The sequence below is a fragment of the Triticum aestivum genome, chromosome 2A, assembly GCF_018294505.1.
Source record: "Triticum aestivum cultivar Chinese Spring chromosome 2A, IWGSC CS RefSeq v2.1, whole genome shotgun sequence".
Classification (NCBI taxonomy): domain Eukaryota; kingdom Viridiplantae; phylum Streptophyta; class Magnoliopsida; order Poales; family Poaceae; genus Triticum; species Triticum aestivum.
Genome location: NC_057797.1, coordinates 34,138,703 through 34,198,254, shown reverse-complemented (window position 1 = coordinate 34,198,254; position 59,552 = coordinate 34,138,703). Strand labels below are relative to the sequence as shown.

Genomic DNA, 59,552 nt, shown 5'->3' with positions numbered 1-59,552 from the left:
GTGGCCACGGGCACGTGGCTGTGCGCGCGGGCGAGAGCGTGCGCGCCGAGCTCGGGCAGCCGCGCGTGGCATGGTGGCGCGGGTAGAGCCGCGCCGGAGCTGCGGCGAGCAAGGGAAGGGGTCCGCGGGCGCGGAGCTGCGGTGCTAGGCGACGGAAGGACTGGCAGAGCAGCATGGGTGAGCGGGAGCCGGAGTTGTGGGAGCGCGCGGCGGGCTGCGGGCAAGCAGCAAGCAGCACCAGAGCGAGGTGCGGGCGCGCGCTTGGCACATCCAGGAGCAGGGGGTGGCGCAGGACGGCGGGCGCGCATGGCGGGGCGGGTCTACGGCGACGGGCGGCCCGGGCGCGAACCGAGGGCACGCGGGAGCGCAGCCACGCACGCGCTGGGCGCGGCAGGGGAACGGCCCCGGCGGCAGAGAGGGGAAGGGAGCATGCTCATGGTGGGGAGTAGGGACGGGGCAGTGAGGCGCGGTGAGCGACTTGGGGAGGAGGACGGCGTGGCGACGTTTCGGTGTGACGAGGCGGCGAGGTGCAACGGCGATGAGCGACGGGGCGCGTCGGGAACGGTGGGCGCAGCGTCTCGATCCAGATCCAGCGAGGGAGGGGGACCATGGGGAACGAGAGAGAGAGAGAGAGCGACGTGGTGAGTGGGCTAGGGTTTGGTTCGGTGGGGGGATATGGGGAGTGGGAGGCGGTTGGTCCGGTTGGGCCGGTGGCCTATTGGGCCTACGGGACCGAAGCCCAATGAGGGAGGGGGTTCCTCTTTATTTTGTTTTGCTTCTCTCTTTCTTTTTAATTATTTTCCTTTCTGTTTTATTAAACTTTAGTATTTATACAATACAAAAGTTGTATCAAAAATAGTATAATAAATATGCCACTGCCACGATTAATTTACGATTAATTTGGTACCTAAAACAATTTAGTTTGAAATTGCTTATTATTTTAGAAGTATTTAAATAATTGTTTTTGCTAAGTTTTATTCATTTTAGAGTATTTAAACATTTTATAAAAGTGGGGTTTCTCCACCATAATTACCAATGCAATATTTGCTTCACTCTGAACACTTTAGTTTTAATATTTGAAAACTTTTATTGTTTGCTTGATTTTGAATTCGAATTTGAATCGGTTTCGAACTAACGCGATATTAGCAACAGTAATCGAAGTGATGTGGCATCGTTAGCAGAGAATTACTCTAGCTTAATTATCCGGGCGTCACAATTCTTCTCCACTACAAGAAATCTCGTCCCGAGATTTAAGAGGGGAGTAAGGGAAAGATGTGGCTATGAAATTCTATCGAGTCTTCTCTATCTAGGTTGCTCTTCTCGGAGAGGTCGATCCATTACATCGATGCCTTCATTCCTCTGCTTCAGGTCATCATGAGGAAGTCATCATCCTTTTCTTCGGGAACTCCAACGTACTTACAAATAGGTAAGGGGCAACTCGGCTACGAAAGCATGCTTACGAGGGAAACAATCTGGGGTTAACCATGAATGAGCATAAGATTATCTCTCGAGTTGAACATATAAAATACATCGAGAGTACGATATGAAGGTACAATGAGAGGGTCCAAGCGGATAGATAGCTGCTCAAAGTCTGAACCAGAGTGAGAAAGGTGTTCAGAGCGATGAGAGTAAGCATTGCGTCTGATACCAGAATAGAGCAGTAGGAAGGTGGCTCGCGAATTACCTACGAAGCCAAGCATAAGGGATAACTTTGAAGCAGGGATGTACAGGAGAGTCAGGTTTCGATCTTGTGGAACTGTGGGTTATGGGCCCACCATGTGGGTTAAAAGTAGGAAGGGCGGTGACATCTTGCACGATCATGTCAGCAAGGCATGTCAGAGGATAGCCTATTAGTTATGTCGGCAACAACCTCGGTACCAAAGGCGAGGGACGAAGTGAACCATTTTCCTGCTCGTTGAACGAGGCGGACCATTAGGCAAAGTTCTCGTCCATCGGTGTATACCGGAATGTCATCAACAATAGTAACAGGTTCTTACTGACAGAGTTGTACACCGAGGTGCTTACAAAAGCAGTGACTTATTACTGCTTAGATCATATAAACCTCAAGAAGGTTAAGCGAAACAATGGAAAGGAAAATGTGATTATCAGATTAACAGAACAATGGAAAGGAAAATGTGTTTAAACACACCTTTCAGAGGTATACCCTTCCAAAGACAAGCAGAGCATGATATCCATGACAGGATAGAAAGTAGAAACCCTTTAGGTAAGGGAGAGTAATTTCATGACATTGCCCATGCTACGGTGTTAGGATAAATGATATAGAAATTTAGCATTGTGCTTCAAATGTTCTTATCGATGACAAGAGTACCACAGACATGCTTCGAGATAGCATTGACATGGTCTTTAAGCAAAGGTCAGACTCTGGATACACGAAGGGATTCATTAGGAACAACTTATAGTATAAGTCTTGCAATTTCCTCACGAAAGAATGGGTAACATTGCTAGAGAGGATATTATAACAATAGGTCCTCCGATCAAGTGTGCTAGGCATGACATCATCTTACCAGGACATATGAGGATCAAGGTTATAACTCTTGAAATATGTTCCAACCATCATATCTGACCGAGATTCAGATCTGATTGGTGTCAAGATAACTCAAACACGGGATGCCTGAGAAGAAAGGTGCAACACAAATTGTCGAGGTGACATTGTAAGATTCTCAGGAATTGAACTATGGAAGCGAGTTCCGAAACAAGAGTTCATTAGTAAACCAACGAGAGGATGAGGAGGTGGCTGATGGAATCAGCGACAATTCATCGAGATTAACAAAATATGGATTTCCACACTATGTGAACAAGGAGATAACATTTGTCAGATCGAACAGTACAATATAATGATGTATGTTCGAGGAAAACATACACAATTAAACATGGGTTGAAAGGTGCACCCGAAATATGGGCAGGGTTGCACGACCAACATCAGATTGGCGATTTAGCAACTAGTACACCAAATTGGAATTATTGTCCATTAACTTTGAATCAATAGGGTTGCTAGAGATATCAAATTCTCACAACAGAGTTCACTCAACACGGGGGGCAAGAAAAGAATGGTGATGGCGAGAAGCATCACAATACCAAGAATTCCATTAAGAGGTGGAGCAGTCCTCACAACATCCTTGATATTAAAAGATGGTAATACTCCAAGGTAAAGAAGAACAAATGCTGGATAGCAGGGATCTCAAGGTATAACACAAAACACGAAAAAGTTTGTGTTGAACAGAAGGTAATAAAGTGGTCAAAGAGAACACAAATCATCGGGGGCAAGGATGGTATTTCTCATCATGAACTCAATTGATATCCTGGAAGAGCTCATAAGGTTGATGATGATCACGACACATTTGTCGATAGATTTCATGAAGATGTAATCAATCAGTGACGACAACAAGTCAAAGGAATGATGAAGCGGAAGGTTATTGGAACCATGGGTAGGACACAAACTTGAAATCAAGCTTGTTGTTCAAGGCAAACTGATATGATGAGGAAGATCGACGTAAGCTTAGCTCATCATCGAAAGTTGTGCTCCAGGTTTACGGACCAGGTAGCACAGTTAAAGTTTAGCATGATAATGATATAGCCGGGCAGGCTAGGACTTACATGATCGAGTTCAAATTCGTAAGTAATGAAGGTTACCAAGAGTTGATTAATCGCGGTGCGATCTCGATTCAGTTATCGGTGTCTTTAAGTGTCTAATAACTCAGAGCCCATGAAAAAAATGGAATCAGTGAGAATGTAGTACTTGATGAAGAACTCATAAGAAGTTATGCAGTTCCGTGATAATCTCGATATACCAGGGGGTAATACTCGACGACAGATCAAAGTAGAGGTTGGACCGGGGTATTGCTCTACAGAAGACAAGTGCTTAAACTTACACGAGAAATGGTATTTAAAGGAGAACATGCTCGGAACCACGATTGCAAAAGGCCAGAACCCAAATATAAAATGAACTTATACCAAAGGAATAATTAATTTAAGAGAAGCTTTAATGATAAGATCTACATCGTGTCCATGGGCATGAACACAGGTTCAAGGTCAACTCCCACTTCTCCAATGCATGACCATTCATTCACTACTCTAATAAAAATGATTTCATTGTGAAAACCTACCTGGTGAATTACCAGAGGAGTATGACCCATGAAAACTTTCGGGTTCACACAGATTAAGGAAGGCATAGGTTCATCCCATCGGGACATCTTAGAAACATATACCGCAAGTTTCGAGAGTAATTATCACCAGCTCGAAAGCAGAGCATGGTTGGTAAAATCAAGGAATAGGATTTACCAATGGCATTATGTATCATGGAAAGAACTTCCAAAGTCATTGAATATGAAGGACGCTATCAGATAAAATACAACAAAGGATCTGGTGGTCCTAAAGGGATCTGATGTGAGCATCGGTACTCAACCAGAGAAAGAAATAATGCAAGGAGATCAGACTATAGAAACAACTGGCTAGTTCAAAGCTCAAATGCAAAAGAATTATGACTTCCAATCAAGGGATTAGAAGCAAACTCTCTGATTAAGGACGGATAAGTTACATTGGTTTAGGGTACAATCGATGGCAATCCGATTGGTCAAGAACCAGCTCATGTTTAAAATGATGTCTGAGCCGGTAGGATAAATCCTGAGGATTACGAGCATCCGCAGCATATTGAATCAACGAACTCAAAATGATAGTGACAAAGGATGCCAATAAGATTACTAGACTTATGGGATTAACCATAATGTAAGCAAGCAAAAATTTCAAGAGCAATAGGCTACTGAGGATTTTCGGAAGATCGAATGGTATTTCGAAGATTGGTGACATACATGAATCCACTGGGGATGAGTGGATACTCGATAGGTGCGAGAAATTATCCGTATGGGTTTTTCAATGGAATGGAATTGCAAAACCGATGGCACAAAGTATTCTTGGACAACCACGAGTATTTCGGGGTATCTTGTAATAACAAGAGCAACTGGGGACTGATTGTAAGGACAAGTGTACGTGGTTATCCATAACGATTTATCGGTGGACGGCAATAACAAAAGTGGTGGGCACAAAGTCTCGAGAGAATATCAGAGAGTATGTTTGAAATCTTCTAGTGAAGCAGGCCATCGTCTGTGATAAGGGGCTCTCCGGGTGAAAGTGATCACGATATCCTAATGTTAGATTTTAGCAAATTTGTTTAACCTAAGTAGAAGAGAGTTCAGAGTCCCAGAGTATAGACAAGGAGTAAAAGATACTAATACCACCCAATGGCTACGTGGGCCCGTAAGCCACACAGCCATGTTAGTAAAAAAAATTCAATGACTAGACTCGACTTCGGCCAAGGAGTTGGAAAGGGGGATTCCTACAGGCAGTCGGCTCCTATACCAACTTGTGACGCCCCCGATTCAATCGTACACTAATCATACACGCAAACGTGTACGTTCAAGATCAGGGACTCACGGGAAGATATCACAACACAACTCTACAAATAAAATAAGTCATACAAGCATCATATTACAAGTCAGGGGCCTCGAGGGCTCGAATACAAGAGCTCAATCATAGACGAGTCAGCGGAAGCAACAATATCTGAGTACAGACATAAGTTAAACAAGTTGCCATAAGATGGCTAGTACAAACTGGGATACAGATCGAAAGAGGCGCAGGCCTCCTGCCTGGGATCCTTCTAAACTACTCCTGGTCGTCGTCAGCGGGCTGCACGTAGTAGTAGGCACCTCCCGAGTAGTAGTAGTCATCATCGACGGTGGCGTCCGGCTTCTGGGCTCCAACGGCTGGTCGCAGCAATCGGGTATAGAAAGGGGGAAAAGAAGGAACGAAGCAACCGTGAGTACTGTTGGAAATATGCCCTAGAGGCAATAATAAAATGGTTATTATTATATTTCTTTCTTCATGATAATTATCTATTATTCATGCTATAATTGTGTTATCCGGAAATTGTAATACATGTGTGAATACATAGACCACAACACGTCCCTAGTGAGCCTCTAGTTGACTAGCTCGTTGATCAAAAGATAGTCATGGTTTCCTGACTATGGACATTGGATGTCATTGATAACGGGATCACATCATTAGGAGAATGATGTGATGGACAAGACCCAATCCTAAGCCTAGCTCAAAGATCGTGTAGTTCGTTTGCTGTAGCTTTTCCGAATGTCAAGTATCATTTCCTTAGACCATGAGATTGTGCAACTCCCGGATACCGTAGGAGTGCCTTGGGTGTGCCAAACGTCACAACATAACTGGGTGACTATAAAGGTACACTACAGGTATTTCTGAAAGTGTCTGTTGGGTTGGCACGGACCGAGACTGGGATTTGTCACTCCGTATGACGGAGAGCTATCTCTTGACCCACTCGGTAATGCATCATCATAATGAGCTCAATGTGACCAAGTGGTTGATCACGGGATCATGCATTACGACACGAGTAAAGTGACTTGCCGGTAATGAGATTGAACGAGGTATTGGGATACCGACGATCGAGTCTCAGGCAAGTAACGTACCGATTGACAAAGGGAATTGTATACGGATTGATTGAATCCTCGACATCGTGGTTCTTCCAATGAGATCATCAAGGAGCATGTGGGAGCCAACATGGGTATCCAGATCTCGTTGTTGGTTATTGACCGGAGAGTCGTCTCGGTCATGTCTGCATGTCTCCCGAACCCGTAGGGTCTACACACTTAAGGTTCAGTGACGCTAGGGTTGTAGAGATATTAGTATGCAGTAACCCGAAAGTTGTTCGGAGTCCCGGATGAGATCCCGGACATTACGAGGAGTTCCGGAATGGTCCGGAGGTAAAGATTTATATATAGGAAGTCCAGATTTGGCCATCAGGAAGGTTTCGGGGTCGCCGGTATTGTACCGGGACCACCGGAAGGGTCCCGGGGGTCCACCGGGTGGGGCCACCTATCCCGGAGGGCCCCATGGGCTGAATTGGGAGGGGAACCAGCCCCTGGTGGGCTGGTGCGCCCCCCCTTGGGCCTCCCCTGCGCCTAGGGTTGGGAAACCCTAGGGGTGGGGGCGCCCCCCACTTGGCTTGGGGGGGAAGCCACCCCTTGGCCGCCCTCCCCTTGAAGATCCATCTCCTAGGGCCGGTGCCCCCCCCCCCAAGGCCCCTATATAAAGAGGGGGGAGGGAGGGCAGCAGCACCCTTGCTCTTGGCGCCTCCCTCTCCCTCCGTAACACCTCTCCTCCCCGCTTGCGCTTGGTGAAGCCCTGCCGGGATCCTGCTGCATCCACCACCACGCCGTCGTGCTGCTGGATCTTCATCAACCTCTCCTTCCCCCTTGCTGGATCAAGAAGAAGGAGACGTCTTCCCAACCGTACGTGTGTTGAACGCGGAGGTGCCGTCCGTTCGGCACTAGGTCATCGGTGATTTGGATCACGTCGAGTACGACTCCATCAACCCCGTTCTCTTGAACGCTTCCGCGCGCGATCTACAAGGGTATGTAGATGCACTCCTCTCTCCCTCGTTGCTAGATGACTCCATAGATTGATCTTGCTGATGCATAGAAAATTTTAAAATTCTGCTACGTTCCCCAACAAGTACTCATCCAAAGTACTCACAAGCAAGGAGCTACAGTACATATGTATGCATTGGTATCAAATGGAATAAGGGTATCATATGTGGACTGAACTGCAGAATGCCGGAATAAGAGGGGGATAGCTAGTCCTATCGAAGACTACGCTTCTGATAACCTACATCTTGCAGCAGGAGAAGAGAGTAGATGGTAAGTTCACCAAGTAGCATCGCATAGCATAATCCTAACTGATGATCCTCCCTTCGTCGCCCTGTGACAGAGCGATCACCGGTTGTATCTGGCACTTGGAAGGGTGTGTTTTATTAAGTATTTGGTTCTAGTTGTCATAAGGTCAAGTTACAACTCGAAGTCGTCCTGTTACCGAAGATCACGACTATTCGAATAGATTAACTTCCCTGCAGGGGTGCACCACATTTCCCAACACGCTCGATCCCCTTTGTCCGGACACACTTTCCTGGGTCATGCCCGACCTCGGAAGATCAACACGTCGCAGCCCTACCTAGGCACAACAGAGAGGTCAGCACGCCGGTCTAAATCCTATGGCGCAGGGGTCTGGGCCCATCACCCATTGCACACCTGCATGTTGCGAGGGCGGCCGGAAGCAGACCTAGCCTAGCAGGCGTTCCGGTCCAATCCGACGCGCGCCGCTCAGTCGCTGATGTCACGAAGGCTTCGGCTGATACCACGACGTCGAGTGCCCATAACTGTCCCGGCGTAGATGGTTAGTGCGTATAGGTTAGTGGCCAGACTTAGATCAAATACCAAGATCTCGTTAAACGTGTTATCTTGAAATAACCGCGAACGCCGACCAGGGCCAGGCCCACCTCTCTCCTAGGTGGTCTCAACCTTCCCTGTCGCTCCGCCACAAAGTAACAGTCGGGGGCCGTCAGGAACCTAGGCCCACCTCTACCGGGATGGAGCCACCTGTCCTTCCAGCCCCCTCATCAGAATCACTTGCGGGTACTCAACGAACTGACCCGACTTTAGTCACCACCTGTGTCATGTATATAAAGTATATAGTATATACCCGTGATCACCTCCCGAAGTGATCACGTCCCAGTAGTATAGCATGGCAGGTGAACAAGAGTGTAGGGCCACTGATGGAACACTAGCATCCTATACTAAACATTAGGATAGCAGGTAAAGGTATCAACAACTGTAGCAACAATGACAGGCTATGCATCAGGATAGGATTAACGAAAGCAGTAACATGCTACACTACTCTAATGCAAACAGTATAGAGAAGAATAAGCGATATCTGGTGATCAAGGGGGGGCCTGCCTGGTTGCTCTGGCAAGAGAGAGGGGTCGTCAAGACCGTAGTCGTACTGGGTAGCAGCGGCGTCGATCTCGGTGTCTAGCGAGAGAAGAGGGGGAAGAAACAATAAATATTAAGAAAACAGATGCATAGCGATGCATGACATGACAAGTAGTGGTGTTAGGGGTGCCCTAATGCGGCAAGAGGTGGTACCGGTCAAGGGGGAAACATCCGGGAAAATACCCCCGGTGTTTCGCGTTTTCGGACAGACGAACCGGAGGGGGAAATTGCGTGTTCACTATGCTAGGGATGCGTGGCAGACGAACGGGCTGCGTATCCGAATTCGTCACGTCGTTCTGAGCAACTTTCATGCACAAAGTTTTTCCATCCAAGCTACGGTTTATTTTATATTAATTTTAAAAGTTTTAAATCATCTTCTAAATTATTTTAATTCGAAAATTAAATCTTAAATTGCTATGGGTACACATAATTGTACCCAATAGAATGTATGTGTGGCTGGCAGGTGGGGTCAAGGGGGGGTCCAGTCAGCATTTGACCAGTCAACTGTTGACTGGTCAACAGGGTCAAACAGAGCCCACCTGTCATAGACTGGGTCAACGCAATCGACAGTTTGACTGGTCAAACTGGACAGGGGGCCCACATGTCATTGACTAACAACTAATTAACTTAATTAATTGGTTTAATTAACAGATTAATTAGGTTAAGTTAATTAGGTTAATCTAATTATGATTAATTAGTTTAATTAATCAAGATTAATTAAGTTAATTAATTCTTTAATTAATTAATTAATTGTTATTATTATTCATTTTTATACAAATTATAGTTTTTGTTTGTTTTTTCGTTCTCAGGGGCGTGGCTCCCGTTTGTCATAGGCACAGGGGCCTAGCGGGTCGGGCGCTGGCGAAACGGGGCGGAGCCCTGGGATGGCAGTGACCGGTGCGGGCGCGGCGATGCAGGCCGCGACGAGCGGCCAGCGTGGGGAGGCGGAGCGCGTCGGCGGTGTGCGCAGGGCAACGCGTGTCGTGCGTGAGCGGACGACATGGGATGCTCGCGGGCGAGCGACGCCAGAGGAGCAGCCGCAAGGGGCGTGGCCGCGGGCGCGCGGCTGTGCGCGCGGGCAAGAGCGTGCGCGCCGAGCGGGGGCAGCCGGGCGCAGCGTGGTGGCGCGGGTAGAGCCGCGCCGGAGCTGCGACAAGCAGGGGAAGGGGTCCGCGGGCGCGGAGCTGTGGCGCTAGGCGACGTCAGGACTGGCAGAGCAGCGGGGGTGAGCGGGAGCCAGAGTTGTGGGAGCGCACGGCAGGCTGCGGGCGAGCAGCAAGCAGCAGCAGAGCGATGTGCGGGCGCACGCGCTTGGCACAGCCAGGAGCAGGGGGTGGCGCAGGACAGCGGGCGCGCACGGCGGGGCGGGTCTACGGCGGCGGGCAGCCCGGGCGCGGACCAAGGGCGCGCGGGAGCGCAGCCACGCACGCGCTGGGCGCGGCGGGGGAACGGCCCCGGCGACAGAGAGGGGAAGAGAGGATGCTCACGGCGGGGAGTAGGGACGGGGCAGTGAGGTGCGGGGAGCGACTTGGGGAGGAGGACGGCGTGGTGACATTCCGGCGTGACGAGGCGGCGAGGTGCAGCGGCGATGAGCGACGGGGCGCGTCGGGGACGGCGGGCGCAGCGTCTCGATCCAGATCCAGCGAGAGAGGGGGACCGTAGGGAACGAGAGAGAGAGCGACGTGGTGAGTGGGCTAGGGTTTGGTTCGGTGGGGGGGTGGGGATATGGGGAGTGGGAGGCGGTTGGGCCGGTGGCCTGCTGGGCCGGTGGCCTGCTGGGCCTACGGGGCCGAAGCCCAATGAGGGAGGGGGGTTCCTCTTTATTTTGTTTTGCTTCTCTCTTTCTTTTTATTTATTTTCCTTTCTGTTTTATTAAACTTTAGTATTTATACAATACAAAAGTTGTATAAAAAATAGTATAATAAATATGCCACTGCCACGATTAATTTACGATTAATTTGGTACCTAAAACAATTTAGTTTGAAATTGTTTATTATTTTAGAAGTATTTAAATAATTGTTCTTGCTAAGTTTTATTCATTTTAGAGTATTTAAACATTTTATAAAGTGGGGTTTCTCTATCATAATTACCTATGCAATATTTGGTTCACTCCGAACACTTTAGTTTTAATATTCGAAAACTTTTATTGTTTGCTTGATTTTGAATTCGAATTTGAATCGATTTCGAACTAATGTGAGATTAACAACAGTAATAGAAGTGATGTGGCATCGTTAGCAGAAAATTACTGTAGCTTAATTATCCGGGCGTTACAGGACTTAAGAGCCGCGGTCCAAGAGGGGTGTGCGATTTGCTTCGGCCGACAATCCACAACAATAAGTGTAGCGATGTTCGCGGCGGCAGTTGTTCAGAGCCTTACAATCCAGCTTTGCTGCTATGGCTTTCGCTTGGATATTGGCGCAGTGGAGGTTGTTTCTTCCTCTCTCTGGCGCACGCTCCGACGAAGCTGGTGATCAAAGTTTTCAGTCATTGTGTTGGTGGTTGCAGGGTGAAGAACAAAATTCTGCAAATTCCTTTGTTGGGAGTGTTTCTGGTACTTTCTCTTGGTGTGATATCTCTCTGGGTTTCCCACAAGAGATGCACATTTGCTGCAATCTGCCGATGCTATCTATCTATCTATCTATTATATACTTAAAACAATAGAAAACTAACGGTGGTGATTTGGCACTCTAATAAATAAGATGAATCAACGGTGAAGATTAGGCCAGGACTTTTCTTTGCGGGGATTAGGCAAGGATTAAATTTATACTATTGCACGAGCAACAAAGATTAGACAAGGACATATATGTACGATTGGTTTCCTCCGGCAATACGCATATACAAGCCAAACAAGCATGCACGTGCAGCGTTGTACATTAGGCAAAGACATACGTACAAACTTAAAAGCATATGGATTAATTTCAGCGGACACTCAACCGTACACAATTCAAACTGAACCAGCTTTGGACTATTTTTTTTTATTTGCGAATAATCTACTTCCAAGGGATGTGTAATAGAAAGAATAGAAGGAGCATAAGGTTTCCATTGTACACACGTACATGCATGCGACAAGGCCGGAAGGTATTGCACCTGACTTTACTTTGAATTTGAATCACATCACGGTTATCATCGCTGATGGTAAAAAGTTCATGCCTCGGCCCTAATTCGGCGAAGCACGCTCGCCATCCCATTGGAGACAACAGCGCCATCCGCGTCCGAGAAGCATCCTCTTCCCGATAAGTGCTCCTGAGGTTGTTTTCTGGAGCATTTAATTTTTTCAGGTACAAAAAAATATGTTGATATAAATTTACATGTGCCTCAAGCATGAATATGTACACCTTGCATATCATTTTTTTTTGAATTATAGAAGAACATTTTCCATCCCTTAATTGTTTCTACTTGGCGACCTTTAACTGGGTAAATCTATATGTTTTGCTAGAGGCTGTAAGAATTGGACATATAGGTAGGACACCGTGCAAGAAATAGGTCAAATGATTTGAGGGTTGAAGAGGGAAGGATGTCCAGTAAAAGTATGGTGATGATGCATGAATACCCGACGGCCCTTGGCCGAGTCAAAGGTTACAAACAACATAATCGTAGACCACATACATAGTGAGAGCCACTTGTGCTATCATAATACATAACATCAGACAAATATGAGCTAGAAAATGCTGTGAAAACCAGCAACATGAAATCATATGGAAAAAAGTGTCAACACAAGATCCTAGGGTAGAAAAGCTAAAAGGCCAGCAGTGCTTATGATGGAAAAAGGCCGGTCAAAATAAAATGCATAGATCACACATAATCAATACATTTGGTTTGCACATAACGGAGCAATATCTCTTGCATGTAGTTATATATTCTTGAAACAAAGGACATAGTAGTGGTAAGCAGAGTATGATATCAATCAACAAATTTAAAAAATAAGACTAGGGTACTAGCAAATTCCTCCTCGCTATAATGTAACAAAACCATAGTCACCCCACACCTACCTCAGTGACATAAGAATTGGGGTTTGGAGAAACAAACAAAGTAAGATCATAAAATCAGGGTTGTTGCACTGATTGAAGGCAAAAAAAATTGGACAAACCGAAGGAAACCAAGTGACATGAGACTATAACCACAGTTGTTCCATAGTGGCGATTATCGGTGAAACATCACACTCTAGGAGAATATTATAGATTCATGGTCAAAGAGGCTTGGAGATGAGCAAAGAAGAGAAGAAAATTGTGCATGTATTTAAACAATGTAACTACGCCAAGGTAGCACTTACTACATACATCAATACAATGAAAATGTGTCATTCTTTTCAAAATTATCATATTAAAATTTCCATTTGTAATTACCATCAAATAAAGTAAGGTCCATTGTTGCTGGAAAAAAATTAGTGGCTCACAACCAATCAACTTTTAATGTATACCGTATATGTTGCTTTCACTATGAGGAAAATAAATACTCAAATTACAACATATGGTAGTCTAAAATACATAAATATTAAATATTAAATATTACATATCTAGCCGCGCAAATGCGCGGGTGGAACCGCTAGTTGATATTAATGTGGCTCTTCTTCTATAGGAAACTTATTTTTATGATTATGGGTTAAGTTGACATAATGTATGGCATAATGAAGTGTCGTGTGAATAGATCATTTGAAAGAGAGAGGGGTGAGGGGCATATATCATGACGGGAATGGGGCGGCGTTAGCCATCAGGATATTGATCTTGCGCATATAATTCAAGGCCGATAGGTCCTTTGGCTCGGGAGTGACTATTTTTTCGTGGATATGCATTGGATGCGTATCATTTCATTGATAGGGGGGTGGAGAATTACAAAGAATTGGTGAATCTCACACTACGTGCACTAAGAGGCGCGGCAGAGAGACGCAACGAGTAGAGGAGGGGTTTAACTTCTCTAAGATGACCGTGTTGCGGTGCCTCCAAAGGCACCAGGCGGTGAGGATGGCCAAAGAACCTATGCCCTTGCGCGTGGAAGGTGGTGCTGCATTCGTCGTAGCCGCGAGCCAGACGACGGAAGTGACTATACACTACAAGGATACCCCCTATAAAGTAACACATATTGTCCATCGTTTTAAATATTTGTTGCAAAATTACCAGTAGATACACATATAAGCGGTGTAGCATATGCGTTGCAGGCTTGCGGCTCATGACCCTTTCATGGTGCAAAAGATCTTATTTGTTGCTATGTATTGGTTGCAAATTATATCTATTATAAGACTACAAATATACAAATTTTAAAATAAAAAAATAATTCAGCACAAAAAGAAATTGAGTAGACACGTTGTTACCCATTGTGTGGCGCGAAGAATTTTTTTTTACGGATATGTGGCGCGAAAATCTGTTTAACCGTCCAAGCAAAACCAAATCGTGCGAAGTCCACCACTTTTATTCTCCGATCCAGATTGATATTCGCCTTCAAGTCCGGATCGATCTAGGTCTTGTACGACACAAATCAATCATCCAATCTCCTCCCGCTGAGAGGAAAGGCTGGAAGGTGGACGGACAGGGGGGCGGCGGGAAGGCGACGACGGACAAGGGAGCGCCGGCTTTGTGGGCAGCGAAGAATTTAGAAGCGGCAAGGCCGCGGTAGGAAAGTTGCAAGTCGTCTGCTATCGTCCCCTGCTCCTCTGGCTGCCCATCCAGCCTGCCCGCCGGCGGCGCGCCGCTCCTCCGGCCGCCCTTCTTCTCCCTCACCGTGTACGGGCGAGACTGGCCTCCGAGGTAACCCTCCCTCCCTTCCTCCTTCCGTCTCCTCTCATCCACTGACCTTATTTGTGGCCACCTCGAGACATGGCCGTGGGATGTGATTTGGTAGATAATGAAGGGGATGGACTGTCAGATAGGAGAGATGGATCCATTCCCCTATTTTTGCGATCAAATCATATGAGAGAGAGGAGCTTCAGGCTTGTTTCAATTTCAGAGATATACTGTACCACCTGGGCTGTGTTTAGTTGTTTGGGATTTGTTCCCCACAGGGAATTGATCACCGTGTGGTTTGAGTGAAACCTATGTCTGTCACTTTAATTCTTGTTGGGATTTATCCCCTATCCCTCCTAATCGCTGTCCACTTCATTGTTGTTCGGTTGGTCGGGGATTGAACAAAATCTGTACAGGAATACAGTTTAAATGTTGCACTAAGTAAACATTCATCAATGAATTCAGTTTGTACAGGAATTGCTTGAAATATTCAGGGAATGGAGTGTAAGCATTGCATTGAGTAAACATTCATCTCTGAATTCAGTTTTTACAGGGAATATTTGATACAAATATTCAGGGGATATAGTGTAAGCAAGGTTAGATATTATAGTTGAAGTTTCAGAAATACTAAAGAGTTTTGGGATTGTAAATATTCAAAGAAACAATTTTTTTAATGTGAGTGCATCATGACCAACACATAATAGTATCTCACTCAAGGGTGTGACCTCCCCCAGCTTGAGTCTATCCTTGTGTACCTGCAATCACAAACGTTGGCGATTTTTTTGTAACATTTATTATCGGCTACAAGTCACTAAAAATGTGACATGGATTTGCACAAGGAAAAGGGTAAGTAATTCAGTCAATCATGATGACTAAAAAGTTGGTTGACCTAAGAAAAAGTCTACAAAGTCCTAGTACTACTCCTCCCTTCTGTTTCTAAATGTGATCCCTTATTATCATATCCACTGCTAAACTAATAACATTTAAGTTGGAGTATATTTTTAGTATAGAGTCCATGTATATATGGGAGTAAGACAACACAAGTGAGCATACTCAGAACAAGGACGCTAATTTGCAACATAAATATGAACATGTATGTACAAGACTCTTCTAAGGTAATAACAGATTTGTGTCTAGGAATGGAGCACATCGATAATAAGAACAAGGCAAAGATTATATTCTTATAAAGCAAATGTACAAGAGTGTATACAGATCAAAGAATATTTTTGTGTATACTTGTATGGCATATGTTTAGAATATTTTTGCTTTAATGAACGGTCAGATCAAAGAATTCAGGTTGTATGATATGGTTCTAGGTGTTTGGGACTAGCTGAACTTTGGCAGCTGCTGCCGGTGTTGTATCATGATGAAAATTCAATCGATCAACAATTGAATTGGACTATATGAACTTGCTAGCTACTGCCGTACAAGACGTGACAGCTAGTTATACTATTTACTGCTGGTGATGTACTATGTGTTTACAGATTTTACCTAGCTATACTATGTGTTCACAAATTTACTATCATTCTGTGATGTTGGATGTCAAGTTTACCATTGTTAGGAAATGGTGTACAATCTGGTGTATAAAGTTCGCACATGAAACTTACTACTCTATTGCTTCTACATGCAGGTTCGATGGATAATGAAAAAGTCACCGATCTGAAACTGTGGAGCCTAGTTTAAGTGACGAATTCATTAGTGTTATTTGCTATCTTTTGTTTTATGTCCATGTAATAATCGGATAAGAAGATTTCTACGTGTGACTATCGTAAAGTGTCAACACTTGATTCCAAATTGGTGTTGGTTGTTCTGTTTGCTACACATTCTCCGCCCCCTTCTTCACTAAGGCACAAATTGTATCACTCCTTTACAAAAACTTTGAAATGTACCTGCTCATACTTTTTATACAAAATTCCATCAGACAAGGACAGCCGCGCTATCTGATCCCCAGCGAAGTCCTCCGCCGCTGCTGTTCGGCTCCTAGTCTTCCTCTCTGCTGCTCCTCTCCACGCTCTCATACTGCAGATCGCTGCTACTGCTCTTCTTCACCTCCTACATATGCTGCAATTTTGAACTGAAGACAATTGTCTTACAATTTATTTATTTTGAAAACTAAAAATTACTACGTTTTGGGAACTCATCATAAAATTTGAGAAAAATTCGATAATCATATTTATATATAAAGTATGAGCAGGTACATTTCAAAGTTTTTGTAAATACCCCCTTCGGTCCTTTTTACAATGCATATAAAAATGGTCTCAAGTCGAACTTCATAAAGTTTGACCATTTTATATGAAAAAAATATATCAAGATCTATAATACTAAAGTTATACAATAGGAAGACTAAATTCATGACGCATCTAATTGTATTAATTTTGTAATGTGAATGTTGTTATTTTTTCTATAAAGTTGGTCAGATTTTAGGAAATTTGAATTCAAACAAATATTATATGCGGAGTAAAAAGGACCGGAGGGAGTATCTTCTTCCATTGGCCCACAAATAGTTATGTGGTAGTCGGCTGTCCAATAGTATTTCCATCCATTCAAAACAAATTAGAATGAACCGGATGAATTTAACCAAACACGATGGAATTCACTAAAGTATGTATATAATTTACATAAAACGGATGACATTTGTCCGTTTAACTAAAAACTTAAAAAAAAACTAGGCTAACTTATAGCGGAGGTGTCCTTGTATGCATGCCCGCCCAGACAGGCCACACCGTTGTCGTTGGAGTAGTCCTTCCAGCAGCGGAAGGGTGCCCGGGCACGACAACCCTTTCCGGCCGCGGCCCGGTGCTCGCGGAGGAGCCGCTCCGCTTCTCATGCACCACTCCTTACCGAGTGCCTCGCCGCCCTTTCCTCAGCTGACACGATGCCTACCTGATGGACTTGCCGCGTTGCACCACTCTTATCATGCCGCCTGCCTCAGCCCTCTCCTATGCCGACATGATAGCCCATGACGACGAATCGGCACTGCCGAGGTAGTGGAGGTGAACGCTCGTCTTCGCGATCACCGGTGGTGCATCCTCCTTGAAGGAATTGCCGCATTGCACCACTGTTGTCGCGCCTCTTGCTTGGATGCTTTCTCCTCATCCGACACGATGCCCCGCGACGAGGAGTCGGCGTTGCCTCGACCCCATGGTAGTGGAGGACATGGTTGTGTGCCTTCGCGATTGCCAGCGGCACCTCCTCCTTGACGGAATTGCAGCGTCGCGCCACTCCTGCTGTGCTGCCTGCCTCACCTCCCTCTCCTCTGCTGGCACGATGGACCGCGACGAGGAGTCGACGCTGCCGCGACCACTGAGGTAGTGAAGGAGGTGATCATACACCTTTGCAATCGCTGTCGACACCTCCTCCTTGGCGGACTTGCTGTGTTGCGCCACTCCTACCGCACGCCCACTTCAACGCCTTCTCCTTAGCCAACATGATGGCCCGTGACAAGAAGTCAGCCCCGCTGCAGCCACCGAGTTAGTGGAGGATATGGCTGCATGCCTTTGCGATCGTCGGCGACACCTCCTCCTTGACGGACTTGTCGCGGTGTGCCACTCCTACCATGCAGCCCGCCTCATCGCCCTCTCCTTAGGAGACACGATGGACCGTGAAAAGGAGTTGGCCCCACAATGGCCACCGAGGTAGTGGAGGATATGCTCGTGCGCCTTCGCGATCGCCGACGACACCTCCTTCTTGACGGACTTATCGTGTTGCACCACTCCTACCGCGTTGCCTGCCTCGCCTCCCTCTCCTCAGCCGACACGATGGCCCGCGATGAGGAGTTGGCGCCGTTGCGGCCACTGAGGTAGTGGAGGAGGTGGCCGCTCGCCTTCGCGTTCGCAAGCGGCAACTCCTCCTTGATGGAATTGCCGCGATGTGCGACTATTATTGTGCAGCCAACCTCGCCGCCCTCACCTCAGCGAACACGATGGTTATGTGCCGGTAAAGGCGACTCCTCAGGCGGCGCCCAATCTGGACGCCGTGGTTGCCTATGGGGGACAACTAGTGATCTTAGATATGATGGACGGCAACTAGTGATTTTGGACGACAATCGTACATGTAGGTCGTAACATGCAAGCTAGGAATTTTTTGTTTTTGGATTAACTTTTTCGATTGTTTGAGTATTAGTATTCATTTTTTAATTCACCCATATTGCATTTAATTTGTACAAACATAGAAGAAACACGTTCTACTTGACACAAATATATGTACGAGTGCCCGCACGGGCTAGATGATAATAAGAAAATTTATAATTTGTTTGGCTTCAAATTGTTAGACACCCTCGTAATTTATTTATTTTTGGTTCACACCAATTTTTACTTTTCCCTCCATTCTCTCCCGCCAATAGCGAACAAAAAAAAAAGTAATACACGCGCTACATTACCAAGGCCCCACCTGTCATAGGAATCCAAGACCGAGACTAACATCAGTCAAACAGATCGTGATGAGGTAACTGCGCAAATAAAATCGGAAACCTCCCCCATATCAGCGCGGTTCCCTTCCTCGTCTCCTAATGGACTCATCGCATGCCCAGCGGCCGGTGGCCAAGGCATCACCCCGAGCTGATCAAGGTTAGTTCCCGACCCACTCTCACACAATTCATCCTCACTTGCTCCCTACTCCACCGATCTGTTCTCTTAATCAGTTCACATCTCTCGCCAGGCAAATATCGCTGCCAGATTCTCCAGATCCATCTGGTGCGTGGTGGCAAACAATCCTGCGAGTTCATGTAGTTAGTGCGCTGCTCCTTATCTCATCTTATTGTTGCAATTCATGCCCTCCGTATTGGTTCTCATCTGTTTTTTTTTCACCCACCAATCGATATACAGAGAGATTTCTTTTTCTGATTTTTTTGCGCAGTTACCTCCTCGCGATTTGTTTTCGAGAACAAACAGACAACACCGGTGCAGGCTCTCTCTAGGATGGTGGAAGACTGACACCTGGACATTAGAAGGGAGGAATAGGATCAAAAGTTTAAATAAAGTATGCAAAATACAATATAGGTTGTTTTGGAAACTACAGTATATAGCACACGGAGATTTGAAAATTACTATTCAATCCAGGAGAGACGCCAAACATAACAATTTGGATAGGATCCATGGGAAGGGGTAATCTCTGGCGGACATAAGAATCAAGATATCTTAGTAATAAAACAATGGTAACTTTTGCAATGAGTAAATCGAACATATGAATCCAATGAAGAGATCAACGCTTCTATCAAATTTTCTCTATAAGTACTATTTGAAGCATCTTTCCTATTTATTTTGCATTATATCATCCCTGCTTATGTTCTCAATATATCTTTATGATGCAGGGCTGCTGACAACCTGGTATGAGGAATACTGCTGTGCTGCCCTCCATTTTCCTGTACAGAAAGTCACATTTTCACTTTCAGATAGTAACAAACTAATAATCATTATTCTGTCAGCTTCTTGTTGCAATTTGTGCTCTAGCTCGAGATACCAATTCAAGTTATGTTGCTTGTGGACATTCCAATCTTGTTGGACCGGTGAGTTGATTACAGGTTTTAGGATGGCAATTATTCTATGGTTTGCAGCGACCTCCGGATCTTTTGTGGTCCGGAGTCCAAGATTAACACAAGTAGTAGTATGTTACTCCTAGTGACTTTGCCTTCAGCTTCGCTGTTACATATACACATTCTGTAAATTCTATTTCAGTTATGGGGATGGTTATCTCACACTTAACTGTTGGCATTTTATTTCTACTTTTGGTGAGGTGATTGTGACAATGGAGCATGATGAAGCAACTATAATAGCCAATATTGATTATTCATTGACTGAGCAGAGGAGGTAAGCAGAATAACTCGCTTTTCCATGTCGTTGTTCTCAGCTTGGTGTAATAGACCGATATTTTGTTTAGGCAATTTCTTCCTCGGCGAAATCAATGATGTGGAGATCTTTAAAAGTTGGTGGATGTCTAGGGATTGGGTTCCATGTGGACTGTCCAGATTGCTCGGGTAGGCATGATCCGTGAAGCAAGAATCGCTGATTGCGAAGGCAAGCTCATGCTTCGGTTCCTGAGATGTTGTATGTGCCACATCTTTGCCTGTAATTTGCACTGCAGCCACATAATGTGTGAAAAGGAGGCAAAACCAATAAGGAGAAATATAACGTGTGCAACTTCCTGAGTTGTGAAATAATCGAACCCCAAGGAATAAAAATCATTGTTTTTTACTCAAACCTCTATATTGGATGTTGTTCGTATTTTTTCAACATGTGGAGGTTGTTGGTCTACCTGTTCGGTTACCTCTGTTATGGTTAACATGGCAGGGAGAGATAGGTGTCTTGGATTTTGTCAGAAACAAGATAGGTGTCCTGGATCAAATGGACCCCATTTTTCAGCTTGTTTTGGTCCTTACGTCAGTGGAGGCTATAAATGAATCATCTTATGTCTAAGAAATAACTACTAATGGTGAAGAAGGCTTCACAGATTGTGATGATCCTAGTGCGGATGAAAATGAAGATGATAAGTTTGTTGCTCATTCCTTTCTGATTCAATATATGCTTATTCATCATCGTATAAAATATATAATTCATGGTTCTATATATTCAATTGAAAATGCAGAAACAAAAGACTGTAAGAAGAGGAAGTTGAAACATATTTGGAACCTTCCAAATAAATTCTGCTACACACAAGGTATATTTCCATTACCATATACAAAATGTTTAAAATATAATGCTCTAATGTTTATGTATGTACTGGTCATCTTGGCATCAAAATGTTGTTCAGAACAAAGAAACTTCGCTTAGAATGTTAGTGCACGCCAGGGAGAAAACTTCTACTGCAAACAAGCTGGCATATTTTCATAATCATATACAAATTTGTGTTCAAACTGTAGTGCTAGCTTGTTGATTTCTTTATACTTCTTTTTTGCTATCAGTGTGTTGTCCAGACCCAAAAAATAACAAAACGTGCTAATGCAGCCTATAATAGTGCTCAAGGTGGTTTGTTGAGTTGGTTGGGTGCAAGTGAACTACATTAAGAGTGCTCAAATTCATTTCATATGTTCCCTTGTTTTTTCATTGGTGGTGAGCATGATTCTGCCAATTATTCCCCTACTTTGGTTTTCTCTATCAGGTAGGAACTAAAGCATTCTTGAAGAGCCTGAAAAACCATAACATCAACGTAGATCTTGCTACAATTGTAAGTTGTGATCCTAAATTTAAACTTCATGGTGCTAAAATTAGAAATGAATTATGGGAAGTTCATGTCGATATGGCACTTGTGAAAACTGAAAATTTGGTATAGAGTCGCAAAAACTACAGTACTCTCGGTAATGCAGAAAAAACGAAGATTGCATGGCCTTCAACCTTTGTACGTGACTCATACCTTGACTCTATTACTACTTGCATCATGTTAATGCATTGTGTGTTAACAATTCATTTTGTTTTCTTGCTTGTAGATTCAAAAGATAAATGGATGAGTATGTGGGTGCATGGCAAGTATATTGCAGTGAGGATGTTGATGTTCTGGTTCATGATGATGATGATGATGATGATGGATTCTTTCAGTTTTAGTTAAGTAGTAGGGATGATGTTCCTCCTGGATGTTGTTCCTAGTTTCAGTTATCTTCTTAAAGTTGTAGGGATGTTGATGGATGCTTTCGGTTTAAGTTTCGGTGTCAAGAAAATAGTTAGATTATGCATCACATTTGGATGATGTTCCTCCTGTAATATACACTATTGTAATCCAACAGTTTTATCTAATATATGACTTCTTCCTGTCTTGAGCATATTCTTTTTTTCTCATAATTATTACTACCATTATGTGGAGCATTAATTTAATTGTTGGCAATTATTTATAGATACAATAATAGTATCCACATTATATATGTACCAACACATGAAGCATTGGAAATTCTCCGTAGAAGCAATGGAATTTTGAGTCCAGTACATTGAGCACCAACATATATAAGTGTTGTAGAAGTCCATTTTATCTGTTGTAGTCTTGCAACGGTCCTTTTACCAACGGCGATATAAGCGTTGCATTATGTGCTAGCAACACTGGATAAGGCTACGCATCCCAAACCGTTGGTAAAGTCACAAGCAACGCATATATGGACTTTTAGATACGGAAAAATGCGTTGCTATACGGGGGGTCATGTTGTAGTATGTCTCGCTTCTAGTGAGACATAGCCTCGCTCACATAAAGCGATGTAGTAATGGGTTGGCCAAGTGGCACCGTCCGTTCATTTTGGTTTTCGTTTGTTCGCTTACTTAGTTCACTCCTCGATTTTTCTTCTTATCTTTATATATTAAAAAAACTAAAAAACATACATTGAAGAATAATCTCAAGTTTGAAAAAAGGTTTGTGCATCGTTAAAAAATGTTGGTGCAACATTAAAAAACTGTTGACAGCATTTAAAAAATGTTTCAAGAGGTATTTGGAAAAAAATGTTTAACAAATATTTGAACAACAATGTTCAAAAACATGCGTTTGAAAAAATATTAATCATTCATTTGAAAGTGGTAAACATGTTAAAAAATGACTGATTGTATATGAGAAAGGTACAACATCTAGGGAAAAAAAGTAGACATCCAAACATACATATGAAAAAATGTTAATCACGTATTACAAAAATATTAAATCCTAATAAAATGCTTCTGGTGTAAAAATGTACAAGATGTATTGAAACAAGTTGACATCGAAAGTATATATATTTAGAAAAGTGTTAATCATGCATTTGAAAATGTTAACCGTGTATATAAAAGTTGTTCCACATGTGTAAGAAAAATGTACAATGTGTATGGAAACAGTTGACATCAAAAAAATATGTTTGAAAACCTATTAACCATTTATTTTAAAAAAATATATGTTTAGAAATATTTACATGTATACAAAAAAATGTAGAACGTGTATGGAAAAGGAAATTGCCATAAAAAGGTATATTTGATTTTTTAGATCATCTATTTGAAAAATTGTTAATGATGTATATGAAAAATATGGACTTGTGTACTTCAAAAAAAAATCTTGACCATGTATTCAAAAGAGTGCTCAAAACATGTATTAAAATAAAAATGTAAATCCTGTATAAAAAAAGTTTCACGTGTATAAAAAATTGTAGATTGTGTACTGGAAAAGTAGACTTGTGTTAGAAAAATAACCAATGAAGACCGACAAAGAAACAAAACAGAAAAGCTGAGAAAACATAAGGAAAATTAAGAAATTTTTTAAGAAGAAAACTAGTAAAAACGAGAAAGAAATAAAGAAAACCAGTGGAAAAACAAAGAAAAAGGAATAGGAAAAGAACAAAGGTTATGATTTGAGGAATAAAGGTCCTGATCCATAACTAAATTAGTCATCTCTCCAAAAAACATAGTGTGGTGAACAAACTACTGTTGCGTATGATCTAATTGCAGTGTTTATGATATATTCATATATGATATAATTGCATATAGGCATGAGCATCTTCAACAGACGCGCTAGATAAGCCGTGCGCTGGAAAAAACCGGCTATTCGGCGCCCGAGAGGCCGTTTGGCATGCTCCAGCAGGTGCGCGCACAAGAAAAAGTGGCATCGCGCGCGGTAGTTTTGGCGTGCATCGTCCAGCGCGCTGGTTAAAAGCCACGTGTGGGCGCCCTCCAACCACCACCCTTTCCCTCCCCGCGCCTTCTCCCTTGCCTCTTTCGGTGCCCGCCGACGCCGCACCTTCTCCCCCGGCTCGTCTAACGCCCTACCGCCGCTGCGCCTTCTCCCCCGCCTCTTCTGGCGCCCTGCCATGCCGCCGCGCCCCTGGAGCAGCTCGGCTTCCGCGGCATCTGCTTCCGCCCCTCCAGCATGTATTACGCGGAGATCCGCTCCAGCGATACACGCCTTGGGCACGGAATGCTATATTTTCCAGCGCCTGGTAAAGCAAACGCCCTCCTGCGGGTGCTAAAATGCTATTTTCGATGCTGAAAAACAAATTTAGCGTGCCGCGCAACCACACGTCTGTTGGAGATGCTCTTAGGCCCTTGTATATATAAACCGTTATCCAACAGCATCTATAACTAATAGTCCATCCGAGACCCAATATACAACACGCATCTCTAAGTATTAGCTAAAACAGGGCATTACATTAAGCAAAAACAAAATTAAGCTGAGGCCATCTGCAAGTCAGTTGTTTATGGTGTTTGATACTACACGCAACAAAAATGCACCACACAGGTCAAGTCTACAAGATCACAACATCAACATAACAAGATGGATGTAATACCAGTCAAACAAAATAAGCACCGATAATTGGTTGGTGGCTTGTGGGGCAGTTGTATTCTCAATCCATAATTCTCATCTTCCCCTTGGCACCACCTTTCTTGATGGGATGGTTTGGAACAGATATTTGAAATAAGTATTACAAGTGTACCCGATGAAGAATTTCATCACATGTATATCTGAAAATAAACGCAAAGGTTCATATAAAGTGACAAACGTCTCGCCGATTGGTCCTGCTGAGAAATATATATCCATTACAATGAAGCATCACATATTAATTTACGAGTGTTTATCTAGACGACAAAGTTCAGTAGAACATCCTTATATTTCGGATAACTTCGCATAGTCCAGGGCGCTCTTTCCTTCTAGTTTGTTTGAGAAATAAAGTCTTAAATACTCTCCTACTTTCATTGTTTTGTATAATATCTTCTCTTCTGCAGTTTCCAAAATTGGTGAAATAATTCCATCATAGTTTGGGATTTGAAATGCTGATATGGATAGTCGCTCCTTGTGGGCATTGATGGTGACCCTGTGCTCAATGCTCTTGTACTTCCCATTTGTCATAATCTATAAGTAATAAATAGATTGGATTCAACAAATATCAAGTTCCTCGTCTATACCCTTGAAAATAGTAGTTTCTTTGTCATATAAAATTGGAAGTAGTTTGAGACTACAGATGACATTGTCTAGGGAAAAGTAATATATACACCATTCAACTATTGCTTTGTCTAGAGTGTACTGTCCATCCCCCGAAAAAGATGACATCGCTTGTAAGGCCTTAATATTGTTGTCTTGTTTGATAAAGAATTTACAGAAAAAATAGAAGAAGATAGCGGGAAAAATGTTGAACATTAACAAGCTAATTTTTGTTTATTGCAACATAATCCTATTGAAAATTGAATATTAAGAAGCTAATTTTCATTTATTACAAGATAATCCTATTGAGAACCAGAGAATTAATAGGAACAATAGTAACCTAGTACCTTGTACAAAGAGAAAACAATGAGTCTTTTCCTCAAGTAAGAACGAGCATCCTCAACTAAGTTTCCTACATGTTGTGTGAGGGCTACAAAGGTGGCTCGATGACTCGCTTTTTTGCTTAGGTGGACTATGCACTTTTTCTGCCCTCAAACTACCAAAACATTTAGAAACAACCCTAAGCAAAAATCCTGCTTATTTTTTCTAGACCAGCATACGACCTGGTAAAATTAACGATTTAATATGTGATGCATCAATTGAGAAGTGATTTTACAAACCCAAGTAGCAGAGCTATTTAGCACAAGATGACATGTCGGACATACGCACTTTCATTTGGTGGCGGAAGGATGGGTGTGTGAGCGTGTAAGCACATGTGTGTGTTAGAGTTTCATAAAGGAGCTAGTAAGTTGTGAAGTTGAGGATTTCTCCCACCCAAACGCAAATAAGGATTGCAAAGTTTTTACTATTTTTTATACCATTTAGTTTCAGATGCTATACAACTAGCTTAACATGTCTTTAGAATCATACCTCAAGAAGGTCGCCCACATTCACCAATAGTGCATCACAATGTGGTTTCACGGGAATCCATGCACCATGCCTTCTAATTTGTAAGCCTTGAACTGAATTAACTTCTAGCAGAATAGTTAGAAAAGATCCATCGGAATGTGGTGACAAGCCTAGAACCTTTTCTGGGGTTGACGTGCATGGAGGGTAGTAGTTCATCCTGAGAAATTGAGACGCAAGTTTGTCTGCCACCAATTTCGGATCAACTTCTAGTGTTTTTGCAATCAAGATGGCAAGAGAATGTGTGAATTTCATCACCTCTGAAGAGTACTGTTCAATACAATTCCTGGGATCATAAAAATAATAATGTTTCTCTGTTAATGATGGGCTTTGGTAGATATTGAAATGCGTTGGATTTTATATGACCAGACCTAGCTTGTTTTTGTACCAAGTGCAAATAACAAGCCCAATAAAAAATTCATTGCTTGTATAGTCCCCTACTCGGCCCTTTGTTTGGTCATTACCATGAACCATAAAAACTCGGTTGCTAGATATTGATGCTGAAATTTTACCCAGAAGACTTATATCAATTTGTTTTCATAGAAAACTTAATATTTATTAGTTCCTATGGCCGATTTTAGTAAAATTTGCAACTTCTAAGTTTCATAACGAACAATATTCAACCAAATTGTCTAGGGATAGGTAGAACATCAACAATAAAGGCAGCAATATTTTCTAGGTTGTTGTGAGGTTAATTTCGTTTGGTGAGGCTGGTGTCATATCTATACCCATGCATAAACGTAAAAGCTAAATCACAGTAGTTTACTTTGAGAGATGCGTAACATTGGAAAGGAATGAAATGATAAGGCCAACATAAATGTTTGGTACTCTTCTCTTTGGCCTATGAGTGTATATTAAAAGGGTAATGCATTTTTAATGTAATAATGTAATAAACACACAACATGTGGTTCATATGCATAAGAAGATGAATAAATATCAAAATGATGCTTCAAAGACCACACTCACAAAGATGGCACACTATGCGGTGAAACTAATTAAGTTCTTAGTTCAAAACTTGACATGGTCAATCCGTTTACCAAAAGATCACATGCAACCGAGTCAATCTTCTAAGTTTTAAGTATCCAATCTCGAATCAACTTGAGCGTCTTTGCCAAATTAATATATTTTCTTAATCTGGTGCTTAGAATAGAAGGCAGACATTTTCCTTCTCCTTTCTTATACATTTAGATATCCCAAGCATACAAAGTCTGACCTGAAAGTATGAGGTTGACTTGGCCAGTAACTCATATCACGAGCTTGGGGTGGTTGAATGAAGAGGGCAAACCTATCACCCCATTCTAGCTTTTGATCATCAGAGACAACAAACACTTGGCCATACCCTTGAAGATCCCCTAGGCGTTGAGCATATTCATTCTTAACTTTGAGGGGGAGTTGAAAGAAATTTTGAATGTCCTGCTTTATACCCGTTATGACTTCATCCGGTATTCCATGATTTACAACCTGAAAGCTCAATAGTTGGGCAAACAATAATGTTTTATCAAACACATTTTCAAGGGATGGAATGAATGAATCTACAAATTAATATTTAGAGAAAAGTATGGTTTTTCTCTCAACTAATTCCGGATTTTGTCTTTGAACTCCAATATACTAGATATCTTTGACCTTATACTTTTGAAAGTGACTAATCTGGTCCCTAACAACAATCGGAGCAATATGACAAATGTAGTTGCGATTATTTCCCCCATGCATGTGATGACCGAGTTGCACAAAAATATGACAAATTATGAAAAAATACCAGGAAAAGCATTCAAGGGAAGAAAGTAGTAATAAAATTGAAAGATGTGATCGAAGGTAAAGAACCAGACCTAGACCCAGACCCAGACCCAAAATGTCTCCAGGTTGCGCCACGGAGATACGATAACATTATGAATGAAGAAATATAAATTGTACTGGTTGATTAATATTGGCCTCAAGTACCTGAAAGAAACCCCACTCCGCACAGGCAAATCTGAGCTTGGCGGCCTCAGCTTCAGCTGACTCGGCGCTCAAGAGCTTGCTGAGGTCGATCACCGGAACCTCGTCGGACAGCTCGGGGAGAACGGCGTGCGCGTCGATGTCCGGCTGGATATACCGTCCGATCTTGTCGACCGTCAGCTCGCCGGCGGACGCCACCAGAGCCTGCACGCTCGTGACGGGAAGCGATGTTCCCACCTTGGACCAACTGCTCTCGCCGGCGCTACCACTCGCTGCCTCCGCCTCCATTATTGGTGTAGCTACCTAGTTCTCCACGACGGGTCTCGCTAGTCAGGCTACAGCCATCGATCTGGCTATTATATACTCCGTAGCAGATTGTTAACTGAAATGTAATGTCAACTCCTGCTAAGGCTGCCCGTAATGGGTACATGATATTAAGGTATGATATTACCTCCGTAATGTATAATATCATATACTAGTATCTTAGATGATCTTATTTATTGTCATGCATGACACATAGTAGCATAACATTTATTATGATACGGTATCATGATATGATACTCAATCCTCCCTTTCCACATTTAATTCAATGCCACCTCAGCAAAATAGTCTGGTTGGCATGCATGATACTAGTTATGATACTCCCATTATGACCAGCCTAACGACGCTGGGGCGGACAGAAGGTGGGCATGTGATGATTACATGCGCACACATCATGATGTGAACGGATGGTCAGAGTAGAGCGTACTCCCTCCGTTTGGTATTGGTTGTCGCTGATTTAGTACTACAATTAATATAAAACAGAGAAAGTACCATGAAAGTCGATCACGATTATATCTTCCCGACTTAAGGCATGTACAATGGTTGATAAGATAGTCTTATCTTAAGTTTTACATGTAAGTTAGAGATGACAAAAAAGAAAGTCTATAATGGGTCATCTCTTAGCCTTATCTTCAATAACTAGCAATTCCTACAAACGTGGTGAGATATATTGTGCTAAGAGATCATCTCTTGTCTTCTCTTAAATAAGAGAAGACAAACCTTTTCATATGAGCTCTCTCTCCTCCACCTCATCAATGATCCTACGTGGCACTCTTAAGATAGCACCATTGTACATGCCCTTAGAAAATGTGAATGATTCCTTGACCGGCTCGTCCGGGAAGCGCCGATGCTAAAAAATATGCCCGTCAGCTAATGGCCGAATTTAATGCATTGGCCACTTGCAGATCTGCGGTGGCGTGATTAGTCCTGGCCATCTCCGTCTCGGCCCTGTCAGCCCACCCAGGGCCGGCCCTAAAATCCAGGGCCTAGGCCCGATGGTCTTGCCCATGGGCCGGGCTTGGGCCTGAGTTTTGAGCCCACCAACAGGGCCTGGACGTGCTTGGGCTTGGCATATTGGCATTTTAAGGAAGAGGCCCGGCCCACGCCCCTAAGCCCTAGGGGCTTTTCAGGGCTTTTTACTAGATGGGTCGGGCTTGGGCTTGAAAAGTAGGCCCAATGGTAGTGCCTGGGAGGGCCCGGGCCTCAGTTTTCTGCCATGGGCTTTTTTAGGCCCGACCCAAGCCCGGCCCGGCCCATGGCCAGGTATAGGCGTGATTCAAACATGCCTTTGCAACATCACTCAGGATTATTTTGAACTGATATACCATCTTCAATGCGGACGTCCATATCAAACATCATATCCATCTGCGAATTGTTGGGGACCTATCCATGAGTAGTGATGTGAGAGCCCGCCATTCAACCGCTCGCAATCATTTCAAATCGGATTTCAACAAACCGGATGAATTACATCAAACACGACAGAATTAAGCAAAGTTTGGATATAATTTACATAAAACGAACGATATTTCATCCGCTTAACTAAACTAAGCCCACGACATCAAAGTAATTATAGAGAATAGCATAATTCATCCATAAATAGTATGCAAACATCTCTGGTACAACAATAGTTTAAATTGAACGAGATAACCAAATGTTCAACAAGTTTATGATTTCAAATTTGACGATACTAGGATAATCAAAGCCGGCACATGTCGTTCCACATATGTGTGTGAATGACCTGCCCCCGATCCTGTAGTACATCACGGTAGAGCATGCAAGCCATACAACATGCAGAGCAACATTGAGTGAATGAATGATTAACCAACATGTAGAGCAATAACAAGAAAACTTACGATCTCCATGGACCCACGCAATGGCCATATTGCCCGCACACATTTAACCGTGTTGCAAAGCTTCACGACGAAGTTTTAAATAGTGTACCATAGATGCCCTAACGACGTTACATTGCATTCATGGATGATGTGCATGTCGTAGGGTGCAAAGTGATTTTGCGCATGAAACGAACCATGCACGCACTGCCAAAAGACAGAGCCCCTTGAGTTCATGCCTACAAAGTACGCATATACGGCCAACCATGCATCGCACAACAAATCATCCTCCTTCACTGAGTATTCCGCCATTGTGTTTAATCTAGAAAAAAACATGAAGTTCAAACATAAACTCAATGACATTTGACCGAATGCCTACCAGGCGTGGTGTCCACCATGGACATCGTCGACACTGGCGGTGAGATCCCAGGTGGACGGCAGCATTGTTGGTTCGGGTTGCGACGTCCTACGATGCCTAGTTGGCGGCCCGAGAGGTACAACAACGGTGTCAGACGAGGAGGATGCAGATGCAAAATAAGGGGAAGTAGGGGCGGAGTGGAAGTGAAGTGGATCTGGAAGGGGGATTTGAGTGGGTTGGGGGTGTCAAAGTCCTATCTGACGGTTGTCTGGACTACCGCAAAATGCCCCTCCCCTGTTTTCTTTTGATTTGCATGTAAATGGATGTTCGAACCGCTCCGTGAACTGACGAGGTACCGCGTTGGATAGGAGAATGGGTCTGAACAGCTCGGTCCTGACAGATGCAGCCAATTTGCCCTTAAGGGTAAAGAGTATGTCGTGCTCTGCTTTTGCTGCTTATTTGTTCAGGCATTCAACATTTTATTTTCGAAAAGGATCAAAAATTTATATTGAGATTTCGGGACCACCAAAGGAGCACTATTGCTTTCAGAATGAACCGCCGACGCGTTGTTGTCGCTGTCGCCGCTCCCCTACCGGAGCCGGGTTAACCTTGCCAACGACAGACATGAAGTTTTCATGCATGTACCCCTAAGGACCAGCGTCCTGGAGCCGCAGTTGGTGTCGTTGAACTCTAAGCACCTGACGCCAAATCTGACCACATGACAAGAAACTCCAACCTCGCCGCTCCAAAGATATGGCAGTAATCTACATCGAAGCTCCGTCGACTATGTCCAAACGAACAAACCTAATGGAGATCGAAACCCGGAAGACAAACTCGAAGAAAAAGCCCCACCATTCATCCGAGAGCCACACCTGCGAGGACTAAAAATCCTAACCTAAACTACTTACTGGAGCGAAGTCACCGGGTTCCCCTCCTCTCCACCGGCCATTGGAGCGGCAGGTACAGGATAGGCGAATCCAGCCTGTGAAGCCTAGAGGGAAAAGTTTGCAAATGGAAATACTATTCAGGATAGTGGCTCCATAGTTAAGTCTTGAGGAATCAAGGTCCTACCAGTGATTCTAAATATACAAAGCAAGTACCTCACAAATTATGAATTTTATGAAAGCGTGAAGACACATAGATATATAAAGATACCCGCAAAAAATAGATATATAAAGATACACATTCATCTGAAATTGTCAGATCCGTTGGACGAAGTCTATACAACAAGCAAAGCATAATTTACACCGTTGGGGGTGGTGTAACTGGGTGCATTCCAGCTTCCTCTCGATGCTTACCATCAGCTGACTTCTGAGATTACATCTTCACGCAATTTTATAAAATGCTGACTCAAGACTCGCAATATACTAATCTTCGTCTTGTTCTTTCTTACGCGGTATGGCCATTTCTGACTCCATACGCTAGCTCTTATATATCTGTTAGTGGAGGTTGCAACTTGCTAATCTTTTTCTGTTGGATTCGATCAAACAGCACAGAATTATTAGTTAAACTGCGGTCTCACAAGAAAGATCCGAATGATGATTCCTTGATCGGCTTGCCCGGAAGGTTCTCTGCTCCATGCGTTTGGACGTAGCGACGCTAAACAATGCCGCTTGGAACCAAGAACGCCTGCTGAGCCCATCCCAAGAACCAAGAATGACTAACGTCTTTTATACTACAGGCAGCAGCAATACTCTGGCACAGGTCAAGTACTCTACTCTACAAGATCAGAGCGTAACCATAAAATGAGATGGTTGTAGCTCCGGTTAACCACAATAAGCACCAACAATTGGTTGGGTGGCTAGTGGGGCCGTTGCTTCCCAATTTGTTACTTATTATCATCTTCTCCTTGGCGCCAACCTTCTTGCTGGGATGGTTTGGAACAGAGGTTAATTTGGAGTGAACCTATTTTCGTCTTTCAAGTATTGTCACAATTGTACAGAAGTTGAGCATATGTATATCCGAAAATAAATGAAGAAATTCAAATGAAGTGACAAACATCTCTGTGATTAGTCCCAGTGAGAAACATATATCCATTAAGCACCAAATAGCATTTTAAGAGTGCTTGTCTAGAACGACAAAGTACGGTAGAAAATCCTTATATTTCAGATAATTTTGCATAGTACAGAGCTCTATTTCCTTCTAGTTTGCTTGAGAAATAAAGTCTTGAATACTCTTCTACTTTCATTGTCTTCTGTATGAACGTATGTCTAGAATGATAAATTAGAGTAGACAATCCTTATTGGGATAACTTCGCATGATCTAGGGCTCTCTTTCCTTCAAGTTTGTTTGTGAAAAAAAGTCTTGCATACTCTTCTACTTTCACTGTCTTGTATAACAACTTCTCTTCTCTAGTTTCCAAAATTGGTGAAACTATTCCATCATAATTTGGGAGGTGAAATGCAGACACGGTTAGTCGCTCCTTGTGGGCATTTATGGTAACCCTGTGCTCAATGCTCTTGTACTTCCCATTTGTCATAATCTAAACAAATAAGTAAACTAAATTAGACAAATATCAAGTTGCTCCTCTATATCCTCGAAAAACAGTTCCTCATATAAAGTTGAAAGTAGTTTGAGAACTACACACGACAATGTATAGGAAAAACTTCCCTATGCAACATTCAAATATTGCTATGCCTGGAATGCACCCCTAATCTCTAGAAAAAAGGTACCTTTGTCTTATTTGATCAAGATTTCTTGGAATTAATAAATAGAAAGAAGTAGTATGGAAATTATTGAACATTAGCGAACTATTTTTCATGTATTGTAAAATGATCTGAATGACAATAAGAGAAAAGGAACAACAGTATTCAAGTAGCTTGAATAAAGAGAAACTAGAATGGGTCTTTTCTATGGCCAATAATGAGCTTTATGAGCAACGCTGGGTCGATACTGGGTGAGGGCTACAAAGGTGGGTCGATGCATCACTTGTTTGGTTGGGTGGACATTTTACTTTTTTTCTCTCTAACTTCAAAATTATTTAGAAACAACTCTAACCCAAAATCGTGGCTATTTTTCTGGAGTGGCATACAGTGTGCTACAATTAATAATGTAACATGTGATAAATGAATTGAGAAGTACTTTTACTAACTCGGGTAGTTGAAAAACTTAATACCCGATGGCAAGCCAAATATAACCGCTTTCATTTGGTCAATGTGCTTGGGCGTGTTAAAGTTTGTCAGTCGAAAAACTGATGGAGTTGAGGTTTTCTCTTCACGAGGCACATATAAGGATTTTAAAAATATGATTTCCCTATTTTATAGTTTCAGATGTTGTATGACTAACTTAACATGTCTCAAGAAGCATACCTCAAGAAGGTCACCCACATTCACCAATAGTGCGTCGCGACATGGTTTCACAGGTATCCATGCACCATGCCTTCTAATTTGTAAGCCTTGAACTGAATTAACTTCCAGTAGAATAGTTAGGAATGACATATCAGAATGCGGTTTGAAGCCTAAAACCTTTTCTGGCATTGGCGTGCATGGAGGGTAGTAGCCCATCCTGAGAAATTGCGCCACATGTTTGTCTTCAACCAATTCAGGATTAAGATCTAGTGTTTTTGCAACGAAGACGCCAAGAGAATGAGCAAGTTTCATCACCTCCGAAGAGTACTTTTCAATAAAATTCCTGGGATCAAAAGAAGAATAATGTTTCTATGTTATTGATGCCGTTGGTAGATATTGAAATACTTTGGGCTTTATATGACCAGACTTAGCCTTTGTTAGTTCCAAGTACAAACTAAAAGCTACCCCCCCCCCCCCCTATCCCCAAATATTTCTTGCTTGTATACACCTCGGCCTGACCTTTTGTTATGCGTTGCCATGTACCAAAGACTCTCTTGCTCGCTATTTATGATGAAAATATTACCCTAAAAGACTTAATATCAAATTTGTTTTGCCAGAATACTTAATATTTGTTAGTTCCTCTGTAAGATTTTTAGATTTATGAGTTTTTCAATATAAAAGTTTCATAAATACCATTTTTTGGTTTCAACAAATAAAATCAGGGCTAGGTATAGGACATCAATGATAAAGGCAACAAATTATTTGTAGGTTGTTGTGGCAATGTCTACTTTAATTTGGTGGGGTTGGTGTCATTTCTATACCAATGTTCAAATATAAAGAAAATTCTTAGAAGTTTACTACTACTTTACTTTGAGTCCTTAGCATAGTTAGGAGTATAAAGTGTTGTATATATGAGCTGTAAAAGGGCACCCGGGGTCAAAGAAGCGAACATCTCAATCTGTGTCGTTGCTGTTGAATTGACGAGATGCATAACAATAAAAAATAACAAAAGAATAAGGCCAACATAAATTTTTGGTACTCCTCCTCTTTGGCCTATGTGTTTATGTTATGAGGCTAATAAATGCTTTACACGAAATGAACACGTAACAGATGGTAGCAGTGAAAAACATGCTTTTATCTCAAAATTGCATAGAATGTCAAAATCATGTTTCAAAGGTCACACTCACAAGAATGGCACACTGTAGCAGTGAAAAACATGCTCTTACCTCAAAATTGACATGCTTGTCCATTTTATAAAAAAAAATGTTAACTAAGTCAATCGTGTAAATTCTAGAAATCTAATCACCATTGAACTCGGGTGTTGGGCCAAATTAAGTAAGCTGCTAAGCTTGATTCTTTGAAAAGAAGGAAGGCATTTTTATTTTCCTTATCTCAAACATACAAATTAAAGTCTCACCTGAAAGTATGGGGTTCACATGGCCAGTAACTCATATCACGGGCTTCGGGTGGTTGGGCGAAGAGCGCAAACATGTCAGCCCATTCTAGCTTTTGATCATCAGAGACAACAAACGCTTGACCATAACCTTGAAGATCCCCTTGCCGCTGAGCATATGCATTCTTAACATCGGGGGGGAGTTGAAAAAACTTCTGAATGTCATGCTTCATACCCATGATGACCTCATCTGGTATTCCATGATTTACAACCTGCAAAACTCAAAGTTGGACAAACAATCATGCTTTATCAAACATAGTTTTTGAAGGATGGAATGATTGAGTCTAGTCATTAATGTTTAGAGAAAAGTATACATTTTGTATCTCTAGACTGGTTCCAGATTGTGTCCTTGAACTCTAATACCAAACATATCGGACCTTAAACTTTTGAAACATGACTAATTTGTACCCTGGCCACAATCAAAGCAGTATAACAAATAAAGCCATGATGATTTCCCCCATGTGGCATTCGAGTATATATATATATTGGGAAGTGTGAATAAATTTGAGTATTGGGAAGTGTGAATATATATATTGGGAAGTGTGAATAAATTTCTAGAAAAAACATTCGAGGCAAGAAAGTCATAATATTGGGAAGTGTGAATAAATTTGAGTAATCAGAAAATAAAATAAATAAGCAGACATTAAAAAATAAAAATATTTCTAGAAATGTCACCAGAAATTTTAGAAAGAAGAACATTTTTTTTGGGTTTGTCTGGGGCACATCTAGATGTGCTTTAGTTATTGCACATCTAAGTGACTCAATCAAACTAGAAAGAAAAAGAAAAAAAAAGTCTAATAAAAATGCTTGCACGAATCTTCACATGGACTCAATGGCATAGGATTTAGATGTGCAATACTTAGGGCACATCTAGATGTGCTTTAGCAAAACTGTTTTTTTTCATGTATGATACAAGTGAGGACATATAAATTAAGCTGGTTAAGTTCATTACTTGAGTGACGCACCTGAAAAAATCCCCACTCCGCACAGGCAAACTTGAGCTTAGCGGCCTCTGCCTCGACGGACTCGGGGCTCGAAAGCTTGCTGACGTCGATCACCGGAACCTCGTCGGAGTGCTCATCGAGAACAGCGAACGCGTCGATGTCCGGCTGTATGTACCGCTCAATCACCTCGGCCGTCAGCTCGCCGGTGGACGCCGCGAGAGCCTGGACGTTCCTGACGGGAAGCGTCACAGCCAGCTTCGACCACCTGCTCTCGCTGACGCTGTCACTCGCTCTCGCTGACTCTACCTCCATCAGTATAGCTAGTTCTCCACTGCGTACGTCTTGGTGCTCTCGCTAGTTAACTTACTTTTGCTTGCTTATTTGTAGAGAGGGATCCAGCCACCGATCAGGCTATGGAAGAAGTTATAGAAGATGCGAATGATTATTCCTCGATCGGCTCGTCCGGAGGGCTCTCTGATCCATGTGTTTGGACGCACCGATCGATGCTAAAAAGAATGCCCCGGGGGCTAATGGCCGAATTTTCCAGGCTTGGAATAGTTTTGCACTGATACACTTGCAGATCCGCTGTGGCGTGGTTAAAACGGGCCTTTGTACAAGCAGTCATAATCTCATCCCGGAGAATCCTATTTGACGCCTTTTGCGTCAAAATGTCCACGTTTCACACAGAGAATGCAGCGACCGATGTAAAATGGGACGGCCCATTATATAGAATGGCTAACATACTACAGGACCTGGTTTGGGGAATCGTCTAGAAGGTTCTTGAACTAGTTTTCTTTTTATCTGCTGTTTTTGGGTTCTTCCTTTTTAGTTTTTCTGTTTCTTTTAGAAAACCATTTTTTAATGTTTCAAACAAAAAATTAAAATTTGGTTGCAATTAAAAAATAGTTCCTTTTTTTCAAAAAATGTTTGGAATTTTAAAAAATGTTTGTATTTCTTAAAAACTGTTTTAAATTTCGAAAATTGTTCAAAGTTTTCAAAATTGTCTTTTGAAGAAATTATAGAAATTTCAAAATTGTTTGCTTTTCCAAAAGTTGTTCAAAAATTTCAAATTTGTTCACAAAATTTTCTTTAGAAAATGTTTGAATTTTCAACAAATGTTGGTCTTTTAAAAAATTGTTGTCAAATTGTAAAAGATGTTTGCTATAGTGTCAGGTTGCTATGGTGTTCCAACCACTACAGGCAACCGGGCAGCTAAAGTGATCTCTATAGTGCGCGCTAAAATGGGTTGGCCTAGTTCAGACACTCATCTGTGCTGGAGCCCGACAACTTGACGCTTAATGCGTCATATAGGGACTCCATAATCCTTGTCACTCAAGGGCAAACTTTATGTTATGTGAAAGAAAGCTCAGGCCCAACATTAACAATTCATCTTTTGCGGGTAAATTAATTAATGATGCCCCTAAAACAACGAAAAAATTCAATGTGCTACGGCTTGCTTACACACACGCGCGACAAGATTATGACAACTGGCTTACACAAAGGTCTACACGCACTTGGACGACTTATTGTATGGAGTTGGGTTGGTGCTTTATTTATAAAGCAAGGGAAAAGTCTATTTCAAGCAAGCCTAACCAACTAAACTAGGGATGCATAATAAGGGAAACCCATGCCGAAGAAAACACAAGGGTGAAGTAGCACCATCTGAGAAGGCTGAGTCGTTGATGCAAAGAACGGAACAACCAAACCGACAAGGACATACCATCCTGCTGACAATCTTTGTCACTGAACAGGACCATATCTCATGCTGACAAGAGACATCAATTTTGGCATCCCGGAGTTCACTAAGAACACAACGTGTCATGCGGACGAGTGATACGATCACCCAAGAAGAACACCTTACCTCATCAGGCCTGGTCTCAACCATACAAAGCCACATTTGCCAACTAGCAACACTTGGGATAACAAGGAACTGAAGTCCAAGGCGGTGCCCTCAGGACGGGTAGGATGAGCATCACCACCCTTTAATCCAAAAATATGGTGTTTTCACCGAGAGCACCAATGAGGTCATAGAGCGGCTGTGATGATGCCTTCAAAGAGGGGATGGCATCCATGAATGTCACACAACTAGATGGACCGAAGTTGGACTAGCTTCCACAACGGCATGAGTTATCTACCCCCAAACTTGGCATGGTTGGTTGCTAAGATAACCACCGGACAACCACCACCGAATGCAAATCAGCAGCACCCATGCGCCTTCACAGTCTTGGTTGTCGACCCTCACTTGGGTTGTGAGCCCTAGCCACAAGCATCGCAACTTTCTACCAAATAGGGATGGGGCATTGCAACTTTCCACCAAATAGGGATGCCAGCCTGGATCCAAACTGCCTCGTTCTGGCAAGCATGAGGAAAGCAGAGACCTTTTTAAGGCCTTGGGGGTATGATAATGGCTAACAAGCCCAACCCTAGGATCTAGATTGTCATGAAGTCCGGCCAGATATAAACCCGACTAGCTCCGGATGAGCACAACTCGAATTTGAAATGTATATGTGCTAGGTTAGGAGAAGAGGAGGGAGGATAAGAACTGGGTCACGTCTATAATAGTAGCCAACTCCTGATGTCAACGGAAAGTGGCCAAACCCCTAGTCGAAGCCACTCGTGTCCCCCGTATACCTCATCATGTGCGACCAATGTGGCCTCCACCACAAGCTATTCACCCTAGATATGTTTGATGAAGCACAAGTGTACCGCTTCCCATCATCAAACGGTTGTCGGACCAGCCGTTCTTCGAAACACCTAACCGACAACCACGATTGTGCCACACACTCACTCATGATCTGGATGAGGAGAGAGCCTTTCCACAACCATCCACAGAAACCACACAAGAAAGCTCTCTCCAAGAGCAAGGATGATGGGAAAGAAGTGCTAACATTGGATGTTTTAGGGCGTCACCCAAGTCATCCCAGGGGAGCAGCACAAGGGTTGAGATTGGAATGGTTGAAATATCGGTTAGTGCAAACTCTGTTATTAATTGGTTTGAAGTTTTTATCCAAATTTGGCTGAAAGTTGCAAAAGGCAGCCACATTTTCAAATGGCTAGGCAAAGCGATTCCCAAGATATTCAAAACCTATACTAAATTGTTGAAAGATTTATAATTCCATTTAAAAACCAAACTTTCCAAAAAGGTGAGGCAAAATAATAATTGAGATTGAAATGAGTTGGGCAACTCCAATAATCAATGATGTGTGGACCGTCTATCAACATACACTTCCCATGTTGCCACGGTACCCAAAAATACATGTTTTTTATTATGTGTAAAGTATATTCCAAAACATATTATCATGTTCATTGGTGAACATACATGTATATCTAGACGATGGAGCCATTTTTTATACCCAAAATCCTAAAGTTCCCATGTTGCTATGATAAAAATATCCACCTGGAAAAGAAATAGCCAGCTTATCTCTGAAATGAGAGAAAAAATTGAGGTGACTTATGAAGATGTGAGTAATGACTCAAGCAAGGAAAGATGTGAGTTATGACTCGAGCATGGGGACAATAGAGGTGGAAAGCACAATGAATGCAAATCACCTATTCAGGGTATATAATAGTGGAAGAAATCCTCTTTTATGGCAATGATTGAAGTTTGAATTCATGCTAATTTTGTTATCTTTCAAATACCATGCCAACAAACAGTTAGCCTACACATGTTTAGAAGTAATAGTCGAGTTATATATGGTTGCGCCTCTCATTTCAAGGGATTCACTTGCAAGCAAATTGTTGGGTTTCGTAGTAATTTCAAAAAAATTCCTACGCTCACGCAAGATCATGGTGATGCATAGCAACGAGAGGGGAGAGTATGATCTACGTACCCTTGTAGATCGACAACGGAAGCTTTTGGTTGATGTAGTCGTACGTCTCCACGGCCCGACCGATCAAGCACCGAAACTATGGCACCTCCGAGTTCTAGCACACGTTCAGCTCGATGACGATCCCCGGACTCCGATCCAGCAAAGTGTCGGGGAAGAGTTCCGTCAGCACGACGGCATGGTGACGATCTTGATGTACTACCGTCGCAGGGCTTCGCCTAAGCACCGCCACAATATTATCGAGGACTATGGTGGAAGGGGGCACCGCACACGGCTAAGAATATGATCACGTGGATCAACTTGTGTCTCTAGGGGTGCCCCTGCCTCCGTATATAAAGGTTCAAGGGAGGGGGGCCGGCCGGCCAAGGTGTGGCGCGCCAGGAGGAGTCCTACTTCTGGGAGTAGGACTCCCCCCCCCCCTTTCCTAGTTGGAATAGGATTCGTGGAAGGGCGGGAAAGAGGAGAGAGAGGAGGAAGGGGGGCCGGCCCCCTCTCCTTGTCCAATTCGGACCAAGGGGGGGAGGGGCACGCAGCCCATCTCTGGCCACCTCTCCTCTCTTCCACTAAGGCCCACTAAGGCCCATATACCTCCCGGGGGGTTCCGGTAACCTCCCGATACTCCGGTAAAATTCCGATTTCACCCGGAACACTTCCGATATCCAAACATAGGCTTCCAATATATCAATCTTTATGTCTCGACCATTTCGAGGCTCCTCGTCATGTCCGTGATCACATCCGGGACTCCAAAAAACCTTCGGTACATCAAAATGCATAAACTCATAATATAACTGTCATCGTAACCTTAAGCGTGCGGACCCTACGGGTTCGAGAACAATGTAGACATGACCGAGACACGTCTCATGTCAATAACCAATAGCGGAACCTGGATGCTCATATTGGCTCCTACATATTCTACGAAGATCTTTTATCGATCAGACCGCATAACAACATACGTTGTTCCCTTTGTCATCGGTATGTTACTTGCCCGAGATTCGATCGTCGGTATCCTATACCTAGTTCAATCTCGTTACCGGCAAGTCTCTTTACTCGTTCTGTAATACATCATCCCGCAACTAACTCATTAGTTGCAATGCTTGCAAGGCTTAAGTGATGTGCATTACCGAGAGGGCCCAGAGATACCTCTCCGACAATCGGAGTGACAAATCCTAATCTCGAAATACGCCAACCCAACATGTACCTTTGGAGACACATGTAGAGCTCCTTTATAATCACCCAGTTACGTTGTGACGTTTGGTAGCACACAAAGTGTTCCTCTGGCAAACGGGAGTTGCATAATCTCATAGTCATAGGAACATGTATAAGTCATGAAGAAAGCAATAGCAACATACTAAATGATCGGGTGCTAAGCTAATGGAATGGGTCATGTCAATCAGATCATTCAACTAATGATGCGATCCGGTTAATCAAATAACAACTCTTTGTCCATGGTTAGAAAACATAACCATCTTTGATTAACGAGCTAGTCAAGTAGAGGCATACTAGTGACACTCTGTTTGTCTATGTATTCACACATGTATTATGTTTCCAGTTAATACAATTATAGCATGAATAATAAACTTTTATCATGATATAAGGAAATAAATAATAACTTTATTATTGCCTCTAGGGCATATTTCCTTCAGTCTCCCACTTGCACTAGAGTCAATAATCTAGATTACACAGTAATGATTCTAACACCCATGGAGCCTTGGTGCTGATCATGTTTTGCTCGTGAAAGAGGCTTAGTCAATGGGTCTGCAACATTCAGATCCGTATGTATCTTGCAAATCTCTATGTCTCTCACCTGGACTAGATCCCGGATGGAATTGAAGCGTCTCTTGATGTGCTTGGTTCTCTTGTGAAATCTGGATTCCTTCGCCAAGGCAATTGCACCAGTATTGTCACAAAAGATTTTCATTGGACTCGATGCACTAGGTATGACACCTAGGTCGGATATGAACTCCTTCATCCAGACTCCTTCATTCGCTGCTTCCGAAGCAGCTATGTATTCCGCTTCACACGTAGATCCCGCCACGACGCTCTGTTTAGAACTGCACCAACTGACAGCTCCACCGTTTAATATAAACACGTATCCGGTTTGCGACTTAGAATCGTCCGGATCAGCGTCAAAGCTCGCATCAACGTAACCGTTTACGATGAGCTCTTTGTCACCTCCATATACGAGAAACATATCCTTAGTCCTTTTCAGGTACTTCAGGATGTTCTTGACCGCTGTCCAGTGATCCACTCCTGGATTACTTTGGTACCTCCCTGCTAGACTTATAGCAAGGCACACATCAGGTCTGGTACACAGCATTGCATACATGATAGAGCCTATGGCTGAAGCATAGGGAACATCTTTCATCTTCTCTCTATCTTCTGCAGTGGTCGGGCATTGAGTCCGACTCAACTTCACACCTTGTAACACAGGCAAGAACCCTTTCTTTGCTTGATCCATTTTGAACTTCTTCAAAATCTTGTCAAGGTATGTGCTTTGTGAAAGTCCAATTAAACGTCTTGATCTATCTCTATAGATGTTTATGCCTAATATGTAAGCAACTTCACCGAGGTCTTTAATTAAAAAACTCTTATTCAAGTATCCCTTTATGCTATCCAGAAATTCTATATCATTTCCAATCAGTAATATGTCATCCCCATATAATATCAGAAATGCTACAGAGCTCCCACTCACTTTCTTGTAAATACAGGCTTCTCCAAAAGTCTGTATAAAACCAAATGCTTTGATCATACTATCAAAGCGTTTATTCCAACTCCGAGAGGCTTGCACCAGTCCATAAATGGATCGCTGGAGCTTGCACACTTTGTTAGCTCCCTTTGGATCGACAAAACCTTCCGGTTGCATCATATGCAACTCTTCTTCCAGAAATCCATTCAGGAATGTAGTTTTGACAGCCATCTGCCAAATTTCATAATCATAAAATGCGGCAATTGCTAACATGATTCGGACAGACTTAAGCATCACTACAGGTGAGAAGGTCTCATTGTAGTCAATCCCTTGAACTTGTTGAAACCCTTTTGTGACAAGTCGAGCTTTGTAGACAGTAATATTACCGTCGGCGTCAGTCTTCTTCTTGAAGATCCATTTATTCTCAATTGCTTGCCGATCATTGGGCAAGTCAACCAAAGTCCATACTTTGTTCTCATACATGGATCCCATCTCAGATTTCATGGCTTCAAGCCATTTTGCGGAATCTGGGCTCACCATCGCTTCTTCATAGTTCGTAGGTTCATCATGATCTAGTAGCATGACTTCCAGAACAGGATTACCGTACCACTCTGGTGCGGATCTCACTCTGGTTGATCTACGAGGTTCAGTAGTATCTTGTTCTGAAGTTTCATGATCATTATCATTAGCTTCCTCACTAATTGGTGTAGGTGTCACAGAAACAGTTTTCTGTGATGCACTACTTTCCAATAAGGGAGCAGGTACAGTTACCTCGTCAAGTTCTACTTTCCTCCCACTCACTTCTTTCGAGAGAAACTCCTTCTCCAGAAAGTTTCCGAACTTAGCAACAAAAGTCTTGCCTTCGGATCTGTGATAGAAGGTGTATCCAATACTCTCCTTTGGATATCCTATGAAGACACATTTCTCCGATTTGGGTTCGAGCTTATCAAGTTGAAGCCTTTTCACATAAGCATCGCAGCCCCAAACTTTCAGAAACGACAACTTTGGTTTCTTGCCAAACCATAGTTCATAAGGCGTCGTCTCAACGGATTTTGATGGTGCCCTATTTAATGTGAATGCGGCCGTCTCCAAAGCATAACCCCAAAATGATAGCGGTAAATCAGTAAGAGACATCATAGATCGCACCATATCTAGTAAAGTACGATTACGACGTTCGGACACACCATTACGCTGTGGTGTTCCGGGTGGCGTGAGTTGCGAAACTATTCCGCATTGTTTCAAATGTACACCAAACTCGTAACTCAAATATTCTCCTCCACGATCAGATCGTAGAAACTTTATTTTCTTGTTATGATGATTTTCAACTTCACTCTAAAATTCTTTGAACTTTTCAAACGTTTCAGACTTATGTTTCATTAAGTAGATATACCCATATCTGCTTAAATCATCTGTGAAGGTGAGAAAATAACGATATCCGCCATGAGCCTCAATATTCATCGGACCAGATACATCTGTATGTATGATTTCCAACAAATCTGTTGCTCTCTCCATAGCACCGGAGAACGGCGTTTTAGTCATCTTGCCCATGAGGCACGGTTCGCAAGTACCAAGTGATTCATAATCAAGTGGTTCCAAAAATCCATCAGTATGGAGTTTCTTCATGCGCTTTACACCGATATGACCTAAACGGTAGTGCCACACATAAGTTGCACTATCATTATCAAATCTGCATCTTTTGGTTTCAACATTATGAATATGTGTGTTACTACTATCGAGATTCAATAAGAATAGACCACTCTTCAGGGGTGCATGACCATAAAAGATATTACTCATATAAATAGAACAACCATTATTCTCTGATTTAAATGAATAACTGTCTCGCATCAAACAAGATCTAGATATAATGTTCATACTTAACACTGGCACCAAATAACAATTATTTAGGTCTAATATTAATCCCGAAGGTAGATGTAGAGGTAGCGTCCCGACCGCGATCACGTCGACTTTGGAACCGTTTCCCACGCGCATCGTCACCTCATCCTTAGCCAATCTTTGCTTAATCTGTAGTCCCTGTTTCGAGTTGAAAATATTAGCAACACAACCAGTATCAAATACCCAGGTGCTACTGCGAGCATTAGTAAGGTACACATCAATAACATGTATATCATATATACCTTTGTTCACCTTGCCATCCTTCTTATCCGCCAAATACTTGGGTCAGTTCCGCTTCTAGTGACCAGTCTGCTTGCAGTAGAAGCACTCAGTTTCAGGCTTAGGTCCAGACTTGGGTTTCTTCTCTTGAGCAGCAACTTGCTTGATGTTCTTCTTGAAGTTCCCCTTCTTCTTCCCTTTGCCCTTTTTCTTGAAACTAGTGGTCTTGTTGACCATCAACACTTGATGCTCCTTTTTGATTTCTACCTCCGCAGCTTTCAGCATTGCGAAGAGCTCGGGAATAGTCTTATTCATCCCTTGCATATTATAGTTCATCACGAAGCTCTTGTAGCTTGGTGGCAGTGATTGGAAAATTCTATCAATGACGCAATCATTTGGAAGATTAACTCCCATTTGAATCAAGTGATTATTATACCTAGACATTTTGAGTATATGCTCACTGCCAGAACTGTTCTCCTCCATTTTGCAGCTATAGAACTTATTGGAGACTTCATATCTCTCAATCCGGGCATTTGCTTGAAATATTAACTTCAACTCCTGGAACATCTCATATGCTCCATGACGTTCAAAACGTCGTTGAAGTCTCGGTTCTAAGCCGTAAAGCATGGCACACTGAACTATCGAGTAGTCATCAGCTTTGCTCTGCCAGACGTTCACAACATCTGGTGTTGCTCCAGCAGCAGGCCTGGCACCCAACAGTGCTTCTAGGACGTAATTCTTCTGTGCAGCAATGAGGATAATCCTCAAGTTACGGACCCAGTCCATGTAATTTCTACCATCATCTTTCAACTTTGCTTTCTCAAGGAACGCATTAAAATTCAACAGAACAACAGCACGGGCCATTTATCTACAATCATACATAAACAAGCAAGATACTATCAGGTACTAAGTTCATGATAAATTTAGGTTTAGTTAATCATATTACTTAAAGAACTCCCACTTAGATAGACATCCCTTTAATCATCTAAGTGATTACGTGATCCAAATCAACTAAACCATGTCCGATCATCACGTGAGATGGAGTAGTTTCATTGGTGAACATCACTATGTTGATCATATCTACTATATGATTCACGATCGACCTTTCGGTCTCCGTGTTCTGAGGCCATATCTGTATATGCTTGGCTCGTCAAGTATAACCTGAGTATTCCGCGTGTGCAACTGTTTTGCACCCGTTGTATTTGAACGTAGAGCCTATCACACCCGATCATCACATGGTGTCTCGGCACGAAGAACTTTCGCAACGGTGCATACTCAGGGAGAACACTTCTTGATAATTTAGTGAGAGATCATCTTATAATGCTACCATCAATCAAAGCAAGATAAGATGCATAAAAGATAAACATCACATGCAATCAATATAAGTGATCTGATATGGCCATCATCATCTTGTGCTTGTGATCTTCATCTCCGAAGCACCGTCATGATCACCATCGTCACCGGCGCGACACCTTGATCTCCATCGTAGCATCGTTGTCGTCTCTCCAATCTTATGCTTCCACGACTATCGCTACCGCTTAGTGATAAAGTAAAGCATTACAGCGCGATTGCATTGCATACAATAAAGCGACAACCATATGGCTCCTGCCAGTTGCCGATAACTCGGTTACAAAACATGATCATCTCGTACAATAAAAGTTAGCATCATGTCTTGACCATATCACATCACAACATGCCCTGCAAAAACAAGTTAGACGTCCTCTACTTTGTTGTTGCATGTTTTACGTGGCTGCTACGGGCTTAAGCAAGAACCAATCTTACCTACGCATCAAAACCACAACGATAGTTTGTCAAGTTGGTGCTGTTTTAACCTTTGCAAGGACCGGGCGTAGCCACACTCGGTTCAACTAAAGTTGGAGAAAATGTCACCCGCAAGCCACCTATGTGCAAAGCACGTCGGGAGAACCGGTCTCGCGTAAGCGTACGCGTAATGTCGGTCCGGGCCGCTTCGTCCAACAATACCGCCGAACCAAAGTATGACATGCTGGTAAGCAGTATGACTTATATCGCCCACAACTCACTTGTGTTCTACTCGTGCATATAACATCAACATATAAAACCTAGGCTCGGATGCCACTTTTGGGTTTCGTAGTAATTTCAAAAAAAATCCTACGCTCACGCAAGATCATGGTGATGCATAGCAACGAGAGGAGAGAGTATGATCTACGTACCCTTGTAGATCGACAACAGAAGCGTTTGGTTGATGTAGTCGTACGTCTCCACGGCCCGACCGATCAAGCACCGAAACTACGGCACCTCCGAGTTCTAGCACATGTTCAGCTCGATGACGACCCCCGGACTCCGATCCAGCAAAGTGTCGGGGAAGAGTTCCGTCAGCACGACGGCGTGGTGACGATCTTGATGTACTACCGTCGCAGGGCTTCGCCTAAGCACCGCTACAATATTATCGAGGACTATGGTGGAAGGGGGCACCGCACACGGCTAAGAATATGATCACGTGGATCAACTTGTGTCTCTAGGGGTGCCCCTGCCTCCGTATATAAAGGTTCAAGGGAGGGGGCCGGCCGGCCAAGCTGTGGCGCGCCAGGCGGAGTCCTACTCCTTCTGGGAGTAGGACTCCCCCCTTTCCTAGTTGGAATAGGATTCGTGGAGGGGGGGAGAGGAGAGAGAGGAGGAAGGGGGTAGGCCCCCTCTCCTTGTCCAATTCGGACCAAGGGGGGGAGGGGCGCGCGGCCCATCTCTGGCCACCTCTCCTCTCTTCCACTAAGGCCCACTAAGGCCCATATACCTCCCGGGGGGTCCCGGTAACCTCCCGGTACTCCGGTAAAATCCCGATTTCACCCGGAACACTTCCGATATCCAAACATAGGCTTCCAATATATCAATCTTTATGTATCCACCATTTCGAGACTCCTCGTCATGTCCGTGATCACATCCGGGACTCCAAACAACCTTCGGTACATCAAAATGCATAAACTCATAATATAACTGTCATCGTAACCTTAAGCGTGCGAACCCTACGGGTTCGAGAACAATGTAGACATGACCGAGACACGTCTCTGGTCAATAACCAATAGCAGAACCTGGATGCTCATATTGGATCCTACATATTCTACGAAGATCTTTTATCGGTTAGACCGCATAACAACATACGTTGTTCCCTTTGTCATCGGTATGTTACTTGCCCGAGATTCGATCGTCGGTATCCTATACCTAGTTCAATCTCGTTACCGGCAAGTCTCTTTACTCGTTCTGTAATACATCATCCCACAACTAACTCATTAGTTGCAATGCTTGCAAGGCTTAAGTGATGTGCGTTACCGAGAGGGCTCAGAGATACCTCTCCGACAATCGGAGTGACAAATCCTAATCTCGAAATACGCCAACCCAACATGTACCTTTGGAGACACCTGTAGAGCTCCTTTATAATCACCCAGTTACGTTGTGACGTTTGGTAGCACACAAAGTGTTCCTCTGGCAAACGGGAGTTGCATAATCTTGTCTGCATACCTGCCATGTATTTTGTTGTCATGTTTGGGTGTTGTAGCATGTTCATTTCGTTGCATTTAGATGCCTACTTGTTGTAAATCGCAGACCGGTGTCATTTTTGAATCGCTTGCCATTTCCAAACCGTAACTCCGATTCCGGCGTTCTTTATATCGTTTATAAGCGATTTCAGCTCATCTTTCGAGTGGCACACTTGGATTTCCAAGTTGAGGCCAGGTTCTTGCATTTCCTGTCATATCTTGCATTTTGCATCCCACATCGCATCCTGCATAGCATATCATCTTTGCATTGCGTTGTTTGAGTTTGCACGTGGTTGATTGTATCCTTGTTGCTTGTTTGTCTTGTTTGGGTATAGCCGAGAGACGAGTTCGCTAACGAGGAGCCCGTTGAGTTTGCTTTCGAGGATCCAGTCAACTCTGACAACTGTGCAGGCAAGATGATCATACCCTCGAAATCACTACTATCTTTGCTATGCTAGTATGCTCGCTCTTTTGCTATGCCATTGCTACGATGCCTACCACTTGCTTGCAAGCCTCCCAAATTGCCTTGTCAAACCTCTAACCCACCATTGTCCTAGCAAACCGTTGATTAGCTATGTTACCGCTTTGCTCAGCCCTCTTATAGCGTTGCTAGTTGTAGGTGAAGATTGGAGGTCGTTCCTTGTTGGAACATTTATTTACTTGTTGGGATATCATTATATTATCTTGTTATCTTAATGCGTCTATATACTTGGTAAAGGGTGGAAGGCTCGGCCTCTCGCCTAGTGTTTTGTTCCACTCTTGCCGCCCTAGTTTCCGTCATATTGGTGTTATGTTCCCGGATTTTGCGTTCCTTACGCGGTTGGGTTATAATGGGAACCCCTTGATATTTCGCCTTGATTAAAGCTTTTCCAGCAATGCCCAACCTTGGTCTTACCATTTGCCACCTAGCCTCTTTTTCCCTCGGGTTTCCGGAGCCCGCGGGTCATCGTATTTAAACCCCGCGAGCCAGATGATTCCGCTCCAGGAAACGCGTATGAGCTCAAGTGGGAGTTCGACGAAGACTCTCAACGTTACTATGTTTCCTTTCCCGATGATCAGTAGTGGTGCCCAGTTGGGGGTGATTGGGACCGTGTCGCATGTTGGGTTCTCTTTTATTTTGGCGTCGTAGTCGGGCCATGAGTGTTTGGATGATGTAATGTTATTTATGTACTTGATTGACGTGGCGAGTGTAAGCCAACTATGTTATCTCCCCTTTATTATTTATATTACATGGGATGTTGTGAAGATTGCCTAACTTGCGACATATGCCTCCAATGCGATTATGTCTCTAAGTCGTGCCTCGACACATGGGAGCTATATTCGCACTGAGGGTGTTACAAGTTGGTAATCAGAGCCTTCCCCGACCTTAGGAGCCCCATTGCTTGATCGTTTTTAGTGGCCGAGTTGTGTCTAGAAAAATGTTTTGAGTCATTAGGAATTATATATCGGAGAGTTTAGGAATTCTTTTTACTTCCCAGTCTCCTCATTGCTCTGGTAAGGCATCCTGACGTAGAGTTTTGACTCTTCTCTTCTCAAATTTCACTAAAAAAATTTAGGATCACGCGGGTATCTTGGAATCGTTCTGATGGTTTTATGATGAGAACATTGTCTTGGTGCCTCCTGTCAGGGGTTTAGTGGAAGTGTCCCGGGGAGTTGAGCTCTGAGGTGTTGTCATCATAATTTTATCGTTGCAGTTCTGGAATACTTGAGTCTAGTACGCCGACATCGAAAATCTCTTTTATGCAGTTCGTTGGTGAGATAACCTCGACGCCACCCAGTACTGGGGCGGGAGTTCGGGAGTATCGCCATAACTTGTATAACGGATGCTTTTTGAAGGTTGAGGTAGATGGTTTCCGAAGGTTTCTTGGTTATGTGTTGAAGGATGGATACAGCTGGATGTAGGAATTGCTAGTTTGGGTGAGATATTATGCTTCCCCTGTATCCTCCACACCTGATTGCATAACCGGAAAGGTTCGGGAGTTTCATAGGTGGGAATTCTTGTAGCTCTAGTTCTTCTTCCACGGATATTGGTTTGAGATTGGGATTTCTTACCGATTATTCGTTCTTGATCCGTACCTTGTTGATTTATTTCTCTACCTTAATTCTACGTGGCTTCTCAATTTATGGATATGTGACCATTTCAAGAGGAATGCATTCTTTCATTTTGTTCGGATGTGAAGACTATATGTTGCAATTTTCATTTTGTTGGATTCGGCTTCAATATTGTCTATCAATGTGCTAATGGTGGTCAACCTCTTCAGGATGGCTCCTCCAACGCGCACGACTCCGAATCCTGATCCGCCACCACCTCCACCTCCTCCAGAGGCATGGCAAGATGTGATGGCCGCAACCAATGCAAACACACAGTTGATCATGCAAATTCTTCAAGAGCGCAATCAAGGCAACCAAGGGAATCAAGGCAGCAATCAGAGTCACTTTGCTACACTCAACCAGTTCCTTGCTAACGGGCCAAAGACTTTCAGCAATTGTGTTGAGGCAACCGATGCTGACGATTGGCTTGTGGATCTGTGCAAGCATTTCGAGTGCAGTAGCGTCAGGCCTGAGGACTTTGTCAAGTTCGCTTCCTTCCAACTCAAAGATCAAGCTGCAGAATGGTTCCAGCAGTACAAGGATTCCAGAGGTGGACGTGCTATCACTTGGGATGATTTCCATCGAGATTTCTGAGCTCATCATATTCCTCAAAGCGTGGTTGAAAGCAAGCGTGAGGAATTCCGCAATCTGAAGCAAGGCTCTTTGTCTGTCTATGACTACAACAAGTTGTTCCAGAAGCTCGCCCGCTTTGCCAAGCAGGATGTACCTGATGAGAAGAGCATGATATATCAGTTCAGGGGTGGTCTCAGAGAAGAAATTCAGCTCGCTCTTGTCCTCTTTGAACCCTTGAGATACGATGAGTTCTACAACATGGCACTGAAGCAAGAGGCTGCTCAGTTGAGGTGTGATGCTTCCAAGAAGCGAGTCAGAGATGCTACTTCTTCTTCCTCTACTCAAGTGGCCAAGCAGCAGAAGTATTGGCTTCCTCCTCCTCCGTTCCGTCAGCCGTATCAGCAAAAGAGCAAAGGTGGCAGTGGTTCTTCCCACCCACCTAACCCTGGCTTTCAGAACAAGACTTCGTCTCAAGCTCCAAGATCGAGCGCTCCATATCACCGTCCGCTTTCAGAGGTCACGTGCAACAAGTGCCAACAGAAGGGTCACTACGCCAACAAGTGTTTCAACCAGAGGTGTCTTCCTCCTCCTCCTCCTGTCAGATCGGCAAGTACAGTTGTGGTCAAGCATAACCCCAAGCATGCCAAGGTCAATTTGCTGAATGCAGCTCAGGCAGAGGACTCACCAGATGTGATTATGGGTAACCTTCCTGTTAATGACATTCCTGCAAAAGTTTTTTTTGACACTGGTGCATCGCATTGCTTCATTTCCAAACCTTTTGCATCAAAGTATGAGTGCGATTATCAGTGTCTGCAAAATTCTTTGCAAATCGTGTCACCGGGCAAGCAAATGATAGCCAATTTCTGCGTCCCGGATATTACTATCACGTTGGGCGACTACAAGTTCCTTTCTTCCCCAATTGTTCTTGGTAACACAGATATTGATCTTATTCTCGGAATGGATTGGCTTTCTAAGCACAAGGCACATCTTGATTGTGCTGCCAGGCAGATTCAGTTGACTCATTCGTCTGAGGATGTAATTGTCTTTGCCGCTCGGGATAATACCATTCGTCTGTTTTCTCTCAATGAGAAGGGTGAATTGGATGCTATCTCTCAGATTCCAGTCGTTTGCGAATATCAAGACGTCTTTCCAGAAGAGCTTCCAGGAATGCCTCCGCACCGGCCAGTTGAATTCGTTATTGATCTTGAGCCTGGCACGGAACCTGTGTGCAAACGTCCTTACAAGCTCGGACCAGAAGAGTTGAAGGAGCTGAAGAAGCAACTCGATATTCAAGAGAAAATGGGTCTTATCCGGCCTAGTTCTTCTCCGTGGGGTTGTGGTGTTCTTTTTGTGAAGAAGAAGGATGGAACGGACCGACTTTGTGTTGATTACCGTCGAGTGAACAAGAAGACCATCAAGAACAAATACCCACTTCCCAACATCAATGAGCTGTTCGAACAACTCAAAGGTGCTCGAGTTTTCTCCAAGCTTGATCTCCGTATGGGTTATCATCAGATTCGAATCCGTGAGCAAGATATTCCCAAGACGGCTTTCACGACAAGCTTTGGTTCATATGAATACACTGTCATGTCTTTTGGTCTCGCCAACGCTCCTCCGACGTTCTCTCGCATGATGAACTTCATCTTCAACGCCTACACCAATGACTTCGTTTTGGTCTATCTCGACGACATTCTGGTTTTCTCCAAGAACAAGGAAGATCATGCCAAGCACTTGCGTTTGGTTCTTGATAAGCTCAGGGAACATCAGTTCTACGCCAAGTTCTCCAAGTGTGAATTTTGGCTCGATGAGGTTCTTTATCTTGGTCATATCATCTCTGCCAAGGGCATTGCCGTGAATCCTGAGAAGGTGTCTGCAATTGTGAATTGGGAACCTCCTCAGAACGTGAAGCAACTCCGTAGCTTCCTCGGTCTCGCAAGCTATTGCCGAAGATTCGTTGAAAACTTTTCTAAGATCGCGAAGCCTCTCTCAAATCTTCTCCAGAAGCACGTCAAGTACGTTTGGTCTCCGGAGTGTGATATTGCTTTCAACACTTTGAAAGAGAAATTGATCACTGCTCCAGTTCTGACTCCGCCTGATGAATCCAAGCCGTACGAGGTCTTTTGTGATGCCTCTCTCCAAGGTCTTGGCGCAGTATTGATGCAAGAGAAGAAAGTTGTTGCTTATACATCTCGCCAGTTGAAGCCTAATGAGAAGAACTACCCCACTCATGATCTCGAGTTGGCGGCAGTTGTGCATGCTCTTTTGACTTGGAGACATCTTCTATTGGGAAGAAAAGTGGACATTTTCACTGATCACAAGAGTCTCAAGTACATCTTCACTCAGCCTAATCTCAACCTCAGGCAAACTCGATGGGTCGAAATGATTCAAGAGTATAATCCGAGTATTGAGTATACTCCAGGCAAGGCCAATGTGATTGCTGACGCTTTGAGCAGGAAAGCTTACTGCAACAGTCTGATTCTCAAGCCTTATCAACCCGAGCTTTGTGAAGCTTTCCGCAAACTTAATCTGCAAGTTGTTCCTCAAGGTTTCCTCGCCAACCTTCAAGTCTCTCCTACCTTGGAAGACCAGATTCGCCAAGCCCAGCTTCTTGATGCTATGGTGAAAAAGGTGAAGATTGGGATTGCCAAGAGTCAGTCCAAGTACAAGTGCTACCGCCTTGATGACAAGGACACTCTCTTCTTCGAGGATCGTATTGTTGTACCCAAAGGTGACCTTCGTAAAGTGATCATGAACGAGGCTCACAATTCTCTCCTCTCCATCCACCCTGGGAGCACGAAGATGTATCAGGACCTCAAGCAAGCTTATTGGTGGACTCGAATGAAGCGCGAGATTGCTCAATTCGTGAATGAATGTGATGTCTGCAGAAGAGTGAAGGCAGAACACCAAAGGCCAGCAGGTCTCCTCCAACCTCTTGCCATTCCAGAATGGAAGTTTGACCACATTGAAATGGACTTCGTGACTGGGTTTCCAAAGTCCAAGCGTGGCAATGATGCTATATTCGTTGTCATCGACAAACTCACCAAAGTGGCTCACTTTCTGCCTATCAAAGAGTCGATCACTGCAGCTCAATTGGCGGAACTCTATACCTCTCGTATTGTCTCTCTGCACGGTATTCCTCAAGTGATCTCTTCAGACCGTGGCAGCATCTTTACCTCAAGTTTTGGGATTCTTTTCAGAAGGCCATGGGCACCAACATCCGCTTCAGCACAGCTTTCCATCCTCAAACTAGCGGTCAAGTCGAGCGTGTCAACCAGATTCTTGAAGATATGCTCAGGGCTTGTGTGATCTCCTTCGGCATGAAGTGGGAGGATTGTCTTCCTTATGCTGAATTCTCCTACAACAACAGTTTTCAAGCAAGTTCGGGCAAGGCCCCATTTGAAATTCTGTATGGCAGGAAGTGCCGTACCCCTCTCAACTGGTCTGAAACCGGTGAACGTCAGCTTTTGGGTAATGACTTAATCACAGAGGCAGAAGAAATGTGCAAAGTCATTCGTGATAACCTCAAAGCAGCCCAATCCCGCCAGAAGAGCTACTATGATAGTAAGCACCGTGATTTGGCTTTCGAGATCGGAGATCATGTTTACCTCCGCGTCTCTCCTATGAAAGGTACTCGTCGCTTCGGTATCAAAGGGAAGCTTGCCCCTAGATACGTGGGACCTTTCAAGATTGTCAGCAAGAGAGGCGACCTCGCCTATCAACTCGAGCTTCCTTCAAACTTTGCAAATGTTCATGACGTGTTCCATGTCTCTCAGCTTTGAAAGTGCTTCAAGACTCCTGACCGCACCGTCAACTTCGAGGACATTGAGCTCCAAGAAGATCTCTCTTATCGTGAGCACCCAGTTGCTATTCTTGAAGAGACTGAACGCAAGACTCGCAACAAGTCAATCAAATTTCTCAAAGTCAAGTGGTCACACCATTCCGACCGTGAAGCTACCTGGGAACGCGAAGATCACCTCCGTTCTGAGTACCCGGCGTTCTTTCAGTCCTAGATCTCGGGACGAGATCCTTTCGTAGTGGTGGAGTGTTGTAACACCCCTGATGTAACTTTCCCAATTTGTACTCCAACTCTTGCCGTTTCCGGCGTTAAGTTATATTTATTATCTCGGGTTCGGGTTTTTGTCTCCGTATGTCGTTGTCGTTGTCATGCATCTCATATCTTGTCATCATGTGCATTGCATCTGCATACGTGTTCGTCTCATGCATTCGAGCATTTTCCTTGTTGTCCGTTTTGCATTCCGGTGCTTCGTTCTCCTCTGGTGGTCATTTCTAGCTTTCTTTCGTGTGTGGGGATTAAACATTTCCGGATTGGACCAAGACTTGCCAAGCGGCCTTGGTTTACTACCGGTAGACTGCCTGTCAAGTTTCGTATCATTTGAACTTCATTTGATACTCCAACGGTTAACCGAGGGACCGAAAAGGCCTCGTGTGTGTTGCAGCCCAACACCCCTCCAATTTGGCCCAAAACCCACCTAAGTCTTCTCCCTCATCTAGATCGTTCGATCACGATCGCGTGGCCGAAAACCGCACCTCATTTGGACTCTCCTAGCTCCCTCTATGGCTATAAATAGATCCCCTCCGTTTTCGGATCATTCTACCCTAAATCTAGCCCCCCTCGTCTCTCCGCGCGCCGGACGTGTCCGGACGCGCCGGACATCACCGCCGCTGTGAATCGCGCGCCGCCACGTGGCCGCACTGCGCCCACATCGCCGCCTCTGTCCCGCCAGCCCGCTCGACCCGGGCGGGGCCCCCGAAGCCCATCGGCTCGCCCCCGCCGCCCGCCGTGCCCGCGCCAATCGCGCCCGACCCGCCGCCTTGCTCGCCGGCCGGATCTGCAACCGCCTTGCATGTCGGCCGGAGCCACCGCCACCTTGCTCGCCGGCGCGCCCCGCCACCGCACCGCTCCGCCGCGGCCGCCGCGCCCTCCGGCCGCCTCCCCGCCTCGCCTCCGGCCAGATCCGGCCGCGTAAGAGCCGGATCCGGCGATCCCCTCCACTCCGGCCGCCGTCTGCTCCATCTCCGGCGAGCAGCGCCGCCGCCTCGGTTCGCGTGCCGGGTCAACCCTAGATCCGGAGGTCGAAATTTCTTCTAAGTCCCAGATATTTTCAATCCATGTGCACATGTTCGTAGCTCCGTAACTTCGCATCCGTAGCTCCGATTCATGCATATAGCATATCATAATGTTCATCTCAGAGAGTACATCATTTATCCCATTGCATCATTTTCATTTGAGCTCATTTTGATGCCCAAAATGCTATTAGAAGAGGGCTACTTGAGTTAATTGTCAGATCTGCTACTCCGTTTAGCACTTTTGTCATTTTTGCCATGATTAATGTGTGCAGATATGCCCATGAGTTCTACATATGTTTTGTTAAGGGTTTTGTCATCTCTCCAGAGGTGCAACCCATGTATTTTTAGGATGTGTGTGGTGACTTGTGCAAGCTTGCAAAGTGGTGCACTTGCTAATTCTGTTTTCAGGGACTTAGTGATTTCACCAAATCCTGGAGCTGTTTATCTCATGATGCCATATGTTCTTGTTGTTTCCTAGTGATCCGTGCCTCTTTTGAGGATGATCAGTAAGGATGTTTCGTTAATATTGTAGTGCTCTATCCATCTATGTCTTTGTTTGCAATTATGGAGCACCCTAGCTTGAGTCAATCGAGCTCTACTTTTGCTACTTTGTGTATCTGGGCAGATTGTCAACTTGTTTGCAATTTTGCCGGTGATGTTGTAGTTGATCCGTGCATGCTATGCTATTGTTCTTGCCATGTCTAGCTTGCATTTTGTGCCTTCTTGATGGATGTATGCTTGTCTTGCCATGACTTGCACCGTAGTGAGTGCATTGAGCTCGTAAACATGCCAACTTGAGTTATATTTCAGCATGTGTCAGTTTTCACTAAGTCTGAAAACTGATTATGTTTTTGCTATGTTCACATGCTTGCAATTGTATTTTCTGATCCCTTTTGGCTCAAGGTCACTAAGGGACTTTTGTTAAGCTCTTTGAGTAGCTCCATGCCATGCTTTACTTTGCCATGTTCAGATCCTGTAGCATGTAGTTTTGTTGCTCCGAAGAGGGCTACCTGATCTGAAATTCCAGACAAGTGTTAATTTCACTAAGTCTGAGATCTGTTTGTCATATGCATTTTTGCCATGCTTGTTTGAACCTGTTAATGGATGAATTGGCCGTAGCTCAGTGCTAGACTTTTGTTAAGCATCTTGTGTGCATCCCTGCCATGTATTTTGTTGTCATGTTTGGGTGCTGTAGCATGTTCATTTCATTGCATTTAGATGCCTACTTGCTGTAAATCGCAGACCGGTGTCATTTTTGAATCGCTTGCCATTTCCAAACCGTAACTCCGATTCCGGCGTTCTTTATATCGTTTTCAAGCGATTTCATCTCATCTTTCCAGTGGCACACTTGGATTTCCAAGTTGAGGCCAGGTTCATGCATTTCCTGTCATATCTTGCATTTTGCATCCCGCATCGCATCCCGCATAGCATATCATCTTTGCATTGTGTTGTTTGAGTTTGCACGTGGTTGATTGTATCCTTGTTGCTTGTTTGTCTTGTTTGGGTAGAGCCGGGAGACGAGTTCGCTAACGAGGAGCCCGTTGAGTTTGCTTTCGAGGATCCAGTCAACTCTGACAACTGTGCAGGCAAGATGATCATACCCTCGAAATCACTACTATCTTTGCTATGCTAGTTTGCTCGCTCTTTTGCTATGCCATTGCTACGATGCCTACCACTTGCTTGCAAGCCTCCCAAATTGCCATGTCAAACCTCTAACCCACCATTGTCCTAGCAAACCGTTGATTGGCTATGTTACCGCTTTGCTCAGCCCCTCTTATAGCGTTGCTAGTTGCAGGTGAAGATTGGAGGCCGTTCCTTGTTGGAACATTTATTTACTTGTTGGGATATCATTATATTATCTTGTTATCTTAATGCATCTATGTACTTGGTAAAGGGTGGAAGGCTCGGCCTCTCGCCTAGTGTTTTGTTCCACTCTTGCCGCCCTAGTTTCCGTCATATCGGTGTTATGTTCCCGGATTTTGCGTTCCTTACGCGGTTGGGTTATAATGGGAACCCCTTGATATTTCGCCTTGATTAAAGCTTTTCCAGCAATGCCCAACCTTGGTCTTACCATTTCCCACCTAGCCTCTTTTTCCCTCAGGTTTCCGGAGCCCGCGGATCATCGTATTTAAACCCCCCCCCCCCGGGCCAGTGCTCCTCTGAGTGTTGGTCCAAACTAGAGTCATGTGCAGGGCCCCCTCGGGGAAACTTGAGGTTTGGTTTTAGTTGTATGGAGAGCTCATCTGAGTGTGCCCTGAGAACGAGATATGTGCAGCTCCTATCGGGATTTGTCGGCACATTCGGGCGGTGTTGCTGGTCTTTTGTTTTAACCTGTCGAAGTGTCTTGAATTACCGAGATACCGAGTCCGATCGGAACGTCTTGGGAGGAGGTCTATTCCTTCGTTGACCGTGAGAGCTTGTCATGGGCTAAGTTGGGACTCCCTGCAGGGATTTGAACTTTCGAAAGCCGTGCCCGCGGTTATGGGCAGATGGGAATTTGTTAATGTCCGGTTGTAGATAACTTGAACCTTAATTAATTAAAATGAATCAACTGAGTGTGTTACCGTGATGGCCTATTCTCGGCGGAGTCCGGGAAGTGGACACGGTGTTGGAGTAATGTTTGCGCACGTTGCTCTTTAGTTTCTCGCTCGCGCTTTGCCTCCTCTTCTCGCCCTCTTTTGCGAATAAGTTAGCCACCATATTTGCTAGTCGCTTGCTACAGCTCCACCTATATTTACCTTGCCATACCTTTAAGCTTAAATAGTCTTGATCGCGAGGGTGCGAGATTGCTGAGTCCCTGTGGCTCACAGATTACTATTACACCAGATGCAGGGCCAGATGATTCCGCTCCAGGAGACGCGTATGAGCTCAAGTGGGAGTTCGACGAAGACTCTCAACGTTACTATGTTTCCTTTCCCGATGATCAATATTGGTGCCCAGTTGGGGGTGATTGGGACCGTGTCGCATGTTGGGTTCTCTTTTATTTTGGCGCCGTAGTCGGGCCATGAGTGTTTGGATGATGTAATGTTATTTATGTACTTGATTGATGTGGCGAGTGTAAGCCAACTATGTTATCTCCCCTTTATTATTTATATTACATGGGATGTTGTGAAGATTGCCTAACTTGCGACATATGCCTTCAATGTGATTATGTCTCTAAGTCGTGCCTCGACACGTGGGAGCTATAGTCGCACTGAGGGTGTTACACTTTGC

At 43.8% G+C, this 59,552-nt stretch overlaps 2 protein-coding genes across 2 annotated transcripts; both read right to left on the bottom strand.

The window, feature by feature from the left end:
• Positions 1-25,021: 25,021 nt before the first annotated feature.
• LOC123184498 (2-oxoglutarate-dependent dioxygenase 11) lies at positions 25,022-28,570 on the bottom strand. The gene is made up of 4 exons (XM_044596598.1): positions 28,265-28,570; positions 27,540-27,787; positions 26,291-26,612; positions 25,022-25,351 (listed from the first exon to the last, which is right to left on the bottom strand). Exons 1-4 carry the CDS (start codon positions 28,547-28,549, stop codon positions 25,106-25,108), a joined length of 1,101 nt encoding a protein of 366 aa, XP_044452533.1. The 5' UTR covers positions 28,550-28,570; the 3' UTR covers positions 25,022-25,105.
• Positions 28,571-32,909: 4,339 nt separating this feature from the next.
• LOC123184497 (2-oxoglutarate-dependent dioxygenase 11-like) lies at positions 32,910-36,765 on the bottom strand. The gene is made up of 4 exons (XM_044596597.1): positions 36,475-36,765; positions 35,474-35,721; positions 34,078-34,399; positions 32,910-33,251 (listed from the first exon to the last, which is right to left on the bottom strand). Exons 1-4 carry the CDS (start codon positions 36,763-36,765, stop codon positions 33,009-33,011), a joined length of 1,104 nt encoding a protein of 367 aa, XP_044452532.1. The 3' UTR covers positions 32,910-33,008.
• Between the last annotated feature and the right edge of the window lie 22,787 nt (positions 36,766-59,552).

Bases quoted from the DNA above. Each gene is read 5' to 3' on its own strand.
- LOC123184498 (XM_044596598.1), bottom strand. From the start codon at position 28,549: ATGGAGGCGGAGGCAGCGAGTGGTAGCGCCGGCGAGAGCAGTTGGTCC. The intron at 26,613-27,539 runs GTCAGACTTTGT...TTATGATCCCAG, and splicing joins AGTCAACCTCATACTTTCAG to GAATTGTATTGAACAGTACT. The intron at 25,352-26,290 runs GTATGATTCTAA...TATTACTTATAG, and splicing joins ATGTGGGCGACCTTCTTGAG to ATTATGACAAATGGGAAGTA.
- LOC123184497 (XM_044596597.1), bottom strand. From the start codon at position 36,765: ATGGAGGTAGAGTCAGCGAGAGCGAGTGACAGCGTCAGCGAGAGCAGG. The intron at 34,400-35,473 runs GTGAGACTTTAA...TTTTGATCCCAG, and splicing joins TGTGAACCCCATACTTTCAG to GAATTTTATTGAAAAGTACT. The intron at 33,252-34,077 runs GTATGCTTCTTG...TTATTTGTTTAG, and splicing joins ATGTGGGTGACCTTCTTGAG to ATTATGACAAATGGGAAGTA.